This window comes from Aquarana catesbeiana, linkage group LG10, assembly GCF_042186555.1.
Source record: "Aquarana catesbeiana isolate 2022-GZ linkage group LG10, ASM4218655v1, whole genome shotgun sequence".
Taxonomy (NCBI): Eukaryota; Metazoa; Chordata; class Amphibia; order Anura; family Ranidae; genus Aquarana; species Aquarana catesbeiana.
In genome coordinates, this window is record NC_133333.1 from 131,876,808 (window position 1) to 131,948,896 (window position 72,089).

Below are 72,089 nucleotides of genomic sequence, written 5' to 3' on the forward strand. Positions count from 1 at the left end.
ATGGCGGACAGATCGGACACTTTTGGCGCTATTTTGGGACCATTCACATTTATACAGCGATCAGTGCGATTAAAAATGCACTGATTACTGTGTAAATGTGACTGGCAGTGAAGGGGTTAACCAGTAGGGGGCGCTGCAGGAGTTAAGTGTGTCCTAGGGATGTGTTCTAACTGTGGGGGGGGGATGGGCTACGTGTGTCATGACATTGATCACCACTCCCGATCACAGGGAGCTGTGATCAGTGTCCTGTCACTAGGAAGTATGGGAAAATGCTTGTTTACATCAGCATTTTCCCGTTCTTCCTCTCCCTGAGACGATCGCGGGTATCCCCGCGGACATCGAGTCCGCGGGACCCGCGATCACACTCATGGAGCTCGCCGCGTCTTAAAGTGCAACGTACAGGTATGTTAATATGCTTGTACATGCCCTTCTGCCAACATATATCGGCGTGAGCCAGTCGGCAAGGGGCTAGAGATACATTTTAAGGGACAGGGAATGCATTTTCATTTAACTACAGCCTTGGAATGATCATGAGTTTATAGCAAATCAAAGCCTCTCTCTCTTTTTGAATTTTTTTTAGCAGACTTTCAGTATTAACGTTTGCAATGCACATTATTCCCTGGAGTAGGTTTTATTTTTTTTATTTTTTTTAACTTCAATAAAGTTTTATTAAAGAAAAACAAAACAAAGTACCACAGAACAGTACACGTTCCAGAGCATATAGAAAGAGTGCTAATAGTTTCAAGTACCTTAACACATACCACATCAATCACTCAAAAAAAGTCATGGTCTCCACAACATTATCTAACAACATTTTATATAGACAGAATCTGATCTGGTGCCGACACTATTTAAAAAAAATTAAACCTCAAAGAAATAGGCAGTTCAGAATCAATTCTACAGGAGAGAAATTTTTAGGCCCCTTACACAGCTTTAGCCCAGCCCCCCTCCCCCCAAGCCTGACCACCCACATTCCCCAGGGCTTGCCCACGGGCCATCCTACCAAATCGGCACACCGGCCACCTCACCTGTGCACACTCAGCCCTCCGCAATCCTGTATATATGTCAGCCCTCCTCACACCTGTATATATGCCAGCGCCCCACCACCCAACACACCTGTACATATGTCAGCCCCCACATCTGTATATATGTCAGCGCCCCCAACACCTGTATATATGTTAGTCCCCTACACACCTGTATATATGTCAGCCCCCCACACACCTGTATATATGTCAGCCCCCCACACACACCTGTATATATGTCAGCCCCCCCACACACACCTATATATATGTCAGCCCCCACACATCTGTATATATGTCCACCCCCCCTCACACCTGTATATATGTCAGCCCCCTACACACACACCTGTATATGTCAGCCCCCCACACACACACCTGTATATATGTCAGCCACCCACACACCTGTGTATATGTTAGCCCCCCCACTCCTGTATATATGCCAGCCCCCCAAACAGCTGTATATATATAATCACACGAGGGGTGCACATACACATAGAAGTCAGAGGTGGCAGTAAAGAGTAAAGAGCTCGATGTCTGAGCTCAGTGACACGAGAACTGCAGAAGCTGTGAGTTCATTTCTGTAATGCACAGCACGGCTCCCCTTCACGTGTCCTGCCTTCTTCTGGCCCAGACGGGCCCCTGGGGCCCCGGTGCCCCTTACAGTTGTGACGGCTGTACCCCCCTGATGGCGGCCCTGGGGTATCAATAGGGATGGGCCGAATGGACCCCTGTTCAGTTTGCACCAGAACTTTCAAATACTGCAAAAGTTTGGACCCGAATAATGAATCCCATTAAAGTCAATGGGACCCAGACATCAAAAATCAAAAGTGCCCATTTTGAAGGCTATTATGCAAGTAATTGGGCATGCAATGGTTATAGGGGTCCAGGTCCTCCCCTGGGGGACATGTATCAATAAAAAAAGTTTGTGAAAAACATAATTTTTAAATGAGCAGTGATTTTTTGATTTTTAAAGTGAAAGCATAAAAATGAAAAATTCCTTCCAATATAGTGCCTGGGGGGTTCCCTTAGTCTACCTGTAAAGTGGCAGATTTGTACCATGTCTAGAATCTGCTGCAGCAATAATTGCATTTGAAAAGCCAAAAAAATTTAAATTTTCCCTGCAAGCTGCCTTTATTTTGCTCAGCAACAGCTGGGGAGCCACTGTCTATAATGAGGCCACAATGTAGTGCACTGGGAACAAGATTAGAGATTTTTTGGATACATTCTGGTGTCACTTTGACTTTGGACAGAAGTAACGGGTGTGTAAAATTGGTCTTTGGGTGTTGGTAGTGCCTTCCCACAGTAACCCTATAGAGGTAATCTTGATGAAAGCAAGAATTGACCTTGCTGTAAAAAATTACAATGATATGCACCTGCCAAACAGGTGCAGAAAAATTACTCTTTGGGTGTTGGGGGTGCCTTCCCACCATAACCCTATAAAGGTACTCTTGATGAAAGCAAGATTTGGCCTTGCTGTAAAGAATTGCAATGATATGCACCTGTCAAACAGGTGCAGAAAAATTGGTCTTTGGATGTTAATTGTGCCCATGAAACCTATACCAAAAACATTCTTCCAGATGAAATGATTGAACACCCTCAAAGCTAGGCAGCCTCGGAGTCCTGCAGAGATTCGACATCCCAAAAAGACTTAATCAGTGACATCAGCATCAGGGGCTTCATAGATGGTAATCCAGGACATATTAATTTTTATAAATGGCAAACGGTCCATGGAGTCTGTGGACAGACGTGTTCTATGATCAGTAATGAAACCTCCTGCAGCACTGAATGCCCGTTCTGAAAGCACGCTGAATGCAGGGCGGCCCAAAAACTCAATAGCATACTGGGCAAGTTTTGGCCAGTGGTCTATTCTCATGGCCCAGTAAGTCAGTGGATCGTTAGCTGGAAAGCTCTCCATCTCTGTTTTGGCCCCAAGGTAATCGTACACCATGTGATACAGACGCTGCTGATGGGATGTGGAAGCTGACAACCCTGGGCAGTGAGGACTTTGAAAATTCCAAAATGCCTCATTTAGGCGGACGCCTTCTCCAACGCTCCTCTCTTGACCAACGGAAGACTCAAAAAGAAGTTTTCCACCACACTGTAACCTACTGAAGTCAGGAAAAACGTTCAATAAAATTCTCTTTAACGTGTTCTCGAGAGATTTTATCTTCTGCACTCTCTGTGGGGACGGGATGAGTTCTGAGACCTTCCCCTTATAACGGTGATCAAGGAGAGTTGCCAACCAGTAATCATCCTTCTCCTTTATGCCATGTATTCTTGGGTCCTTTCGCTTTGAAGCATGAGGTTGCCCATGTGCCTCAAATTTGCCGAGGCATGAGAAGCATACTCCTCGGGGTGACTCGGGATGACAGCATCTGGAACTTCCTCCTTCCAGCCACGTACTACTCCCAAAGGTCCTGGGGTTGGAAAGCCATCGCTTACAGATTGACACATCTTCCTCTTCTTCAAAGCCTATGAAAGTGCCAGAATCCTCCTCCTCATCCCCCTCCCCTCTCTCCTCCTGTGTGTTCTATGACAGGAATGATGGTGTCTGGATAAAATAGGCCTTGAGAGATAAGAAAATTCTCCTCTTCCTCCTGCTGCTCTGCCTCCAGTGCCCTGTCCATAATGCCACGCAGTCTGCTCCAGCAGGAACACAACAGGGATTGTGTCACTAATGCATGCACTGTCACTGCTCACCATCCTTGTGGCCTCCTCAAATGGTGACAATACATTGCATGCATCCTTAATGATGCATTGGCCATTGGTGTGGGGGAAAAAAGCAAAGGCAGCCTGAGCCTGTCGTCATGCCATAATGGCACAGGTACTCGTTAATGGCCCTATGCTGCATGTGCAGCCGCTGCAGCATTGCCAAAGTCGAGTTCCACCTAGTGGGCAAGTCACAAATCAGGCAGTTTACGGGCAGGTGGAACTCCCGCTGAATTTCAGCCAACCGAGCACTGGCTGTGTATGACCACCTGAAATGGCTACAGACTCTTCTGGCCTGCTTTAGTACATCTTGCAACCCTGGGTACGTACTTAGAAAATGCTGCACCACCAAACTGGGGACATGTGCCAGGCATGGCACATGTGTCAAGTTTCCCTGTCTAAGAGCGGACAGGAAGTTTGAGCCATTATCGGACACCACCATTCCTGGCTCCAGCTGGCGTGGTGTGAACCACCTCTGGGCCTGTACCTGCAGAGCTGCAAAAATCTCTGCTTCGGTGTGGTTCCTGTCGCCTAAACACACAAGCTGAAGCACTGCATGGCACCTTTTAGCCTGACACTGGAAATAGCCCTTTGAACGCTTAGGGGGTACCTGATGTTCAGAAGAAAATTCTGCAGAGGAGGGTGTTAGAGCTGATCTTTGCAGAGGGCATGGAGGTGGCGGAGGAGGAGGAGGGGGTAGCGCTCACAGGTCTGGCATTATCACCACCAGCTGTGTGGAGACGTGGGGGCACAATAAACTGCAGCACTGAGCACTGTCCTGCATCCTTTCAAGTTGCAAGCAGCGTTACCCAGTGTGTTGTGAATGAAATATATCGTCCCGGCCCATGCTTGCCTGACCATGCGTCAGCAGTAAGGTGGATTTTACGGCTGACTGCCTTGCCCAATGATGCCAGAACATTCCTTTCCATGTGATGGTAGAGAGATGGGATGGCATTACGTGAAAAGTAGTAGCGAGTGGAAACCTGCCATTGTGGTACAGCACATTGTGCGAATTCACGGAAGGGGGCAGAATCCACCAGGCTGAAAGGCAGAAGTTGGAGAGCCAACAGCTTTGATAAGCTTGCATTCAGTCGCTGGGCATGTGGGTGGCAGGGACTGTATTGTTTTTCCCGCTGCAGCAGATGGGGAAGAGAAATTTGCTGGCTACAGTCTACAGCTGGTGGTGTGCTGCTTACAGATGTGCTGCTGGTACCTGGGACACCCTGTGCTATACTATCATCACTGTCAGTGGAGGCTGCTGAGAGGTAATGACTCAGTATCACAGGGGCAGACTGAAGTGGGTAAGGAGGAGGAGGAGGGACAGATTTGTGTCCCTTTTGTGTGGCTTGTAGGTGCTCTTGCCTATGGGCTGAGTGGTTGGAAGTTAAATGCCTTGTTAAGCATGTGGTATTCAAATGGTTGGTGTTTTTGCCACGTTTGATGTGCCTGAGACACAGTTTGCAGATAGAAAACAGTACGATCTGCTGCAGATGTGCTGAAAAAGGCCCAGACAACTGAGTTTTGGGGAGTGGGTCGGGAGATAACAGCTGCAGAATGTGATGGAATAGGGTGGCTGCTCTCTACTCTTTCTTGATGTCGGCCTCCTTGGGGTTGTGCCACCTCACCTTCAGTTTCCTCCTCTGCTCTATCTGGCACCCAAGTTGCATCAGTGACCTCATCATCATCATCATCTTCTCCATCTCCATCATTACCACGGGAGACAACTTGGCAATACGCTGCAGCTTGGGGAACATGAATGCCAATTTTTCTACCAGTGTTCCTCCCTCTCTCTAGGCTCATGTTCCTGTCATCCTCAACCTCATAACCAACATCTGATTCCAATAATGGCTGGGCATCATCTAGGTGCAAGTGGCTGACGCTGTGGTCAAATAATTCAGCTGACTCCTCAATGGCTGATGTTGGAGCTATGGCAGGAATGGATGTGGACAAGGAGGCAGGTTTATCCACTCTGGCAACTGCAGGGGACTGCACACTTGTCTCTGCTTGTGTGCACGGGCAAACTCACTAAACCAAGGAAATGATGCCCTGTCTGAGAACTGACTCCCACATCCACCATTGTCTGTGGACACATTTGTTGCTGGCCCCCTTACAGTGCTAAGGGAACATCTGCCTCTCCTTGTTGTCCCCTCAGACATTATTGGGAGGGAGCGGTGCTTATAAGCAAATGTAAAGAGGAAGTTGAAATCTGTACGTAGATGCACTTTAATCAATGTAAAGAGGTGTTTGGTGCACTTTAATTTGAGCACTCACACTACACAGACACACTCCAGGGATACACTATAATATACTGCAATATAATGCGCCAAACATACAGTGACACACAGAACTATATGGTGTTAAACTAGCAGTAACGCACACAAAACTATATGGTGTTTGTGACAGACTCACCTGGGACAGAGGCTTTTGGAGGGGACTGAATGTCAGCCTCTTGCCTACAGATCATGGGCCCTGACATTTGGGGTACCCGTGAGGTGTTGTTACTTTGGCTTCGGGTCCTTGTCCCCCAGGACACACAGACTCTGGGGACCCTGTATTTGCCATATTAGCAATAGTGACCTAGGTCATACTGTTGGGACTCATACTGTGAGGAGATGCTAATATCATCAACTCCACTCACCTGTCTGTTGTCTGCTATAATGTGTTTAATGTAAATGAGTCTAGTCTGGCTTACCACAGCTCTAAGGGTATTTCACACATTGTTGTTTGTTCTAATTAACCCTGTGTTGATGTTTATGGTAATGTGTATTGAATAGTCAATAAGCTAGGAGACGTAAAGTCTTAAACCCAAAGGTCATGTCTCTGAGTCACCTAGCCTGGGTAAATGATTTCGTAAACTAGCTCACGTTAATTAGGTTACAGTTGTATTGTTATGGGGCATACACACAGGCGGACTTTTCGACCGGACTGGTCCGACGGACTTTCCGACTGACTTTCAACTGACTTTTGACGGACTTCTGATGGACTTTTTAACGAACGGACTTGCCTACACACGGTCACACCAAAGTCAGACGGATTTGTAGGTGATGACGTACACCGGACTAAATAAGGAAGTTGATAGCCAGCAGCCAATAGTTGCCCTAGCGTCGGTTTTTGTCCATTGGACTAGCATACAGACGAGCGGATTTCTGGGTCCGGCAGAGTTACGACATAAAGATTTGAAGCATGTTCCAAATCTAAAGTCCGTCAGATTTTCGACTGGAAAAGTCCGCTGAAGGTCCGATGAAGCCCACATACGATCGGATTGTCCGCCGGACTCGGTCCGTCAGACCAGTCCGGTCGAAAAGTTCGACCGTGTGTACGCTGCTTTAGAGTAATATGAGCAGGAGGGGGGAACCTCCTTTAATGTATATAAAGACTTGTAATTTTGGTTCTAATAAAAAACAGTCCATGTTAGCAGCTAAGCAAGTCTCGCCTTGTTTTGTGCTTTGTGAGCAGTTGGAATATCTGATATGTAGAGTCAGACTGGGAGGAAGTGGTATACTGATGGAAGCACTCAAGCGGAGTGTGGGATGTTCCGTGACAGTGTTAAACTGGCAGTAATGCACAAAACGATATGGCGTTAAACTGGCAGAAACGCAAACAAAACGATATGGCGTTAAACTGGCAGTAATGCACACAGAAATAAATGGCGTTAAACTGGCAGTAATGCACAAAACTATATGGCGTTAAACTGGCAGTAACGCAAAAAACGATATGGCGTTAAACTGGCAGTAATGCATGCAAAACTATATGAAGTTTAACGGGCAGTAACGCACGAAAAACTGGCAGTAACGCACACAGAAGTAAATGTTGTTAAACTGGCAGTAACGCACAAAACTATATGGTGTTAAACTGGCAGTAACGCACACAGAATTACATGGTGTTAAAGTGGCAGCAACGTACAGGAAGCGATATGGCGTTAAACTGGCAGTAACGTACACAGAAGTAAATGGCATTAAACTGGCAGTAAGGCACACAACTATATGGCGTTAAACTGGCAGCAAAGCACACAGAAGTAAATGGCATTAAACTGGCAGTAACGCACAAAACTATATGGCGTTAAACTGGCAGTAATGCACACAGAAGTAAATGGCGTTAAACTGACAGTAATGCACGCAAAACTATATGGCATTAAACTGGCAGCAACGCATACAAACTATATGGTGTTAAACTGGCAGTAAAACACAAAGAACTATATGGCATTAAACTGGCATTAACACATGTAAAACTATATGGCATTAAACTGGCAGTAACGCACACAGAAGTAAATGGCATTAAACCGGCAGTAACGCACAAAACTATATGGCATTAAACTGGCAGTAACGCACACAGAACTATATGGCGTTAAAATGGAAGTAAAGTACACAAAACGATTTGGCATTAAACTGGCAGTAACGCACACAAAATGATAGGGCGTTAAACTGGCAGTAGTGCACGCAAAACTATCTGACATTAAATTGGCAGTAATGCACACAGAAGTAAATGGCATTAAACTGGCAGTAACACACAAAATTATATGGCTTAATATGGCGCAATGCACAAAGAACTATATGGCATTAAACTGGCATTAACGCATGTAAAACTATATGGCGTTAAACTGGCAGCAATGCACACAGAAGTAAATGGCATTAAACTGGCAGTAAGACACAAAACTACATGGCGTTAAACTGTCAGTAACGCACACAGAACTTTATGGCATTAAACTGGCAGTAACGCACGCAAAACGATTTGGCGTTAAACTGGCAGTAATGCACACAAAATGATATGGCGTTAAACTGGTAGTAGCGCACGCAAAACTATATGGCATTAAATTGGCAGTAATGCACACAGAAGTAAATGGTGTTAAACTGGCAGTAACACACAAAGAATGATATGGCGTTAAACTGGCAGTAATGCATGCAAAACAATATGGTGTTAAACTGGCAGTAATGCACACAAAACAATATGGTGTTAAACTGGCAGTAATGCATGCAAAACGATATGGCGTTAAACTGGCAGTAATGCACACAGAAGTAAATGGCATTAAACTGGTAGTAATGCACAAAACTAGATGACGTTAAACTGGCAGTAATACACACAAAATGATATGGCATTAAACTGACAGTAATGCAAGCAAAACTATATGGCTTTAAACTGGCAGTAACGCACACAAAACTATATAGTGTTAAACTGGCAGTAACGTGCACAGAAGTAAATGGTGTTAAATTGGCAGTAACGCACGCAAAACGATATGGCACTAAACTGGTAGTAACGCACACAAAACAATATGGCGTTAAACTGGCAGTAACACACGCAAAACTGTATGGCGTTAAACTGCTAGTAACGCACACAGAAGTAAATGGTGTTAAACTGGCAGTAACGCACAAAACTATATGGCATTAAACTGGCAGTAATGCACATAAAACGATATAGCGTTAAACTGGCAGTAACGCACACAAACCGATGTGACGTTAAACTGGCAGTAACGCATGCAAAACTATATGGCGTTAAACTGGCAGTAACGCACACAGAAGTAAATGGTGTTAAACTGGCAGTAATGCACAAAACTATATGGCATTAAACTGGCAGTAACGCACACATAAGTAAACGGCGTTAAACTGGCAGTAACGCACACAGAAGTAAACGGCATTAAACTGGCAGTAACACGTACAAAACTATATGGCGTTAAACTGGCAGTAACGTGTGCAAAACTATATGGCGTTAAACTGGCAGTAATGCATAAAGAACTATATGGCGTTAAACTGGCAGTGATGCACGCAAAACTATGTGGCATTAAACTGCCAGTAACGCACACAGAAGTAAATGGCGTTAAACTGGCAGTAACGCACACAAAACGATATGGCATTAAACTGGCAGTATTGCATGCAAAACTATATGACTTTAAACTGGCAGTAATGCGCACAAAACAATATGGTGTTTGTAACGAGCCCCTTGCTCGCTCGGTTCCACTCTCCCGACACTCCTCTGCAGCTATAGCATCAGATTGCAGATCGCAACATCTGATTCTTAGGTCATCCAAGGTTCTGGGATTAGAACTACAGCTCTGTGCCGTTCTAACCCAGTTGTGATAGCTCAGAACAAACACCAGGCAGGCTGTATGTAAGTTCAACCAGGAATCTCTTTATTTGCCAAAATACAGGCTTTTATACACTCAAAGTGGAAGTGCAGACCTCCTGCTCATATTACTCTAACAATACAGCTGTAACCTAATTAACCTAATTAACATGAGCTAATTAACTAATCCCTTTAGACAGCCTAGATGACTCAGACATGACCGTTAGGCCAGACTGGCCGTCTTGTAGTTCAGAAAATCCAATCAACATTATCACAATCAACATAAACTCTTCTTCACACATTAGCAGAGTTAATTAACACAAATAACAATGGGGATCTAATGACTCTTAGATCCCATAGTAAACTTATTTACAATCCACATTTTAGCAGACAATAGACAGACAGGTGTTGGAATTTACATCAGCATCTCCTAACAGTATCTGTCCCAGCATTATGAATCAGCCACTATTCCAATATGGCAAATCCAGGGTCCCCAGACATACAGCTCACAAAGAGCACCGTTCCCCCAAATGCAAGGGCTCCCGATCGATCGGCAAGAGGCTAGCATACAGTCCCCTCCAAAAGTCTCTTTCCTGGCTAGTTCTGTCACAGTGTTAAACTGGCAGTAACGTGCACAAAGTAAATGGCGTTAAATTGGCAGTAACGCACACAAAATGATATGGCGCTAAACTGGCAGTAAAGCACACAAAACAATATGGCGTTAAACTGCAGTAACTCATGCAAAACTATATGGCGTTAAACTGGCAGTAATGCACACAGAAGTAAATGGTATTAAACTGGCAGTAACGCACAAAACTATATGACGTTAAACTGGCATTAAAGCACATAAAATGATATAGCGTTAAACTGGCAGTAACGCACACAAAATGATATGGTGCTAAGCTGGCAGTAGCGCACACAAAACTATATGGTATTAAACTGGCAGTAATGCACACAGAAGTAAATGGCATTAAACTGGCAGTAACAAACAAAACTATATGGCGTTAAACTGGCAGTAATGCACACAGAAGTAAATGGCGTTAAACTGCCAGTAATGCACGCAAAATGATATGGTGTTAAACTGGCAGTAACGCACACAAAATGATATGGTGCTAAACTGGCAGTAATGCGGCAAAACAATATGGCGTTAAACTGCAGTAACTCATGCAAAACTATATGGCGTTAAACTGGCAGTAATGCACACAGAAGTAAATGGCGTTAAACTGGCAGTAACAAACAAAACTATATGGCATTAAACTGGCAGTAACGCACACAAAATGATATGGTGTTAAACTGGCAGTAACGCATACAAAACTATATGGCATTAAACTTGCAGTAACACGCACAGAAGTAAATGGCGTTAAACTGGCAGTAACGCACAAAACTATGTGGCGTTATACTGACAGTAACATGCACAGAAGTAAATGGCGTTAAACTGGCAGTAACACACGCAAAATGATATGGCGTTATAATGGCAGTAACGCACATAAGAATTATATGGCGTTAAACTGGCATTAACGCACACAGAACTATATGGCGTTAAACTGGCAATAACACACAAAAGTATATGGCGTTAAACTGGCAGTAATGCACGCAAAACAATATAGTGTTAAACTGACAGTAATGCACAGAGAAGTAAACGTCGTTAAACTGGTAGTCACACACTCAAATAGACGGTGTTCAACCGTCACTACACTGATGCTATCTGAACAGTCCCTACTCTCACTATACTACATTGAAACTATGTGAGCTGACCCTATTATACACTAATGTATGTATGACTATCACTAGACTGACACTAAACTAATATTCTACACTGACAATTGAAGAAAAATAGCACAGTATAGCACACTAACTAACTGATAGCACTGAACAGAGCCCTGTTCAGTAACGCACATAAAACGATATAGCGTTAAACTGGTAGTAATGCACACAAAACGATAAGGCATTAAACTGGCAGTAATGCACCCAAAACGATATGGTATTAAACTGGCAAAGAAAATATTTCCACCGCTCAGGCTGACACTGACCCAGGTGTAAGTAGAAGTTTCAGAGCAGAAGAGCTCCAGGTGCTGGCTGAATGCTAGGCAAAGCAGGCTTGAATGGAGGAGAAGATTCGGATGCCGCACACCGGATGTAGTCAAAAAATTTTTCACTTTATTGAAAAAATGGGATCATCAAAATAACAAGACTGTCATGCAGAAAGTACAGATAAGCTGACGCGTTTCGCACTCAGGACTGAGTGCTTACTCATAGCTAACAAATATTAAAAAGACAAACTTTTATATAGCTCAATGGGGTATCACATGATTGCCCAATTAGATGGTCATTGAGTCTCAGCTGGAAGCCGATTTAATGAGGTCTTGGCATCTGCTGGCTATTTGGTGTGTTGACTGATTGAGAAATGTTTTCAAAACCGTGACATGTAAATAGATGACAAAGAAGGTGAAAAAAGATGTGTATATGCACATGTGTAGGCAAAAAATATATATGTGTGTATATATATATGGTGAATCCTATCAATAAACGTGTATATAATAATGAATATACTTCTATAACGTGTATATATAAAAGGTGATAAGTATCAAAAAAAGAATTACTATTAGGTGAAAGGAAAAAATTGTGTGAAAAATATTTCTCATTAAAAAAGAGAAAATATATTAATAAAAATATTCAGACAACGTGCAAAGTAAATGTGAAGAATGAATGTAATAAAACTATATGTGAACAAAATATATAAATATGATGAAGCTCTCTGTAATATGCCGGTGAAGTGGATGAAACTCTCTATAATAAGCCAGAATAATACAGGTGAAATATAGAGCAATGTGACCTGAAATAATGCGTGATATGCCCGCGGTTGATAACAAGGTACATATAGGGCCCTATAATATTAGAAATAAACTGTGGGATTCTAAGACATAAAATCACGCTGATAAGGGTTGCCCTGATCTGGTCAAATGGCAGTGATATATGCAGGGTCCCAGTAGACTGACTTGTAACGTAGTGATTCTAAATGATGAGCCTGGCCGAGAGCAGGGTGTGTGTGGAATTTCAGGAATGAAGCAGCGGTGTTCTAGGTAATAGAATGCCGCTAATCTGTATCACACTAAATGTCTAGATGGAATTATAATGATGGTAATAAAGTTGGTAGAGGTCTCGGCCAGTCACCTAAATTTAAGGGGTCACAAAAAGGGATAAATGAAAAACAAGTAAGGTACTATAGGCTGGGATACGAAGGCATAAAATCACGCTGATCAGGGTTGCCCTGATCTGGTCAAATGGCAGTGATATATGCAGGGTCCCAGTAGACTGACTTATAGCGTAGTGATTCTAAATGATGAACCTGGCTGTGAGCAGGGTGTGTGTGGAATTTCAGGAGTGAAGCAGCGGTGTTCAAAATAATAGAGCGCCGCTAATCTATGTCACACTAAGCCTGGTTTCACATATGTGCGGTGCGAATTGAAGCTCAGGTTTCACTGGGGAGATAAAAATCTCCTGTTCAAAGAATTCATTGCGTTTTTGCTCAGGATTAGAGAGCAGGGAGAGGGGGGGGGGGAGGGGGAGGTGTAGTGAGGAGAAAGAGAAAATCCTTGTTCAGAACGCAATGCATCTGCGAATCAGATGCGTTCCTATAGGAGATAATAGGCTTGTAGTTCGCACCGCAATGCCCAAAAAACGCACACGTTTTTTGTGCAATGCGCAGTGCGAATGCAACGCACATATGTGAACCAGATGCATTCATATGAATGTATTTTAAAATGTCCTGCGAATTAGATGCGGTGTAAGCCGCATCTAATTCGCATAGGTGTGAACCCGGGCTCAATGTCTAGATGGAATTCTAAATGATGGTAATAAAGTTGGGGGTGGTCTCGGCCAGTCACCTGAGTTTAAGGGGTCACAAAAAAGGACAAATAAAAAACAAGTAAGATACTCCAGGCTGGACGAAAATGTTACCAGACTGGGATTGTAAAAATTATCTGGACAGACAATTAAGTTAAAAATATGTTAGTTTGTGATCCATCTCGGGTGGCTCATATAAAAGCATGTCTCAGTATATGTGTGTCAGCAAATGTCACGACCTCCAAACAAAACATATTAGAATGATACATCTTATGAGTCCACTAATACAATGCTCATATATTGACACCGGCAAATGTAACAGATGAAAACAGGCATATAATGATCGTCGTGAATCCAATCTATAAAGACGATGAGAAGAAATGTTATAATGCTGCATTCTAAAGAGAAACAACTACATATTCATATTGCAACATTACACTCGCAAAATAAGCACTGAACACAAACGATACAATGTATGTCAGCTTGTGTACATATAAATAAGCTTAATATATCTGAATTTTGATCCCAAGATGTCCAAAAAAAATATATATATATATGGACAACAAGGTGTACAAAATGTGAATGAATGAAAATGAATAAAATGAATGAAATAAAATAAAGTGAAAAAGTGTGAAGACATATTGCGTAAAAACCTAATATATATATCAGGTGTTTCCTACACAACTAAAAAGATGTATAGGACAATGAAAATTTCCATATATATCTATGTGATGAAGAATGAGCTAGAATAAAAGTAATAATAATGAAATAAAATTGTGAAACCTCATGATACAAATCATGAGTAATTATCAAAAGAAAACGAGGAAAAGGTAGATATAATAACACAAAAATGTGTGAAAAACGAGATGGAATAAAACTATTTATCTCAATGTTGTCGCGATATGCATCCTCAGGTAAAATTAGCTTGTACTTTAGTCAGGTATATAAAACACCCGAAACATCTAGACATTTAGTGTGATACAGATTAGCGGCATTCTATTACCTTGAACACCGCTGCTTCATTCCTGAAATTCCACACACACCCTGCTCTCGGCCAGGCTCATCATTTAGAATCACTACGTTACAAGTCAGTCTACTGGGACCCTGCATTTATCACTGCCATTTGACCAGATCAGGGCAACCCTTATCAGTGTGATTTTATGTCTTAGAATCCCACAGTTTATTTCTAATATTATAGGGCCCTATATGTACCTTGTTATTAGGGATGAGCCGAACACCCCCCGGTTCGGTTCGCACCAGAACCCGCGAACGGACCGAAAGTTCGCACGAACGTTAGAACCCCATTGACGTCTATGGGACTCGAACGTTCGAAATCAAAAGTGCTCATTTTAAAGGCTAATTTGCATGGTATTGTCCTAAAAAGGGTTTGGGGACCCGGGTCCTACCCCAGGGGACATGTATCAATGCAAAAAAAACTTTTAAAAACGGACGTTTTTTCGGGAGCAGTGATTTTAATGATGCTTAAAGTAAAAAAAAAAAAGTGAAATATTCCTTTAAATATCGTACCTGGGGGGTGTCTATAGTATGCCTGTAAAGTGACGCGTGTTTCCCATGTTTAGAACAGTCCCTGCACCAAATGTCATTTTTAAAGGAAAAAATCTCATTTAAAACTGCTTGCGGGTTTAATGTCATGTCGGGTCATGGCAATATGGATGAAAATCAGTGAGACAAACGGCATGGGTACCCCCCAGTCCATTACCAGGCCCTTTGGGTCTTGTATGGATATTAAGGGGAACCCCGCACCCAAATTAAAATAAGGAAAGGAGTGGGGCCACCAGGCCCTATATACTCTGAACAGCAGTGCAAACAAGACAGGGACTGTAGGTTTGTTGTTAAGTAGAATCTGTTTGTAATTTTGAACATTTTTAACGTGTTTAGCTCCAGCCAAAATTTTTTCTAAGCTTTTTGGAAAACATAGGGAAGGGTTATCACCCCTGTGACATTTGTTTTGCTGTCTTTCCTCCTCTTCAGAAGATTTCACCTCACTTTTTTGTCCCAATGAAAAATGTTTTTTGAAAATTTGGGTTTTTTTGTGGAACAAGGATTGGAAAGCATCAGTGGAAAGGAGAAATTGTTTTCCCATATTAACTCTTACAGGAGAGAATTTCCCTTCCTAGGGGTAGATTTCATCTCACTTCCTGTTGTCTCCTTCCGTTTGCAAGTAGGAGTCATTTGTAAGTTAGATGTTTGAAAGTAGGGTCCTGCCCTATATACTCAGCAGAAATTTGGGCCTTAGGTATTGCTGTGGCCACAACACTGTAAGCCCTCACAGGGCCCTGCTGTGAAATATTAGATCAAGAATTGTAATTACATGCCCCTGTTGAACAGGAGCTGAAAAATTAGGCCTTAGGCACTGGTGCTGGTGCCACAACACTGCAACCCCTCACAGACACTCTAGTTGGAACGCAGGAACGAGCCCTGCTGCAAAGTATTGCTTCAAAAATTGTAATTACACGCCCCTGTTAGACAGGGGCAGAAAAATTGGGCCTTAGGCACTGGTGCTGGTGCCACAACACTGCAACCCCTCACAGACACTCTAGTTGGAATGCAGGAACGAGCCCTGCTGCAAAGTATTGCATCAAAAATTGTAATTACACGCCCCCGTTAGACAGGGGCAGAAAAATTGGGCCTTATGCACCTTACCGCTGACCGCCCTGTCCAGCGAGGCATGGACATTGCCTTCCACATGCCGGTAGAGAGCCGGAATCGCCTTCCGTGAGAAAAAGTGGCGTTTGGGTACCTGCCACTGAGGAACCGCACATTCCACAAACTCACGGAAGGGGGCAGAGTCTACCAACTGAAAAGGCAGCAGTTGAAGTGCTAGCAATTTTGCCAAGCTAGCATTCAACCGCTGAGCATGTGGATGGCTGGGAGCAAACTTCTTTCGGCGGTGCAGCAGCTGGGGCAGGGAAATTTGCCTGGTACAATCTGACGTCGGTGTACCAAAAGCAGATTGCCCACAAGTACTTGGCTGTGACACACCTAATTCTACACCTTCATTCCTCTCACTGCAGGTCTCAGAGAGGACTGAAGGTCTAGTGGGGTTGGAAATCTCAGCTGATGAGGAGCAAGGAGAGATCCTCTTTGTTCTTTGGTGTGGGTCTTTTAGATACGCTTGCCAACGAACTGCATGGCAGGTCAACATATGTCTGGTCAAGCATGTGGTACCCAAGCGGGAGATGTTTTGGCCACGCGAGATACGCTTGAGACATATGTTGCAAATAGCAGCGGTGCGATCTGATGCACTCGTCTCAAAAAAGGCCCACACCAAAGAACTTTTTGAATAACGCGCAGCGACTGCAGCGCCCTGCACATGTGGAGCTTTGGGGTGTGATGCAGTCAATGTGCTGCCCTTAGGCTGGCCCCTGGAGGGCATCCTGCCTCGTTGGTGATGTGCCGCCGCCTCCTCCTCCTCCTCCTCCTCCTCCTCCTCTCTCCTATCAGGCACCCACGTTGAGTCAGTGACCTCATCATCCCCTCCCTCCTCATCACTGGAGCAAACCTGGCAGTATGCTGCAGCAGGGGGAGCATGACTGCCAGATTGCTGTCCTTCTTGGGCACCTCCTCTGTCCGTGCTCATGTTACTGCCTTCATCGAGCTCAGTATCGTCATCAGAGCCTTCCAAACGCTGGGCATCCTCCTGGAGCATGTACCCAACACTGTGGTCAAACAGTTCGAGGGAATCCTCATGAGGACATGGTGGAGCTAGGAAAGGAGTCACTGATGACATTGAGCTGAGGGAAGAGGCCGCTGCTTTGCCAGACAAAGCACCCTGGGCATGGGTGAGAGAGGATGAGGAGGATGAGGACGGCTTGGTCATCCACTCGACCAAGTCTTCCGCATGTTGCGGCTCAACACGGCCAGCTGCCGAAAAAAAGGCCAAGCGTGTCCCATGGCCACGTGCTGATGAGGATGCACCGTCTCCACGACCAGCACTAGACACAGAGCCTGCTTGCCCTCTCTTATTGGCTTGTGACTGTCTGCCTCTCCTTCTTGGCCTTCCAGACATACTAATGGCCTGTAGCTGCACTAAGCTGGGATAGAACACCTGTAATTTTCTTCAAGTAGCTTTATATACTGTAACCAGACAAGCCTGCCTGTCAGTAGGAAGATAACAGGAACGGATCTAGCTGAACACTGTGAGCAGGACGCACTGTACTAAATGTAAATAGTCTAGCTGCCTGACCGTGGTACTAATAGGATCAAATAGAACACCTGTAATTTTCTTCAGGTAGCTTTATATACTGTAACCAGACAAGCCTGCCTGTCAGTAGGAAGATAACAGGAACGGATCTAGCTGAACACTGTGAGCAGGACGCACTGTACTAAATGTAAATAGTCTAGCTGCCTGACCGTGGTACTAATAAGATCAAATAGAACACCTGTAATTTTCTTCAGGTAGCTTTATATACTGTAACCAGACAAGCCTGCCTGTCAGTAGGAAGATAACAGGAACGGATCTAGCTGAACACTGTGAGCAGGACGCACTGTACTAAATGTAAATAGTCTAGCTGCCTGACCGTGGTACTAATAGGATCAAATAGAACACCTGTAATTTTCTTCAGGTAGCTTTATATACTGTAACCAGACAAGCCTGCCTGTCAGTAGGAAGATAACAGGAACAGATCTAGCTGAACACTGTGAGCAGGACGCACTGTACTAAATGTAAATAGTCTAGCTGCCTGACCGTGGTACTAATAGGATCAAATAGAACACCTGTAATTTTCTTCAGGTAGCTTTATATACTGTAACCAGACAAGCCTGCCTGTCAGTAGGAAGATAACAGGAACGGATCTAGCTGTACACTGTGAGCAGGACGCACTGTACTAAATGTAAATAGTCTAGCTGCCTGACCGTGGTACTAATAGGATCAAATAGAACACCTGTAATTTTCTTCAGGTAGCTTTATATACTGTAACCAGACAAGCCTGCCTGTCAGTAGGAAGATAACAGGAACGGATCTAGCTGAACACTGTGAGCAGGACGCACTGTACTAAATGTAAATAGTCTAGCTGCCTGACCGTGGTACTAATAGGATCAAATAGAACACCTGTAATTTTCTTCAGGTAGCTTTATATACTGTAACCAGACAAGCCTGCCTGTCAGTAGGAATTTAACAGGAACGGATCTAGCTGAACACTGTGAGCAGGACGCACTGCACTAAATGTAAATAGTCTAGAAGATAACAGGAACGGATCTAGCTGAACACTGTGAGCAGGACGCACTGCACTAAATGTAAATAGCAGGAACGGATCTAGCTGAACACTGTGAGCAGGACGCACTGCACTAAATGTAAATAGCAGGAACGGATCTAGCTGAACACTGTGAGCAGGACGCACTGCACTAAATGTAAATAGCAGGAACGGATCTAGCTGAACACTGTGAGCAGGACGCACTGCACTAAATGTAAATAACAGGAACGGATCTAGCTGAACACTGTGAGCAGGACGCACTGCACTAAATGTAAATAGCAGGAACGGATCTAGCTGAACACTGTGAGCAGGACGCACTGCACTAAATGTAAATTGCAGGAACGGATCTAGCTGAACACTGTGAGCAGGACGCACTGCATTAAATGTAAATAGTCTAGATAGAAGATAACAGGAACGGATCTAGCTAAACTGAATACAGTGTATATATATATATATGCAACACCTGGGATGCATATATATACACAATACACTGTAAGTGCAGCTAACTGACTGACTGTTCTGCCTAATCTATCTAACTCAAATCAAATGACACTGTCTCTCTCTCTCTCTCTATCTCTATCTCTCAGCACACCGGAACACACACTACACAGGGCCGCCGTGCAGGCGGCCTTATATAGTGTGGGGTGTGTACTAAATCCCCTGAGCCATAATTGGCCAAAGCCACCCTGGCTTTGGCCAATTACAGCTCTCTCTACTGACGGCGCTGTGATTGGCCAAGCATGCGGGTCATAGTGCATGCTTGGCCAATCATCAGCCAGCAATGCACTGCGATGCCGCAGTGAATTATGGGCCATGACGCGCCACACGAATTTAGCGCGAACGGCCCATAACGTTCGCAATTCGGCGAACGATCGAACAGCCGATGTTCGAGTCGAACATGGGTTCGACTCGAACACGAAGCTCATCCCTACTTGTTATCAACCGCGGGCATATCACGCATTATTTCAGGTCACATTGCTCTATATTTCACCTGTATTATTCTGGCTTATTATAGAGAGTTTCATCCACTTCACCGGCATATTACAGAGAGCTTCATCATATTTATATATTTTGTTCACATATAGTTTTATTACATTCATTCTTCACATTTACTTTGCACGTTGTCTGAATATTTTTATTAATATATTTTCTCTTTTTTAATGAGAAATATTTTTCACACAATTTTTTCCTTTCACCTAATAGTAATTCTTTTTTTGATACTTATCACCTTTTATATATACACGTTATAGAAGTATATTCATTATTATATACACGTTTATTGATAGGATTCACCATATATATATACACACATATATATTTTTTGCCTACACATGTGCATATACACATCTTTTTTCACCTTCTTTGTCATCTATTTACATGTCACGGTTTTGAAAACATTTCTCAATCAGTCAACACACCAAATAGCCAGCAGATGCCAAGACCTCATTAAATCGGCTTCCAGCTGAGACTCAATGACCATCTAATTGGGCAATCATGTGATACCCCATTGAGCTATATAAAAGTTTGTCTTTTTAATATTTGTTAGCTATGAGTAAGCACTCAGTCCTGAGTGCGAAACGCGTCAGCTTATCTGTACTTTCTGCATGACAGTCTTGTTATTTTGATGATCCCATTTTTTCAATAAAGTGAAAAAATTTTTTTGACTACATCCGGTGTGCGGCATCCGAATCTTCTCCTCCATTCAAGCATGGTATTAAACTGGCAGTAATGCACGCAAAACTATATGGAGTTAAACTGGCAGAAACGCACACAGAATTAAATGGCATTCAACTGGCAATAACGCACAAAACTTTATGCCGTTAAACTGGCAGTAACGCACACAGAAGTAAATGGTGTTAAACTGGCAGTAACGCACACAAAAATATATGGCGTTAAACTGGCAGTAACGCACACAAAACTATATGGCGTTAAACTGGCAGTAACGCACAAAGAACTATATGGCATTAAACTGGCATTAACGCATGTAAAACTATATGGCATTAAACTGGCAGTAATGCACACAGAAGTAAATGGCATTAAACTGGCAGTAACGCACAAAACTATATGGCATTAAACTGGCAGTAATGCACAGAGAACTATATGGCGTTAAACTAGCAGTAACGCACGGAAAACGATTTGGCGTTAAACTGGCAGTAATGCACAGAAAACGATATGGTGTTAAACTGGCAGTAATGCATGCAAAACGATATGGCGTTAAACTGGCAGTAATGCACACAGAAGTAAATGGTGTTAAACTGGCAGTAACACATGCAAAACAATATGGTGTTAAACTGTCAGTAATGCACACAAAACGATATGGTGTTAAACTGGCAGTAACGCATGCAAAACGATATGGCGTTAAACTGCCAGTAACACACACAGAAGTAAATGGTGTTAAACTGGCAGTAACGCACAAAACTATATGGCATTAAAATGGCAGTAACACACACAAAACAATATGGCGTTAAACTGGCAGTAACGCACGCAAAACGATATGGCTTTAAACTGGCAGTAACACACACAAAACAATATAGCGTTAAACTGGCAGTAACGTGCACAGAAGTTAATCGCGTTAAATTGGTAGTAACGCACGCAAAACGATATGGTGCTAAACTGGCAGTAATGCACACAAAACAATATGGCGTTAAATATGGCATTAACGCATGCAAAACTATATGGCGTTAAACTGGCAGTAATGCACAAAACTATATGGCGTTATACTGGCAGTAACATGCACAGAAGTAAATAGCGTTAAACAGGCAGTAACACACGCAAAATGATATGGCGTTATAATGTCAGTAACGCACATAAGAATTATATGGCGTTAAACTGGCAATAACACACAAAAGTATATGGCGTTAAACTGGCAGTAATGCACGCAAAACAATATAGCGTTAAACTGAAAGTAATGCACAGAGAAGTAAATGTCGTTAAACTGGCAGTCACACACTCAAATTCAACCGTCACTACACTGATGCTATCTGAACTGTCCCTACTCTCACCATACTACATTGAAACTATGTGAGCTGACCCTATTCTACACTAATGTATGTATGACTATCACTAGACTGACACTAAACTAATATTCTACACTGACAATTGAAGAAAAATAGCACAGTATAGCACACTAACTAACTGATAGTAAATGTTATTAAACTGGCAGTAACGCACAAAACTATATGGCATTTAACTGGCAGTAACGCACAGAGAACTATATGGTGTTAAACTAGCAGTAACGCACGGAGAACGATTTGGCGTTAAACTGGCAGTAATGCACACAAAACGATATGGTGTTAAACTGGCAGTAATGCACACAGAAGTAAATGGTGTTAAACTGGCAGTAACACACAAAACTATATGGCATTAAACTGGCAGTAACGCACAGAGAACTATATGGCGTTAAACTAGCAAAACAATATGGTGTTAAACTGGCAGTAAGGCACACAAAATGATATGGTGTTAAACTGGCAGTAACGTGCACAGAAGTTAATGGCGTTAAATTGGCAGTAACACACGCAAAACGATATGGTGCTAAACTTGCAGTAATACACACAAAACAATATGGCATTAAACTGGCATTAACGCATGCAAAACTATATGGCGTTAAACTGGCAGTAACGCACACAGAAGTAAACGGTGTTAAACTGGCAATAACGCACAAAACTATATGGCATTAAACTGGCATTAATGCACATAAAACCATATAGCATTAAACTGTCAGTAACGCACACAAAATGATATGGTGTTAAACTAGAAGTAACGCATGCAAAACGATATGGCGTTAAACTGGCAGTAACGCACACAGAAGTAAATGGCGTTAAACTGGCAGTAATGCACAAAACTATATGGCGTTAAACTGGCAGTAATGCACAAAGAACTATATGATATTAAACTGGCAATAACACATGCAAAACTATGTGGCATTAAACTGGCAGTAACACACACAGAAGTAAATAGCCTTAAACTGGCAGTATCGCTCAAAACTATATGGCATTAAACTGGCAGTAACGCACACAGAACTATATGGCGTTAAACTGGCAGTAACGCACGCAAAACTATTTGGTGTTAAACTTGCAGTAATGCACACAAAACGATATGGCGTTAAACTGGCAATAAAACTGGCAGTTGGCGGAAATGGCGTAAATGGCGTTAAACTGGCAGTAGCTCACACAAAACTATATGGCATTAAACTGACAGTAATGCACACAGAAGTAAATGGCATTAAACGGGCAGTAATGCACGCAAAATGATATGGCAGTAAACTGGCAGTAACGCACACAAAACAATATGGTGTTAAACTGGCAGTAATGCACACAGAAGTAAATGGTGTTAAACTGGCAGTAACACACACAGAAGTAAATGGCATTAAACTGGCAGTAACGCACAAAACTATATGGTTTTAAACTGACAGTAACGCACACAAAACTATATGACGTTAAACTGGCAGTAACGCACGGAAAACGATTTGGCGTTAAACTGGCAGTAATGCACACAAAACGATATGGTGTTAAACTGGCAGTAATGCACACAGAAGTAAATGGTGTTAAACTGGCAGTAACGCACAAAACTATATGGCATTAAACTGGCAGTAATGCACAAAGAACTATATGGCGTTAAACTAGCAAAACAATATGGTGTTAAACTGGCAGTAAGGCACACAAAATGATATGGTGTTAAACTGGCAATAACGCATGCAAAACGATATGGCGTTAAACTGGCAGTAACACACACAAAACAATATAGCGTTAAACTGGCAGTAACGTGCACAGAAGTTAATGGCGTTAAATTGGCAGTAACGCACGCAAAACGATATGGTGCTAAATTTGCAGTAATGCACACAAAACAATATGGCATTAAACTGGCATTAACGCATGCAAAACTATATGGCGTTAAACTGGCAGTAACGCACACAGAAGTAAACGGTGTTAAACTGGCAATAACGCACAAAACTATATGGCATTAAACTGGCATTAATGCACATAAAACCATATAGCATTAAACTGTCAGTAACGCACACAAAATGATATGGTGTTAAACTAGCAGTAACGCATGCAAAACTATATGGCGTTAAACTGGCAGTAACGCACACAGAAGTAAATGGCGTTAAACTGGCAGTAATGCACAAAACTATATGGCATTAAACCGTCAGTAATGCACACAGAAGTAAACGGCGTTAAATTGGCAATAACGCATGCAAAACTATATGGTGTTAAATTGGCAGTAACGCACACAAAACTATATGGCGTTAAACTGGCAGTAATGCACAAAGAACTATATGATGTTAAACTGGCAGTAACACATGCAAAACTATGTGGCATTAAACTGGCAGTAACACACACAGAAGTAAATAGCCTTAAACTGGCAGTATCGCACAAAACTATATGGCATTAAACTGGCAGTAACGCACACAGAACTATATGGCGTTAAACTGGCAGTAACGCACGCAAAACTATTTGGTGCTAAACTGGCAGTAATGCACACAAAACGATATGGCGTTAAACTGGCAATAAAACTGGCAGTTGGCGTAAATGGCGTTAAACTGGCAGTAGCGCACACAAAACTATATGGCATTAAACTGACAGTAATGCACACAGAAGTAAATGGCATTAAACTGGCAGTAACATACAAAACTATATGGCGTTAAACTGGCAGTAACGCACACAGAAATAAATGGCATTAAACTGGCAGTAACGCATGCAAAACGATATGGCGTTAAACTGACAGTAACACACACAGAAGTAAATGGCATTAAACTGGCAGTAACGCACAAAATTATATGGTGTTAAACTGGCAGTAACGCACACAAAACGATATGACGTTAAACTGGCAGTAACGCACACAAAATGATATGGCTTTAAACTGGCAGTAATGCACACAAAACAATATGGTGTTAAACTGGCAGTAACATGCACAGAAGTAAATGGTGTTAAACTGGCAGTAACGCACACAAAACAATATGGCATTAAACTGGCAGTAACGCATGCAAAACAAGGGGCTCGTTACAGAAGTATATGGCATTAAACTGGCAGTAACATACAAAACTATATGGCGTTAAACTGGCAGTAACGCACACAGAAGTAAATGGTGTTAAACTGCAATTAACCCACAAAACTAAATGGCATTAAACTGGAAGTAACTTAGATGAAATGATATAGCGTTAAACTGGCAGTAATGCACACAAAACGATATGGCATTAAACTGGCAGTAACGCACACAAAACTATCTGGCATTAAACTGGCAGTAATGCACACAGAAGTATATGGCATTAAACTGGCAGTAACATACAAAACTATATGGCATTATACTGGCAGTAACGCACACAGAAGTAAATGGAGTTAAACTGGCAGTAATGCACGCAATACTATATGGCGTTAAACTGCCAGTAATGCACGCAATACCATATGGCGTTAAACTGGCAGTAATGCACACAGAAGTCAATGGCGTTAAACTGGCAGTAACGCACAATACTATATGGCGTTAAACTGGCAGTAACGCACACAAAATGATATGGTGTTAAACTGGCAGTAATGCACACAAAACAATATGGCATTAAACTGGCAGTAACGCATGCAAAACTATATGGCGTTAAACTAGCAGTAAGGCACACAGAAGTAAATGGCATTAAACTGGCAGTAATGCACAAAACTATATGGTGTTATACTGGCAGTAACACGCATAGAAGTAAATGGTGTTAAACTGGCAGTAACACACTGTGACAGACCTAGCCGGAAAAGAGGCTTTTGGAGGGGACTGAATGCCAGCCTCCTGCAAACTGATTATGGGCCCTGGCATTTGGGGGGATGGTGCTCTTTGTGAGCTGTATGCCTGGGGACCCTGGAGGTGGCATTACTTTAGATTCAGGTCCATGTCCCCCAAGACACACAGACTCTGGGGACCCTGGATATGCCATTGTGATGGGAGTCACTAATAGGGGCACAGGGTGAATGAGAACCCCACTATGATCTGTGCTAGTCAGAAACTCAATGCTGTATATGTGTGTATATATAATGGGTGCTCTCTCATTGTGTTGTGTACTGTTTGCTGTGCTAGTTTTGGGTGGGGCTGTATTCCAATGTTCTATTATGTTTGTCTGCCTTGGATCACAGGATGTGTCTTGCATTGGAGGGAGGGGGGATTCTTCCAACAGCTCTCCCTGCTAACACTGTGTGTACTGATGAGACGTTAAACACACCTGACCTGTGTGTCCATTGTCATTGGACAGTTTAACCCTCCCTCTTTTCCAAGGGTGGGGGGAAGGTGTCTCTAAGTTATTTTATCTATTGTGTCCATGTGTTATAATAAATGAGTTGATTCCTGCTTGAAACCTGAAGACAGAGCATCTTGTCTCGTTTTTGGGGTGGATTATTTGTATGGGTTCCTTGTTCGGCTGATTGGAGTGTTCGGTAGCTGCCTTTGTGTTTGGGTATGGAATGTCCTAAACAACTTTAACCCCTTTCATACTCGGGGTGTCATTACACACACGCAAAATGATATGGCGTTATAATGGCAGTAATGCACAAATAATTATATGGTGTTAAACTGGCATTAACGCACACAGAACTATATGGCGTTAAACTGGCAGTAATGCACGCAAAATGATATGGCGTTAAACTGGCAGTAACGCACACAGAAGTAAATGGCGTTAAACTGGCAGTAACGCACAAAACGATATGGTGTTAAACTGGCAGTAACGCACACAAAACGATATGGCGTTAAACTGGCAGTAACATGCACAGAAGTAAATGGTGTTAAATTGGCAGTAATGCATGCAAAACGATATGGTGCTAAACTGGCCGTAACGCACACAAAACAATATGGCGTTAAACTGGCATTAACGCATGCAAAACTATATGGCGTTAAACTGGCAGTAACGCACACAGAAGTAAATGGTGTTAAACTGGCAGTAACTCACAAAACTATATGGCGTTAAACTGGCAGTAACTTAGATAAAATGATATAGCGTTAAACTGGCAGTAACCCCCACAAAACGATATGGCGTTAAACTGGCAGTATCACACACAAAACTATATGGCATTAAACTGGCAGTAATGCACACAGAAGTAAATGACGTTAAACTGGCAGTAACATACAAAACTGTATGCGTTAAATTGGCAGTAACGCACACAGAAGTAAACGGCGTTAAACTGGCAGTAACGCACGCAAAACTAAATGGCGTTAAACTAGCAGTAACGCACACAAAACTATATGGCGTTAAACTGGCAGTAATGCACAAAGAACTATATGGTGTTAAACTGGCAGTAACACACACAAAACTATGTGGCATTAAACTGGCAGTAACACACACAGAAGTAAATAGCCTTAAACTGGCAGTATCGCACAAAACTATATGGTGTTAAACTGGCAGTAACTTAGATAAAATGATATAGCGTTAAACTGGCAGTAACGCACACAAACCGATATGGCATTAAACTGGCAGTAGCGCACACAAAACTATATGGCATTAAACTGGCAGTAATGCACACAGAAGTTGTGACAGACCTAGCCGGGAAAGAGACTTTTGGAGGGGACTGTATGCTAGCCTCTTGCCGATCGATCGGGGGCCCTTGCATTTGGGGGAACGGTGCTCTTTGTGAGCTGTATGTCTGGGGACCCTGAATTTGCCATATTGGAATAGTGGCTGATTCATAATGCTGGGACAGATACTGTTAGGAGATGCTGATGTAAATTCCAACACCTGTCTGTCTATTGTCTGCTAAAATGTGTATTGTAAATAAGTCTAGTATGGGATCTAAGAGTCATTAGATCCCCATTGTTATTTGTGTGAATAAACTCTGCTATTGTGTGAAGAAGAGTCTATGTTGATTGTGATAACGTTGATTGGATTTCCTGAACTACAAGACGGCCAGTCTGGCCTAACGGTCATGTCTGAGTCATCTAGTCTGTCTAAAGGGATTAGTTAATTAGCTCATGTTAATTAGGTTAATTAGGTTATAGCTGTATTGTTAGAGTAATATGAGCAGGAGGTCTGCACCTACACTTTGAGTGTATAAAAGCCTGTATTTTGTCAATAAAGAGAGATTCCTGTTTGAACGTACATACAGCCTGCCTGGTGTTTGTTTTGAGCTATCACAACTGGGTTAGAACGGCACATAGCTGAAGTTCTAATCCTGGAGTATTGGGTGACCGAACCATCAGACGTTGCAATCTGATTCTATAGCTGCAGAGGAGTGTCGGGAGAGTGGAACCGAGCGAGCAAGGGGCTCGTTACATTGGTTGGCAGCCGTGGGATTTGCTCTCCAGTTACTGGGACACTCCAAACCAGCCTGCAGGAGAGCCACACTGAAAGACTTACTTGAGGGCCGTGGAGGGAATGGTGGGATCGTGCTTCCTTGCCGTGAACACATCCAAACCATCACCTGGATCCAAGGTAGCAGGATAGCAGGAGAGGAGAGATAACAGCCACCATGGATGAGGAATTCAGAAGGAGGTTGCGGGAGGAGATACAGCACAGAGGACCAGTATCAGAGCAGGTCCTGCTAGGATGGTTTGATTCTGTCCGCTGTGAGCTCTGGAAGGAAGCGCTAGCCCGTGAGCAGCGACACCAGGGAAAAGTTCTCCCCTCCGTCCATGTGAGGTACTGGTCGCAGTATGAAGTGCGACTGCTGTTTTTGGGGGAACAGCCGAACCAGGAGTGGACAGCTGAGTTAAGCAGGCTGATCCGGGCAGAAATGCGGTTGGACAAGAGCTACAGAGCCCTCCAGTGGTATGTAGCCCAAGTGTGCCCATGGACAGCGGATGACAGCCCCACGGAAGGCTTTGACTACGATGGCCTGGGATTGTTATACTGGAGGCTGTCCAGGGACCCTGACTTTGGAAGTGATCGGGAGTGGCGTTTGGAGGAAATAATGAAGCACAGAGAGCGGAGACTGAATGTCTCAGAAGTGCACTGGGCACTGGAAGATTTGGAGTTTCTGGCCGTTCAGGAATGGGAGTTGGAGATCGCCTACAAACAGCTGTTAGACTCTGCTCAGCAGCAGGGTGGTGCTCCCTTTGCCTGGGACTATCAGGAAATACCAGTTGACAACTCTGAAATCCTGGCTGAAGAGTTGACAATGTGGCAGAGTAACGGTGTGCTTTGCCAACCTGCACCCGCAGCTATGAAGGCGGAGGTCTTATGGCAGATGCAGCAAGTGCTGACTGACTTTGATGAACCTGTTTCTGCATTGGATGATCTTGGATGGAGGAATGTGCCTGTCCAGCAGAATGCCAGAGAATCGGCAGTGGAAAATCTGAAGATTGCCGTCCCCAAACCTGAAGTGCTGACAACAGGGCAGAGCTCTGCTAACCTCTGCCCAGCACTGATAGCATCTTCTGGGTTCCACGGAGAGGAGATGGTGACCCTTTATCCCCAGACACCAGTTGCAGAGACAGGGGATTTGATAGACTTTTCTGCTGAGGAAGAACAACCTGGTGAGCCTCCAGCAGAAGAGGAGCTGTTATTAGGGCCAAACTTCACTATGCTCTGCCCAACACCAACAGAAGTATCTGTGAAGTCACAAGGAACTTCCCCAGCTGAAGCGCTGGCAACCGGACAGAGGGTCCAAGATCTCTGCCCTACACCTGCGGCGGTTCCGGAGGCTCAGGGTGAGAAGGAGGTGGTCACGTCCCAGCAGCAGATCAGGATACAGGGGGAGAAGGGAGAGGAGGTGTTCGTCATCTCTCCCCAACAATTAGCCAGAGCAGATGGTGTGGGGTTTCCAGCAGAAGGGCTGGCAACAGGGCCGAGTACTGCTGGACTCTGCCCTCAACTAACAGAGGATGGATGTCCTGTGAAGGTGGATGGGACTTCTGTCTCCACCTGTATACCCCAGGGATGCTGGGCAGTCGGACCAGATCCACAACAGCATGACGGAGTGAGCCCAGACACCCTGTCTTCTCTCCAGCGGCAGAAAGGACTCCAGGGAGAAGGGCCAGTCCAGGCCTCTCCCCAGCGACAGATATGTTCTCTGAGAGAGGCAGAGGTTGGCTGGGTGAGTAATACTTTGTTTGGAACAATTTGTTTGGGGTACTGTGTGGGTACAGGCATTAGAGGACTGGAACTACTGACTAACTTCGGAGTCAACCCGTCTGGGGTCTCCTCCTGTGTTAGTCTCCTGCCGAAAGGGGAGAAATGTGACAGACCTAGCCGGGAAAGAGACTTTTGGAGGGGACTGTATGCTAGCCTTTTGCCGATCGATCGGGGGCCCTTGCATTTGGGGGAACAGTGCTCTTTGTGAGCTGTATGTCTGGGGACCCTGGATTTGCCATATTGGAATAGTGGCTGATTCATAATGCTGGGACAGATACTGTTAGGAGATGCTGATGTAAATTCCAACACCTGTCTGTCTATTTTCTGCTAAAATGTGTATTGTAAATAAGTCTACTATGGGATCTAAGAGTCATTAGATCCCCATTGTTATTTGTGTTAATTAACTCTGCTATTGTGTGAAGAAGAGTCTATGTTGATTGTGATAATGTTGATTGGATTTCCTGAACTACAAGATGGCCAGTCTGGCCTAACGGTCATGTCTGAGTCATCTTGTCTGTCTAAAGGGATTAGTTAATTAACTCATGTTATTTAGGTTAATTAGGTTACAGCTGTATTGTTAGAGTAATATGAGCAGGAGGTCTGCACCTACACTTTGAGTGTATAAAAGCCTGTATTTTGTCAATAAAGAGAGATTTCTGTTTGAACTTACATACAGCCTGCCTGGTGTTTGTTCTGAGCTATCACAACTGGGTAAGAATGGCACATAGCTGAAGTTCTAATCCTGGAGCATTGGATGACCGAACCATCAGACGTTGCAATCTGATGCTATAGCTGCAGAGGAGTGTCGGGGGAGTGGAACCGAGCGAGCAAGGGGCTCGTTACAGAAGTATATGGCATTAAACTGGCAGTAACCTACAAAACTATATGGCGTTATACTGGCAGTAACGCACACAGAAGTAAATGGCGTTAAACTGCCAGTAATGCACGCAAAATGATATGGCGTTAAACTGGCATTAACGCACACAAAATGATATGGTGTTAAACTGGCAGTAACGCATGCAAAACTATATGGCGTTAAACTGGCAGTAACGCACACAGAAGTAAATAGCGTTAAACTGGCAGTAATGCACGCAATACTATATGGCGTTAAACTGGCAGTAATGCATGCAATACTATATGGCGTTAAACTAGCAGTAACGCACACAGAATTTAATGGCGTTAAACTGGCAGTGACCCACAATACTATATGGTGTTAAACTGGCAGTAACGCACACAAAATGATATGGTGTTAAACTGTCAGTAATGCACAAAGAACTATATGGCGTTAAACTGGCAGTAACGCACGCAAAACGATATGGCGTTAAACTGGCAGTAATGCACACAAAACAATATGGCATTAAACTGGCAGTAACGCATGCAAAACTATATGACGTTAAACTGGCAGTAAGGCACACAGAAGTAAATGGCATTAAACTGGCAGTAATGCGCGAAACTATATGGCGTTATACTGGCAGTAACACGCATAAAAGTAAATGGTGTTAAACTGGCAGTAACACATGCAAAATGATATGAAGTTATAATGACAGTAACGCACAAATAGTTATATGGCATTAAACTGGCATTAACGCACACAGAACTATATTAGCGTTAAACTAGCAGTAATGCACGCAAAATAATATTAAACTGGCAGTAACACACAAAACGATATGGTGTTAAACTGGCAGTAACGCATGCAAAACGATATGATGTTAAAGTGGCAGTAACGCACACAGAAGTAAATAGTGTTAAACTGGCAGTAACGCATGCAAAACTATATGGCGTTAAACTGGCAGTAACACACACAATACTAAATGGCGTTATAATGACAGTAACGCACAAATAATTATATGGCATTAAACTGGCATTAACTCACACAGAACTATATTAGTGTTAAACTGGCAGTAATGCACGGAAAATGATATGGCGTTAAACTGGCAGTAACACACACAAAACGATATGGTGTTAAACTGGCAGTAACGCATGCAAAACAATATGGTGTTAAACTGGCAGTAACGCACACAGAAGTAAATAGTGTTAAACTGGCAGTAACGCATGCAAAACTATATGGCGTTAAACTGGCAGTAACACACACAATACTATATGTCGTTAAACTGGTAGTAATGCACGCAATACTATATGGCGTTAAACTGGCAGTAATGCACACAGAAGTAAATGGCGTTAAACTGGCAGTAACGCATAATACTATATGGCGTTAAACTGGCAGTAACACACACAAAATGATATGGTGTTAAACTGTCAGTAAGGCACAAAGAACTATATGGCGTTAAACCGGCAGTAACACATGCAAAACGATATGACGTTAAACTGGCAGTAATGCACACAAACAATATGGCATTAAACTGGCAGTAACGCATGCAAAACTATATGGCGTTAAACTGGCAGTAACGCACACAGAAGTAAATAGTGTTAAACTGGCAGTAACGTACAAAACTATATGGCATTAAAGTGGCAGTAACTTAGATAAAATGATATAGTGTTAAACTGGCAGTAACCCCCACAAAACGATATGGTGTTAAACTGGCAGTAACGAACGCAAAACTATATGGCGTTAAACTGGCAGTAACGCACACAGAAGTAAATGGCATTAAACTTGCAGTAATGCACGCAATACTATATGGCGTTAAACTGGCAGTAACATGCACAGAAGTAAATGGTGTTAAATTGGCAGTAACGCACACAAAATGATATGGCGCTAAACTGGCCGTAACACACGCAAAACAATATGGTGTTAAACTGGCAGTAACGCATGCAAAACTATATGGCGTTAAACTGGCAGTAACACACACAATACTATATGGCGTTAAACTGGCAGTCAGCACGCAATGCTATATGGCGTTAAACTGACAGTAACGCACACAGAAGTAAATGGTGTTAAACTGGCAGTAACGCACACAAAATGATATGGTGTTAAACTGTCAGTAACGCACAAAGAACTATATGGTGTTAAACCGGCAATAACACACGCAAAATGATATGGTGTTGAACTGGCAGTAATGCACACAAACAATATGGCATTAAACTGGCAGTAATGCATGCAAAACTATATGGCGTTAAACTGGCAGTAACGCACACAGAAGTAAATAGTGTTAAACTGGCAGTAACGCACAAAACTATATGGCGTTAAACTGGCAGTAACTTAGATAAAATGATATAGTGTTAAACTGGCAGTAACCCCCACAAAACGATATGGCGTTAAACTGGCAGTAGCGCACACAAAACTATATGGCATTAAACTGGCAGTAATGCACACAGAAGTAAATGGCATTAAACTGGCAGTAACATACAAAACTATGTGGCATTAAACTGGCAGTAACGCACACAGAAGTAAATGGCGTTAAACTGCCAGTAATGCATGCAAAATGATATGGCGTTAAACTGGCATTAACGCACACAAAACGATATGGTGTTAAACTGGCAGTAACGCACGCAAAACTATATGATGTTAAACTGGCAGTAACGCACATAGAAGTAAATGGCGTGAAACTGGCAGTAATGCACGCAATACTATATGGCGTTAAACTGGCAGTAATGCACGCAATACTATATGGCGTTAAACTGGCAGTAACGCACCCAGAAGTCAATGGCGTTAAACTGGCAGTAACGCACAATACCATATGGTGTTAAACTGGCAGTAATGCACACAAAATGATATGGTGTTAAACTGTCAGTAACGCACAAAGAACTATATGGCGTTAAACTGGCAGTAACGCATGCAAAACTATATGGCGTTAAACTGGCAGTAATGCACAAAACTATATGGCGTTAAACTGGTAGTAACGCACGCAAAGCTATTTGGTGTTAAACTGGCAGTAACGCACACAAAACGATATGGCGTTAAACTGGCAGTAGCGCACACAAAACTATATGGCATTAAACTGGCAGTAATGCACACAGAAGTAAATGGCATTAAACTGCCAGTAATGCATGCAAAATGATATGGCATTAAACTGGCAGTAACGCACACAAAAAATTATATGGTGTTAAACTAGCTGTAAAGCACGCAAAACTATATGGCATTAAACTGGCAGTAACGCACATAGAAGTAAATGGCGTGAAACTGGCAGTAATGCACGCAATACTATATGGCGTTAAACTGGCAGTAATGCACGCAATACTATATGGTGTTAAACTGGCAGTAACGCACACAAAATGATATGGTTTTAAACTGTCAGTAAAGCACAAAGAACAATATGGCATTACACTGGCAGTAACGCATGCAAAACTATATGGCGTGAAACTGGCAGTAATGCACGCAATACTATATGGCGTTAAACTGGCAGTAATGCACGCAATACTATATGGCGTTAAACTGGCAGTAATGCACCCAGAAGTCAATGGTGTTAAACTGGCAGTAACGCACAATACCATATGGTGTTAAACTGGCAGTAATGCACACAAAATGATATGGTGTTAAACTGTCAGTAACGCACAAAGAACTATATGGTGTTAAACCGGCAATAACACACGCAAAATGATATGGTGTTGAACTGGCAGTAATGCACACAAACAATATGGCATTAAACTGGCAGTAATGCATGCAAAACTATATGGCGTTAAACTGGCAGTAACGCACACAGAAGTAAATAGTGTTAAACTGGCAGTAACGCACAAAACTATATGGCGTTAAACTGGCAGTAACTTAGATAAAATGATATAGTGTTAAACTGGCAGTAACCCCCACAAAACGATATGGCGTTAAACTGGCAGTAGCGCACACAAAACTATATGGCATTAAACTGGCAGTAATGCACACAGAAGTAAATGGCATTAAACTGGCAGTAACATACAAAACTATATGGCATTAAACTGGCAGTAACGCACACAGAAGTAAATGGCGTTAAACTGCCAGTAATGCATGCAAAATGATATGGCGTTAAACTGGTATTAACGCACACAAAACGATATGGTGTTAAACTGGCAGTAACGCACGCAAAACTATATGATGTTAAACTGGCAGTAACGCACCCAGAAGTCAATGGCGTTAAACTGGCAGTAATGCACACAAAATGATATGGTGTTAAACTGTCAGTAACGCACAAAGAACTATATGGCGTTAAACTGGCAGTAACGCACGCAAAACTATATGGCGTTAAACTGGCAGTAATGCACAAAACTATATGGCGTTAAACTGGTAGTAACGCACGCAAAGCTATTTGGTGTTAAACTGGCAGTAACGCACACAAAACGATATGGCGTTAAACTGGCAGTAACGCACACAGAAGTAAATGGCGTTAAACTGCCAGTAATGCATGCAAAATGATATGGCGTTAAACTGGCATTAACGCACACAAAACGATATGGTGTTAAACTGGCAGTAACGCACGCAAAACTATATGGTGTTAAACTGGCAGTAACGCACATAGAAGTAAATGGCGTTAAACTGGCAGTAATGCACACAATACTATATGGCGTTAAACTGGCAGTAATGCACGCAATACTATATGGCGTTAAACTGGCAGTAATGCACCCAGAAGTCAATGGCGTTAAACTGTCCGTAACGCACAATACCATATGGTGTTAAACTGGCAGTAATGCACACAAAATGATATGGTGTTAAACTGTCAGTAACGCACAAAGAACTATATGGCGTTAAACTGGCAGTAACGCACGCAAAACTATATGGCGTTAAACTGGCAGTAATGCACAAAACTATATGGCGTTAAACTGGTAGTAACGCACGCAAAGCTATTTGGTGTTAAACTGGCAGTAACGCACACAAAACGATATGGCGTTAAACTGGCAGTAGCGCACACAAAACTATATGGCATTAAACTGGCAGTAATGCACACAGAAGTAAATGGCATTAAACTGCCAGTAATGCATGCAAAATGATATGGCATTAAACTGGCAGTAACGCACACAAAAAATTATATGGTGTTAAACTAGCAGTAACGCACGCAAAACTATATGGCGTTAAACTGGCAGTAACGCACATAGAAGTAAATGGCGTGAAACTGGCAGTAATGCACGCAATACTATATGGCGTTAAACTGGCAGTAATGCACGCAATACTATATGGCGTTAAACTGGCAGTAATGCACACAGAAGTCAATGTCGTTAAACTGGCAGTAACGCACAATACTATATGGTGTTAAACTGGCAGTAACGCACACAAAATGATATGGTTTTAAACTGTCAGTAAAGCACAAAGAACAATATGGCATTACACTGGCAGTAACGCATGCAAAACTATATGGCGTGAAACTGGCAGTAATGCACGCAATACTATATGGCGTTAAACTGGCAGTAATGCACGCAATACTATATGGCGTTAAACTGGCAGTAACGCACCCAGAAGTCAATGGCGTTAAACTGGCAGTAATGCACAATACCATATGGTGTTAAACTGGCAGTAATGCACACAAAATGATATGGTGTTAAACTGTCAGTAACGCACAAAGAACTATATGGCGTTAAACTGGCAGTAACGCACGCAAAACTATATGGCGTTAAACTGGCAGTAATGCACAAAACTATATGGCGTTAAACTGGTAGTAACGCACGCAAAGCTATTTGGTGTTAAACTGGCAGTAACGCACACAAAATGATATGGCGTTAAACTGGCAGTAGCGCACACAAAACTATATGGCATTAAACTGGCAGTAATGCACACAGAAGTAAATGGCATTAAACTGCCAGTAATGCATGCAAAATGATATGGCATTAAACTGGCAGTAACGCACACAAAAAATTATATGGTGTTAAACTAGCAGTAACGCACGCAAAACTATATGGCGTTAAACTGGCAGTAACGCACATAGAAGTAAATGGCGTGAAACTGGCCGTAATGCACGCAATACTATATGGCGTTAAACTGGCAGTAATGCACGTAATACTATATGGCGTTAAACTGGCAGTAATGCACACAGAAGTCAATGTCGTTAAACTGGCAGTAACGCACAATACTATATGGTGTTAAACTGGCAGTAACGCACACAAAATGATATGGTGTTAAACTGTCAGTAAAGCACAAAGAACAATATGGCATTACACTGGCAGTAACGCATGCAAAACTATATGGCGTTAAACTGGCAGTAATGCACAAAACTATATGCCGTTAAAATGGCAGTAACGCACGCAAAACTATTTGGTGTTAAACTGGCAGTAACGCACACAAAACGATATGGCATTAAACTGGCAGTAGCGCACACAAAACTATATGGCATTAAACTGGCAGTAATGCACACAGAAGTAAATGGCATTAAACTGCCAGTAATGCATGCAAAATGATATGACATTAAACTGGCAGTAACGCACACAAAAAATTATATGGTGTTAAACTAGCAGTAACGCACGCAAAACTATATGGCGTTAAACTGGCAGTAACGCACACAGAAGTAAATGGTGTGCGTTACTGCACAAAGAACTATATGGCGTTAAACTGGCAGTAACGCACGCAAAACTATGTGGCATTAAACTGGCAGTAACGCACACAGAAGTAAATGGCCTTAAACTGTCAGTTATGCACACAACAAAATGGCGTTAAACTGGCAGTAACGCAAACAGAATTATATGGCATTAAACTGGTAGTAACGCATGCAAAACTATTTGGTGTTAAACTGGCAGTAACGCACACAAAACGATATGTTGTTAAAGTGGCAGTAGCGCACACAAAACTATATGGCATTAAACTGGCAGTAATGCACACAGAAGTAAATGGCGTTAAACTGGCAGTAACATACAAAACTTTATGGTGTTAAACTGGCAGTAACGCACACAGAAGTAAATGGCGTTAAACTGCCAGTAATGCATGCAAAATGATATGGCATTAAACTGGCAGTAACGCACACAAAAAATTATATGGTGTTAGACTCGCAGTAACACACGTAAAACTATATGGCGTTAAACTGGCAGTAACGCACACAGAAGTAAATGGTGTTAAACTGGCAGTAACGCACACAATACTATATGGCGTTAAACTGGCAGTAACGCACACAAAATGATATGGTATTAAACTGTCATTAACGCACAAAAAACTATATGACGTTAAACTGGCAGTAACGCACGCAAAATAATGTGGCGTTAAACTGGCAGTAAGGCACACAAAACAATATGGCATTAAACTGGCAGTAACGCATGCAAAACTATATGGCATTAAACTGGCAGTAATGCACACAGAAGTAAATGGCGTTAAACTGGCAGTAACTCACAAAACTATATGGCGTTATACTGGCAGTAACGCGCACAGAAGTAAATGGCGTTAAACTGGCAGTAACGCACACAAAATGATATGGCGTTAAAATATCAGTAACGCACACAGAACTATATGGCGTTAAACTGGCAATAACGCACAAAACTATATGGCGTTAGACAAACGCAAAAGACAAACCCTAATGTCATGTGAAAATAAATTACTAAATATAAACTCGGGCTGATGGCAACAACTAAGTGAAAATGAAATGCAGCTGCTGTAGACAAGGTGCTAATCACTTGGATAAATGTGGATAAAAAAAATGCAGCGCTCGCAATACACAATATAAGTGAAATCATCAAAAAAGTTCAAATAAAAATCCAAATAAATGGATTTTTGTAAGTACCGATCCCTATGTGCATTAAATCAACTTTCATAACAGTACTTCACTATTAGTCCATGCTGTTTTCATTTCTGGGTGCCTGTATATTCTGTTGAGAGCCTCCTATTGGAATCTATCATCTGATGTTTTTGACACCAATCCACGTGTGTTGGATACCATTTGCAAGCCTGAAGTGACCCCTGGACTGCAAAGCTGGGGGTTGTCCTGTTCTGGTGAGTGGGGATGCAAAAGGGGGTGTCACTGTACTCCTGCAAGTTTGTAAAGTATTTTTTGCACCTACTTCATTGTGGACTAACACTTCAGTTGCATTCATTTGGATTTTTATTTGGATTTTTTGTTGATTTCACATATATTGCGTCCCAATATAGGCCTCAATCTATAAGCAGTATAGGCCACTGATGCACCAAGTTAAAACTGTACATTCGTTCAAACGATCGGCACTTCCGATACACCTTCCTCCTCTCACAGATCGTACGTACGATGCACGCGTGTTATGCTTTATTTACACTGCACATGCATGAAACTCCGCCTGCCCCTGACGTTTTTTCTAGTCTATTCCCCACCCCTTCTCTTTAGGCACTGGGGAGATCACATGGCACAGAAAGAGCAAGTGCATGCAGAGGAGAGCAGCAACAACAAAAGCCCGGAGCCACGAACATCCCAATCCCAGAGGAGATTTAAGGCCTTAAATATGCCCTTTATAGAGCTGGTGGAGATGGTGGACATCTTGAAGAGCGCCGACTATGATGGGAAACATGTACCTTACCCAAACTCAAATATCAGAAAGGCCAATATCATGGCTAAAGTTATGAAAAGTCTGCACAGGAATTTTGGGGTATGACAATCCAAGGATCAATTGAGGAAAGACCTGAAATTGAGGGAGCACGATCAGTACAGAAAGATCAAGAGAGTTCTTCAAAAAAGTAAGTAGTTGTCATGTGTTCCTATTATTATTATTACTTGCATGCTGCTCCATGTGCCTTTCTTTACTGTTGTACAGTTTAAAATGGCAACTTTCAGGTTCGTGGGCACAGTAATCTTTCGTAGTAAATATTGTTCATTCGCCCACTAATACAATTTTTTTGACAGATACAGGTTAACTACATTTGCTCAGGCCTATTTGTATTAAAAGAAGTTTAGTACATTGTTGTCTTGATGGGTTTGTACTAGAATGAAATGCAAAATTGATTCAGTGTAAGGAGAGCACACTCAGCAGCTGTTTACATATCTGGATGCAGGAGCACTATTGTGGGACACCAGAACAAACTTTTTAAGGTGTCCCACACAGGTGCTCCAGTGAATACTAAGGGTGTCTACATGTGTGAAAATTGTACAAATTGTACAAAAAAGGTTACTATTTCTGGCCTCAAATATCTGTGTGCTAAGTATACTTTTTTTTTATTCACATATGGGAGAAAAGACTCGGCACATCTGAGGACACCAGGGACCCCCCACCTCCAAAAGAAAAGTAAATCCCCACACCACAACCAGAAGATGTGGAGGAAGGAGAGGTTTATGAAGTGGGCGAAATAGTGACCACAACAGGTGAGTGTCTGAGACCACAGCTTTAGGTAATAGATGTATGCCTGCATATTTATAATACATGGTGTGTTTTTTAATTGTAGGTGATGTGGATGTTGTGGAAGAAGATTTGCATAGCATAAGTGCAAGTGCACAAGTCCTCATCAGGGAGATCATGGTGTGCAATCGTGATTTAAAAAAGATCAAGGAAGACATCAATGATATTGAAAAAAGACTCAAAAACATGATTGATATTTTAGGCCGAATCTAAAAAACACCTAAAGTCTTAATTTTTTTGCTATTTTTCACCATTTTTTAAGTAACTTGAAAGCCAAATTTTGAAGATGCACACAGTGTGTCAACATGTGCTATCTGCCATCACAGGATATCAATGTACGCGTTTGGTGGGTGCAACCCCTTCCTCGCAACTAAAGTAGCTGAGAGAAAGGGGTTGCACCACCGAAACATGTCCATTGATCCCTCATGATGTGAGCTAGCACATGTTGACATTAGGCATGGGATCAGGAAGGAAATCCCCATTTTGACTCTCAATTTGTGTGTATCTTCAAAATTTAGCTTTCACAGGGGTGACATCACCCCATCTGATGAAGGCAAGATCAACACAGTTTGGACATACTAATGTCTGATCTTGCTTTCATTTTTTCAAAGTTAAACTTTGTAAGTTCCTGAGTTGGGTTTTGTTTTATGGTTTTAAACAAGCGTATTTAACAACAAAAAAGGCTATTTGTACTGTCTATAACAAAAATGTTATTCCTAAAATGTGTTCAAAAACCCTTTTCTAACGCACATGTGAATGTGCACAGAGTAAAAATTTTAAGACTCAACAATGTGTGGCTCGACTTTGGAGTAAGTTGTTGTTTACAGTGACAATAGGGGTTATTTTCTAAAGGCAAATTCACTTTGCACTACAAGTGCACTTTCAAGTGCACTTTTGCAGTGCACTTGTAGTGCAAAGTGGATTTTCCTTTATTAAATAACTCTCACAGTGCTTTATAGTTTGCCACAATCATGCCATTTTCGTGACTTTGCAAAATTCATTAATAGTGCTGAAAATGATGTATATTTTTAACTGTAATGCATTACATACATTAACAACAAAAACAAGGTGTGTGTGTAGCAGACCCACAACATAATAATAGTTCACTGAAGAAGAGATTGTCACCTCATGTATCAAATAAATTACATTTGCACTATTGAAGAAAATGTCAAAAAATAAAAGCACATTGGAAAACCTAGGAGACAGCTAAAAGAAACACAAGCAGTAAATCAAAGGAAATATTATTTCAGTTTAAATAAAAAATATATTTTTAAAAATGCTTGTGACAGACCTAGCCGGGAGAGAGACTTCTGGAGGGGACTGTATGCTAGCCTCTTGCCGATCGATCATGGGCCCTGGCATTTGGGGGAACGGTGTTCTTTGTTAGCTGCATGCCTGGGGACCCTTGAGGTGGTATTACTGTGGATTCGGGTCCTGGTCCCCCAGGACACACAGATTTTGGGGACCCTGGACTTGCCATATTGGAATAGTGACTGATTCATACCATTGGGACTCCTACTGTTAAATGCTAATGTCATCAATTCCAGCTACCTGTCTGTTGTCTGCTAAAATGTGTATTGTAAATAAGTCTCTAGTATGGGATCTAAGAGTCATTAGATCCCCATTGTTGTTTGTGTTTAATTAACTCTGCTATTGTGATAATGTTGATTGGATTTTCTGAACTACAAAATGGCCAGTCTGACCTAAAGGTCATGTCTGAGTCATCTAGGCTGTCTAAAGGGATTGGTTAATTAGCTCATGTTAATTAGGTTAATTAGGTTACAGCTATATTGTTAGAGTAATATGAGCAGGAGGTATGCACCTCCACTTTTAGTGTATAAAAGAGCCTGTATTTTGCAATAAAGGAGATTCCTGGTTGAACTTACATACAGCCTGTCTGGTGTTTGTTCTGAGCTATCACAACTGGGTTAGAACGGCACATAGCTGTAGTTCTAATCCCGGAGCATGGGATGACCGAGCAATCAGATGTTGCGATCTGCAATCTGATTCTATAGCAGCAGAGGAGTGTCGGGAGAGTGGAACCAAGCGAGCAAGGGGCTCGTTACATTGGTTGGCAGCCGTGGGATTTGCTCTCCAGTTACTGGGACACTCCAAACCAGTCTGCAGGAGAGCCACGCTGAAAGACTTACTTGAGAGCCATGAAGGGAATGGTGGGATCGTGCTTCCTTGCCGTGAACACATCCAAACCATCACCTGGATCCAAGGTCCAGATAGCAGGAGAGGAGAGATACCAGCCACCATGGATGAGGAATTCAGAAGGAGGTTGCGAGAGAAGCAGATACAGCACAGAGGACCAGTATCAGAGCAGGTCCTGCTAGGATGGTTTGATTCTATCCGCTGTGAACTCTGGAAGGAAGCGCTAGCCCGGGAGCAGCGAAACCAGGGAAAAGTTCTCCCCTCCATCCATGTAAGGTACTGGTCGCAGTATGAAGTGCGAATGCTGTTATTGGGGGAACAGCCGAACCAGGAGTGGACAGCCGAGTTAAGCAGGCTGATCCGGGCAGAAATGCGGTTGGACGAGAGCTACAGAGCCCTCCGGTGGTATGTAGCCCAAGTGTGCCCGTGGACAGCGGATGACAGCCCCACGGAAGGCTTTGACTACGATGGCCTAGGATTGTTATACTGGAGGCTGTCCAGGGACCCTGACTTTGGGAATGATCGGGAGTGGCGTTTGGAGGAAATAATGGAGCACGGAGAGTGAAGACTGAATGTCTCGGAAGTGCACTGGGCACAGGAAGATTTGGAGTTTCTGGCCATTCAGGAATGGGAGCTGGAGATCGCCTACAGACAGCTGTTAGACTCTGCTCAGCAGCAGGGTGTTGCTCCCTTTGCCTGGGACTATCAGGAAATACCAGTTGACAACTCTGAAATCCTGGCTGAAGAGTTGACAATGTGGCAGAGTAACAGTGTGCTTTGCCAACCTGCCCCCGCAGCTATGGAGGCGGAGGTCTTATGGCGGATGCAGCAAGTGCTGACTGACCTTGATGAACCTGTTTCTGCATTGGATGATCTTGGATGGAGGAATGTGCCTGTCCAGCAGAATACCAGAGAATCGGCAGTGGAAAATCTAAAGATTGCCGTCCCCTAACCTGAAGTGCTGACAACAGGGCAGAGCTCTGCTAACCTCTTCCCAGCACTGATAGCATCTTATGGGTTCCACGGAGAGAAGATGGTGAACCTTTATCCCCAGACGCCAGTTGCAGAGACAGGGGATTTGATAGACTTTTCTGTTGAGGAAGAACAACCTGGTGAGCCTCCAGCAGAAGAAGAGCTTTTATTAGGGCCAAACTTCACTGTACCCTGCCCAGCACTGATAGCATCGTCTGGGTTCCACGGAGAGGAGATGGTGAACCTTTATCCCCAGACGCCAGTTGCAGAGACAGGGGATTTGATAGACTTTTCTGCTGAGGAAGAACAACCTGGTGAGCCTCCAGCAGAAGAGGAGCTGTTATTAGGGCAAAACTTCACTGTGCTCTGCCCAGCACCAACAGAAGTATCTGTGAAGTTACAAGGAACTTCCCCAGCTGAAGCGCTGGCAACCGGACAGAGGGTCCAAGACCTCTGCCCCACACCTGTGGCAGTTTCAGAGGCTCAGGGTGAGAAGGTGGCAATCACTTCCCAGCAGCAGATACAGGGGGAGAAGGGAGAGGAGGTGTGTGTTGTCCCTCCCCAACAGTTAGCCGGAGCAGATGGTGTGGAGTTTCCAGCAGAAAGGCTGGCAACAGGGCCAAGTACTGCTGGCCTCTGCCCTCAACTAACAGAGGATGGATTTCCTGTGAAGGTGGATGGGACTTCAGTCTCCACCCGTATACCCCAGGGATGCTGGGCAGTCGGCCCAGATCCCCAACAGCATGACGGAGTGAGCCCAAACACCCTGTCTTCTCTCCAGCGGCAGAAAGGACTCCAGGGAGAAGGGCCAGTCCAGGCCTTTCCCCAGTGACAGATATGTTCTCTGAGAGAGGCAGAGGTTGGCTGGGTGAGTAATGCTTTGTTTGGAACAATTTGTTTGGGGTACTGTGTGGGTACAGGCATTAGAGGACTGGAACTACTGACTAACTTCGGAGTCAACCCGTCTGGGGTCTCCTCCTGTGTTAGTCTCCTGCCGAAAGGGGAGAAAAGTGACAGACCTAGCCATGAGAGAGACTTTTGGAGGGGACTGTATGCTAGCCTCTTGCCGATCGATCGTGGGCCCTGGCATTTGGGGGAACGGTGTTCTTTGTGAGCTGTATGCCTGGGGACCCTTGAGGTGGTATTACTGTGGATTCGGGTCCTGGTCCCCCAGGACACACAGACTCTGGGGACCCTGGATTTGCCATATTGGAATAGTGACTGATTCATACCGTTGGGACTCCTACGGTAAATGCTAATGTCATCAATTCCAGCTACCTGTCTGTTGTCTGCTAAAATGTGTATTGTAAATAAGTCTCTAGTATGGGATCTAAGAGTCATTAGATCACCATTGTTGTTTGTGTTTAATTAACTCTGCTATTGTGATAATGTTGATTGGATTTTCTGAACTACAAGATGGCCAGTCTGGCCTAAAGGCCATGTCTGAGTCATCTAGGCTGTCTAAAGGGATTAGTTCATTAGCTCATGTTAATTAGGTTAATTAGGTTACAGCTGTATTGTTAGAGTAATATGAGCAGGAGGTATGCACCTCCACTTTTAGTGTATAAAAGAGCCTGTATTTTGCAATAAAGGAGATTCCTGGTTGAACTTACATACAGCCTGCCTGGTGTTTGTTCTGAGCTATCACAACTGGCACATAGCTGTAGTTCTAATCCCGGAGCATGGGATGACCGAGCAATCAGATGTTGCGATCTGCAATCTGATTCTATAGCAGCAGAGGAGTGTTGGGAGAGTGGAACCGAGTGAGCAAGGGGCTCGTTACAATGCTTATTAAACATTTTCTGGCATATCAATGGCCCCCTTACCCGTAAAGTACTCCATATGTTTTATGCAGACCTTGCGTGCACTTTGGGGGGCAAGCACTGAAAACTAGATACGAACCCACAAGCACAACCTGAAGAGCAGTAACGATCGGAAAAGCACAAGGCTGAAAAGCGCGAATCGTCTCTCACCAAACTTCTACTAACATGAGATTAGCAGAAGGAGCCCAAAGGGTGGCGCACTTGGTATTGAACTTCCCTTTTCTAGTGCCGTCATATGTGTTGTACATCAGCGCGTTCTTGACGTTCGAAATTTCCGACAAGATTTGTGTGACAGTGTGTATGCAAGACAAGTTTGAGCCAATATCCATCAGAAAAAAACATGGATTTTGTTGTCGGAATGTCCGATCGTGTGAACGGGGCATAAGTGTGAGTCAAGCGTTTAGAGACACTGAAAGAGCATGTTGGTACCGCCTGTAAGGCCCCCTCCCACTGCTGCTCAGCAAACCAACCAAAATCCTTTCCCAATTATCGGCGGCCCTGGACGGATAGCCTTTCATAAAAATGGTCAGCAACATATAATAGCACCTGGAGATGAACCCTTCAAAATAGGACACTTCTGCCATGTAGTTGAAGATTGGAGAAGGAGATAGCTCCCATATGTCTCCACCTGATTGTGCCCTGACAGCATGTTGCAATTGCAGATAATACAAGCACATAGCTTGTGGAAGTTGAAATTTAGCCTGCAGTTCTGAAAATGAGCATAACATATCATTTGCAAAAATATGGGACAGGAGAGTAACTCCATATAACTTCCATCTGGGCCCGCTTTGCACTGATTGCATTCTGTATAGTATCCACTCCCCCCATATTGGACTATATCTAGTAAAAACATGTCTATCTTGTAACTGTTGTGTCTTATTCCAGACTTCTGCATAAGAACAAATGTAAGGAACAATTTATCCTATTTGGCAAATGCCAGTCGTTCTAGGCCTTCAGCCACATTATTCACCCCTGTTATGTAATGCAAAAGGGCTGTCGTGGAATCTACCTGGTCCTCCCTCTTCACGGGTTTCATTCTTAAAGATTTTTTATTCTTTTGTTTCCTCTACATCTCTTTACCTTTCTTGTTTTAAAATCTTATCAAGAATAACCCTTTCATGACTAAGCCTATTTTTGAAATTTGGTGTTTACAAGTTAAAATCCGTATTTTTTGCTAGAAAATTACTTAGAACCCCCAAACATTATATGTATTTTTTTACAAGAGAATCTAGAGAATAAAATGGCAAATGTTGCAATATTTTATGTCACACGGTATTTGTGCAGCGGTGTTTTAAGCGCAAATTTTTGGGAAAAGGGAAACTTTCATGAATTTAAAAAAAAAAAAAACAGTAAAGTTACCCCAATTTTTTTGTATAATGTGAAAGATGATGTTACGCCGAGTAAATAGATACCAAACATGTCATGCTTTATAATTGCACGCACTCGTGGAATGGCGAAAAACTACGGTACCTAAGAATTTCCATAGGCGACGCTTTAAATTTTTTTTATGGTTACCAGGTTAGAGTTACAGAGGAGGTCTAGTGCTAGAATTTTGCTCTCACTCTGACGATCGCGGCGATACCTCACATGTGTGATTTGAACACCGTTTACATATGCGGGCGCGACTTCCGTATGCGTTTTCTTTGCTGCGCGAGCTCGCGGGGACGGGGGCGCTTTAAAAAAAAAACATTTTTCTTATTTATTTTATTTATTTTTATATTTATAAATTGTGTTTAAAAAAAAAAAATTGATGACTTTTATTGCTGTCACAAGGAATGTAAATATCCCGTGTGACAGTAATAAGTGGTGACAGGTACTCTTTATGGAGGGATCTAAAAGACCCCCGATCCCTCCTTTGCACATCAAAGTATTCAGATCACTGAAAATGGCGATTCTGAATACTGTGTATTTTTTTAAAACCGGCGCCATTGGCAGCCGAGTAAACGGGAAGTGACGTCATGATGTCGCTTCCGTGTTTACGATTAGGAGGCTGGAATGAAGCTGCCCATGGCTTTGGTTCCAGCCCGCCCCCAGCTGCCGGAGGCAGCTGTTTGGTCACCGGGCCTCCCGAGGGAATGGGAGGCCCTGTAAGAGCGGCGGGAGGCAGTGGGGGGGGGCGTCCCCTCCCGCTCCTCCGGTATAACAGCCGAGCAGCTTTTAGCCGCATCGGTTATTATACCAGTAAAGCCGATTTCCCGTTCTAAAAAACAGTTCCGGGATGATGCCTGCAGCTGCGGGCATCATCTCAGTATAACCCCGGAAAGCCGAGTACGCACATCTGCGTACGCTCGGCGGGAAGGGGATAAAGAAGGATTGTCTTTCATTATGCAAGTGACCCAGCCTGGCAAAAGTGTTTCTAAGAGGTAGACAGAATGGGTAGCTCTTTAAGAAGCAAGATGGGTAGAATATTATAATACAAGAAAAAGAATTCAGTGTAAAACTAAATTCATTTTAAGAATTACTTTTATCAGAACACCAAAAAGCAGTATGGCAAAACATTGTAAAGTTTGGCTAAAAGGTAGTATGACCAGAAATGCTGTGCAGGAGGGCTTTTTTCTTCTTCTGTCTCCAGGTTATACAGATAATCTATTTACACCCCTGCTGTGACTAAATGTATGGCTGGCTGCTACTGTAGGATTTCTGTGTACAATTCCTAATCTTACACTGAATAGGCATTGCTTGAGTCTCTTTGATCTCCAAATTTTTTCTGATGGGAATCCACTAAGCGTTTTGATTTTACATCCAGTGGCTATTTTTGCTTTATCAAAATTGCTGTAGCAGTCACATTTTTGTTATATAATTTAATGTTATGTCATAGCTTAGTATCTGGCACCATCTAGCGACCAAAGTTGTGTATGGATTTGATTTTATTTTTTCTTTCTGGATAATATGTGGAGATGATAGGAAGTGACTATCTTGTTTACATTTCCACATTAACTTGACCTACCCATAATGCTTATGACCTCCCATGAGCACCAAGAGAACAGAACTGCATTGTGGGAAGGCTATAAAAGAACTTGGCGTGGCCATCTTAGGTCTCTTGGAAATGCATGGCCAGCCTAGGAGGATCTGTGTGAGGTCTCCAGCAAAGCGCAGCCTACCTCCACGGAAGAGCTATCCAAGCAGCAATTCTGTGAAACATCAGCAAGCTGGACTGAAGGCGAGGCAAGACTGGGAAGGAGCCATCTAGCCTGTCGGAGCCATCTGAGGGTCCCGGAGCATCTTGTTGTGCGGAGCAGATTAGTGTAGCAGTGTGGGCCAGCCGGACCAAGACCCTGTATACTGAAGCAGAACTTTCCTACATTGTAGACCTGGTTGGGTGAGAGGGCTGCTGCCCAAAAGTTTCCTTGATGCACTTTTACACACCCGCCTGTACAATACAGAGTTGCTGGGACCCATAGTCCCACAGAGCAAAGTCAAAGGATTAGACTGAGCCAAAAATAGGCCTTGGGCCTGTATTTCATTGAGGATCTGTTACTGTGTTTTTGGCATCAGAGTTAGTTGCAGTACTGCTGTACCATAACATTTATTCAATATTCAGCTTGTTTTGACCGGGAGCTGTTAACCATTGGATTACAAATTAACGCTATTCACAGCTAGCAGAAGAAAGAAGAAAAGAAGGACTGTTTAATAAAACACAAGGCTTTGTGTTTCATTGCCATATTAAAGTTACTGTAATATAAAGTAATGTGAGCTCCCTAGGGATTGTACTATACTTTATTAAATTAGCATTTGATTTCTTTACACTTACAAGCGTGCAAAGGGTGGGACAGTGCTCATAGTGAAATCAGTTCACTCTGCCATCTATCCCATTTTCTTTGACATATTGCTAATAGATGATTTCAAACACTTTACATCTGTGTAATATCTTGTAAATTGAAATCTGTTGACTGTCACACTACGTTGGTCTGACAGTACAACTGTTGTAGTCTTTACCTTGAAGCAATACAGTAAAACATAATTCTTGTTAAAGTATCCCTGTGTGGAGTGTTGTTTTCCTTTGTATCTACACCAGGCGGAGGCTGGAGTTTAAAGTTAAAGACAACAAAGGTATGTTATATCGTATATTGTAAAATTGTCTTTGGGTTTTTACCGCACACTACATTATACCACAGCTGTGTCAAGGGGACTGAGAGAAATCAAGGGGGTATAAAAGCAGAGTACAGGCCCAACTAAAATAACAGCAGCTCCTTCGGGGGTCAGTGCTACATTGCTGTTTGACTTTGTAGCTCATCTGCCACTAAAATATTATTCGTGATTTTGTGAGAGTGCTAATTAAAGCAGGAGTTCTGTGTTTGCATCAGTAAAATGGTAATGTGACTTAAAAGTATTTATTTGCAGGTATCTTCATTAGCACTCAGTCATCTTTCTCTGAAGTTCACAAGTGTTGCAGAGTTTTCCATCCCACATGAAAACTTACATTGGTCACATCCTAAAGTGAACAGGCTTGCATGTATTTCACATTCATAAAGCATTAATATATAAAGATATACTAATGTCTTATCTCCTAAATTGGCATGCCAAGTCTGTAACTTCAAACACTCCAGTGACGCTGGATAAGGGGGGTCTATGGCTTGTTTAGTACAATGATGTTCTGACAAACACACTTCTTGTGCACGCAGTAATAGGTGAGGAAGAGAGGTCTTGCTATCCTTTGTTAAGTCAAAAAAAATTCTCTTGTGGTTTTGAGGTAAGGTGGAAGTTCGAAGCTACATACCTTTGTGGTAGGACATGTTTTAACCGGCGCCCAGTAGTCTCACTATACAGGATATGACCTTGGTCTCTTTTTTTATTATTCATGCTTTATGCTTTCTTTGCTTTTCTTTAAGTTTATTTATATCATAGGTCTGTTATAAAGTACTTTTTCTAGTATAGACAAAATAATTAGGATAATCAATCTATGAGAGTGCTGTGTTTACCAAACAGATGGTACCACAATATCACAGAAAGGTTGCAGGCATATAATTGCAATACTTCAGGAAGCAAAATACAAATACACATAACAGTATATTATTATTTTTATACAGGATTTATATAGCGCCAACAATTCGCGCAGCGCTTCACAACATAAAGGGAGACAATACACTAACAGTACAATTCAATACAAGAGGGTTAGAAGGGCCCTGCTCCTGCATATACAGTATATGAATAAAAATATCTATGAAGATGCTCTTTAAAATAAACCCATGTGATATAAAAACAAAGACGAAAATTAACTTAGCTACTGCCTAAGTAGGCACTATAAGGACTTCAATGAAGCCCCAAGAAAAACCTGGTACTTAAGGTATTGGGCATACATTAACAACCTCCCCACATGTCTCCCACAATTAAGTACTTGGTGTTTGTGTGGCCAATAGCCAATTCTGAGCACTGTCACCTTTAAGTAGGGGGAGAGTACCTTGCCTTATGTAAATACTGACTTTCAGAAAGTTGTAATTTACATTTTATTTTCAAAAGGCGTTTGCAGTAAATGTGAAGTTATGAAGGTAAAGGCAGGCACTATATGCACCCACTATTTTAATTTGCATTCTTTATGCCTATTACAGGTTCCCTTTATGGTGTCCATTAAGTATGGCTGCATTCATCATGGTCCTAATGCATGGGGGTACCAACAGAACTGCAACAAAACTTGCATTCATTCAGAAAGATTTGCAACTCCTAATTGCTTATTAATCCTCTTTATGGATAAAGGGCTGAAAATGTGCATTGCACACCATCATTGCTCTGTGCATTGCTTTGTTTTTCTTTTCTTTTTAAATTTTTAAACTCCGAAATACTTCAGAGAATGGTACTGCAAATGGAAATCAAAAGATTCTCTACAGTGTGTGAAACACAGAGCCTTCCATAAGTTTGTCCATAATAAATAAACATAAACCTTACATTAACCACTTGCCGCACCGCAAAGTCCCGGACTATAAGTGGTTATACTATGATGATGCCTGCAGCTGCAAGCATCATCCTGGGTTATGGTTTTTTTTAGAGCTGGCAGAGCACTTTCATGTAAAAAGCAATCATAGCGGCTAAATAGCCACTGGATTGCTTTTACAAGTGGCGGAAAGGATCTCCCCTTCCCGCTGCTTCCCAGGCTCTCCCGTCCCACGAGGAAACCGGGGACTGTAGCCATTTCTTTCGCCGGCTAACCATAGAACTGATTGCAGATTGGAACATCCCGATCATCTCTATGGTCTAAGAAACTAGAAGCAATGAGCATTTCTTCACTTTCAGTTTCGCCAGCTGTAAACAAATCATTAATGGTTTGAAAAAAGCATTGGATCATACCGATCTTGGTATAATCCAAAGCTTTTAAGGGCAGAAAAGAGATCTGGAGTCTGATAGACCCCAGAGGTTGAGACGTGGGAGTGCACACCCACCAGAAAGTGAACCGCTATTTATCAGCATGAATCCCAGATAAAACATTTTATTCATAGGCACAGTAGTTATTTCTAGATGTTCCCTATAACAAATCTTCACTTGCTAAGTTCAGTTCCACTTTAACCTTTCATTTTCCAAATCTCATTTCCAGTGCCAGTAATTCTAATTTTGTTTAGCTGCTTAGAGCTGTCTAAGAAAGCTTTTCTAATGCACTGCCATGTTTGGCCTGCTGAACCTTTTGGTTGCTTTGTCTATGATCACAGTTGTAACAGGTGTTTCTACCTCACTGTTGCCTATCTCTTTATGATCTCCCTCACAATCCACTGTCAGACAGCCTGAGATTCTGTGCATTCTCACTAAGCTTATTGTTTACTTTGATAATAAATGTTGCATTGTGGGAGGCAGAGGGAGAATCACATGTTCTCTTATACCCAGAAGTACTGGGTATTACCTGGGCAGTCTGGTAGCAGATGTGGTTGTCAGGAGGGGACAGAGAAAGTGACTGCCTAACGAATCTGTTAATTTGCTTAATGTGCCTTAGCCTTTCACAATTGTGAACCAGTTTATTTATTACATATGACTGTACTTTTAGGATGTTTTTGTATGCAATGTATTTACTTTACAGCATTCACTTGCCAATGATTTAAATAATAGCTTGAGTAAGTGACCTTCCTCAAGTATTGCTGAAGTACAAACAGGTCATTAGGAAAAGATCACTCTTAAATAAACACATTGTGGACTTGAAACAGAATGGAAGACACATGACAGTAAAAGCTGGGCAGGACACGCACGCAGTCTAAAGGATACTGAGCTTTCATCATAGCTTTGCAAACCACAAAGAAATACCTCATGGTTATGTTTCTTTCTCTCACTGTCATCTGTCTATTAACAAAGCACGTAAACTAAATTCTTTTAAATGTGCTTGTGGTTTCTTCTTTGTGTCAGGATGGCTGCAACTACAAATGACCAACAAAAACATCCATGTTCTTTAACAGAGGTCCTACTTTCACCAACTGCACCATCTAAATGGTAATCTTTGATCTCCAGCATTATGCATATTATGAGTGTGGACTGAAGCTCCACTTTCCATCATCAGGCATACCCAAGTCTAATGCCCTGTACAGACGGTCGTATTTTCTGACGGAAAATGTGTGATAGGACCTTGTTGTCAGAAATTCTGACCGTGTGTGGGCTCCATCACACATTTTCCATCTGAATTTCCGACACACAAAGTTTGAGAGCTTGCTATAAAATTTTCTGACAACAAAATCTGTTGTCGGAAATTCCGATCGTGTGTACACAAATCTGATGCACAAAGTGCCATGCATGCTCAGAATAAATTAAGAGACGAAAGCTATTGGTTACTGCCCCGTTTATAGACCCGACGTACGTGTTTTACGTCACTGCGTTTAGAACGATCGGATTTTCCGACAACTTTGTGTGACCGTGTGTATGCAAGACAAGTTTGAGCCAACATCCATCGGAAAAAATCCATGGATTTTGTTGTCGGAATGTCCGATCAATGTCCGACCCTGTGTACGGGGCATAATACTTTAAGATCGCATTAGCAGATTCCATTTCCTTCTCTGTCTTCCCATTCTTTTTTTTTTTTAAATATGAATATAAATGTGTATAAAATGGACTACAGTGGAACATTTTGTCTTCTTAACCTGCATTGTTTTAAAACACGTTAAAGCAAAAACTAAAAGTCAAACCTAATCTTGTAAAGTGCTGCTGGCACATCAATTTAGGTTTTCCACTGTATACACTGCAATCCCTCTATTCAGGTAACCTGGTAAGAACATTTTGACAAGCTACTATGGTTAGTAGGGATGATCCGAACACCACCCGGTTCGGTTCGCACCAGAACATGCGAACAGACAAAAAATTTGTGCGAACATGCGAACACTGTTAAAGTCTATGAGACACGAACGGAAAAATCAAGTGTTCATTTTAAAGGCTTATATACAAGTTATTGCCATAAAAAGTGTATGGGGACTCAGGTACTGCCCCAGGGGATATGTATCAATGCAAAAAAAGTTTTTAAAACGGCTGTTTTTTTCAAGAGCAATGATTTTAATAATGCTTAAAGTGAAACAATAAAAATTAAATATTCCTTTAAATATTGTGCTGGGGGGGGGGGTCCCCTTAGTCTGCCTGTAAAGTAGTGCATCTTTCCCATGTTTATAACAGTACTGCAGCAAAATGACATTTCTAAAGGAAAAATGTAATCTAAAATTGCTTGCGGCTTTAATGTATTGCCGAATCCCGGAAATATACATAAAAAAACATTTAAAAAATGGCGTGGCTTCCCCCCAGTCCATACCAGGCCCTTTGGGTCTGGTATGGATATTAAGGGAAACTCCACGCCAACATTTAAAAAAAAATTGGCATGGGGTCCCCTCAAAATCCATACCAGACCCTTACCTGAGCATGCAACCAACCAGGGACAAGAGAGCGCCCTTCCCCCTACTGAACCGTACCAGGCCACATGCTCTCAACATGGGAAGGGTGCTTGGGGGTCCCCCAAAGCACCTTGTCCGCATGTTAATGCGGACAAGGGCCTCATCCCCACAACCCTTGCCCAGTGGCTGTGGAGGTCTGTGGGCGGGGGGCTTATCGGAATCTGGAAGCCCCCTTTAACAAGGGGGCCCCCAGATCCTGCCCCCCTATGTGAATGGGTATCGGGTACATTGTGCCCCTACCCATTCACCAAAAAGTGTCAAAAAAGTAAAAATGACAGGAGACAGTTTTTGACAATCCCTTTATTTAAAAAAAAAGTGTCCCGCAATTTAAATCCATCATCAATCACGGTGCCGACGGTCCCGAAAAAAAACAAAAAACGGAGAAACTCTACAACCATAGGAGGCTTCCCCGCGACTGCTGTCTTTTCACTTTGACAGCTGTTATTCAAGCAAGGGCAGTGACGTAACTGAGTGACCTCTCCCCCTTATGATGTCATGTGACATCAGAGGGGGTGGGTCACCTGTTTACATCACTGGGTGGCCCGGCCCTTGCCTATATCACAGCTGTCACAGCCAAGAGACAGCAGCGTCAGGGGATGCCTCCCATCGAGGCGGAGCTTTTTTTTTCTATTTTTCGGGTCCATCAGCACCGTGATTGAAGATGGATGAACATTGCGGGACACTTTTTTTAAATAAAGGAATTGTCAAAAACTGTCTCCTGTCGTTTTTACTTTTTTGACACTTTTTTGGTGAATGGGTAGAGGTACAATGTACCCGATACCCACTCACATGGGGGGAGGGCCAGGATCTGGGGGCACCCTTGTAAATGAGGGCTTCCAGATTTCGATAAGCCCCCCGCCCGCAGACCCCCATCAGCGGGTAAGGGTTGTGGGGATGATGCCCTTGTCCCCATCAACATGGGGACAAGGTGCTTTGGGGAGACCCCAAAGCACCCTCCCCATGTTGAGGGCATGTGGCCTGGTACAGTCCAGGAGGGAGGCGCTCCCTCATCCCCCCTTTTCCTGCGGCCTGCCAGGTTGCATGCTCAGATAAGGGTCTGGTATGAATTTTATAGGGGACCTCCACGCCATTTTTTTTTTAAATTTTGGCGCAGGGTTCCCCCTAAAATCCATACCAGACCTGAAGGGCCTGGTATGGATTTTTGGGGGGACCCCACGACAGTTTTTTTATTATTTTGGCACGTAGTTTCCCATAAAATCCATACCAGACCTGAAGGGCCCCTTAACCACTTCAATGCACTGTGTTATATAAACTACACTGCCTGCATTGACTGAATATAGAGTCTACACTAAATGCAGAGTATATATATATATATATATATATATATATATATATATACTCTGCATTTAGTGTAGACTCTATATTCAGTCAATGCAGGCAGTGTAGTTTATATAACACAGTGCATTGAAGTGGTTAAGGGGCCCTTCAGGTCTGGTATGGATTTTAAGGGAAACTTCGTGCCAAAATAATAAAAAAACTGGCGTGGGGTCCCCCCAAAAATCCATACCAGGCCCTTCTGGTCTGGTATGGATTTTAGGGGGAACCCTGCGCCAAAATTTAAAAAAAAAATGGCGTGGGGGTCCCCTATAAAATTCATACCAGACCCTTATCTGAGCATGCAACCTGGCAGGCCGCAGGAAAAGGGGGGATGAGAGAGCGCCTCCCTCCTGGACTGTACCAGGCCACATGCCCTCAACATGGGGAGACTGACTGTATATATACAGTGCTTGCAAAAGTATTCACCCCCCTTGGCTTTTTACTTATTTTGTTACATTACAGCCTTTAGTTCAATGTTTTTTTTATTCTGAATTATATGTGATGGATCAGAATACAATAGTCTAAGTTGGTAAAGTAAAATTAGAAAAATATGTACATAAAACTATTTTTACAACCCCTAAGCAAGAGGCACCACTAACCAAACACTGCCATGAAGACCTCTCCAAACAAGTAAGGGACGATGTTGTTGAGAAGTAAAAGTCAGGGTTAGGTTATAAAAAAATATCCAAACCTTTGATGATCCCTAGGAGCACCATCAAATCTATCATAACCAAATGGAAAGAACAAGGCACAACAGTAGACCAGCCAAGAGACGGCCGCACACCAAAACGCACAGACCGGGCAAGGAAGGCATTAATCAGAGAGGCAGCACAGAGACCTAAGGTAACCCTGGAGGAGCTGCAGAGTTCCACAGCAGAGACTGGAGTATCTGTACATAGGATGACAATAAGCCATACGCTCCATAGATTTGGGCTTTATGGCAGAGTGGCCAGAAAAAAGCCATTACTTTCACCAAAAAACAAAATGGCATATTTTGAGTTTGAGAAAAGGGAGACTCCCAAAATGTGTGGAGGAAGCTGCTCTGGTCTGATAAGACTAAAAATGAACTTTTTGGCCATCAAAGAAAACGCTATGTCTGGCGCAAACCCAACACATCACCTCACCCAAAGCATGCTATCCCCACAGTGAAACATGGTGGTGGCAGCATCATGCTGTGGGGATGTTTTTCAGCAGTCAGGACTGGCAAACTGGTCAGAGTAGAGGGAAAGATGGATGGTGCTAAATACAGGGATATTCTTGAGCAAAACCTGTACCACTCTGTGTGTGATTTGAGGCTAAGACGGAGGTTCGCCTTCCAGCAGGACAATGACCCCAAATACACTGCTAAAGCAACACTTGAGTGGTTTAAAGGGAAACATGTAAATGTGTAAATGTGTTGGAATGGCCTAGCCAAAGCTCAGACCTCAATCCAATAGGAAATCTGTGGTCAGACTTACAGATTGCTGTTTGTAACGAGCCCCTTTGCTCGCTCGGTTCCACTCTCCCGACACTCCTCTGCAGCTATAGAATCAGATTGCAACGTCTGATAGTTCAGTCATCCAATGCTCCGGGATTAGAACTTCAGCTATGTGCCGTTCTAACCCAGTTGGGATAGCTCAGAACAAACACCAGGCAGGCTGTATGTAAGTTCAAACAGGAATCTATCTTTATTGACAAAATACAGGCTTTTATACACTCAACGTGGAGGTGCAGACCTCCTGCTCATATTACTCTAACAATACAGCTGTAACCTAATTAACCTAATTAACATGAGCTAATTAACTAATCCCTTTAGACAGCCTAGATGACTCAGACATGACCATTAGGCCAGACTGGCCGTAGTTCAGAAAATCCAATCAACATTATCACAATCAACATAGACTCTTCTTCACACAATAGCAGAGTTAATTAACACAAATAACAATGGGGATCTAATGACTCTTAGATCCCATAGTAGACTTATTTACAATACACATTTTAGCAGACAATAGACAGACAGGTGTTGGAATTTACATCAGCATCTCCTAACAATATCTGTCCCAGCATTATGAATCAGCCACTATTCCAATATGGCAAATCCAGGGTCCCCAGACATACAGCTCACAAAGAGCACCGTTCTCCCAAATGCAAGGGCCCCTGATCGATCGGCAAGAGGCTAGCATACAGTCCCCTCCAAAAGTCTCTTTCCCGGCTAGGTCTGTCACATTTCTCCCCTTTCGGCAGGAGACTAACTCAGGAGGAGACCCCAGACGGGTTGACTCCGAAGTTAGTCAGTAGTTCCAGTCCTCTAATGCCTGTACCCACACAGTACCCCAAACAAATTATTTCAAACAAAGTATTACTCACCCAGCCAACCTCTGCCTCTCTCAGAGAACATATCTGCCGCTGGGGAGAGGCCTGGACTGGCCCTTCTCCCTGGAGTCCCTTCTGCCGCTGGAGAGAAGACAGGGTGTCTGGGCTCACTCCGCCATGCTGTTGTGGATCTGGGCCGACTGCCCAGCATCCCTGGGGTATACAGGTGGAGACTGAAGTCCCATCCACCTTCACAGGACATCCATCCTCTGTTAGTTGAGGGCAGAGTCCAGCAGTACTCGGCCCTGTTGCCAGCCCTTCTGCTGGAAACCCCACACCATCTGCTCCGGCTAACTGTTGGGGAGGGATGACGAACACCTCCTCTCCCTTCTCCCCCTGTATTCTGATCTGCTGCAGGGACGTGACCACCTCCTTCTCACTCTGAGCCTCCGGAACTGCCGCAGGTGTAGGGCAGAGATCTTGGACCCTCTGTCCGGTTGCCAGCGCTTCAGCTGGGGAAGTTCCTTGTGACTTCACAGATACTTCTGTTGGTGCTGGGCAGAGCATAGTGAAGTTTGGCCCTAATAACAGCTCTTCTTCTGCTGGAGGCTCACCAGGTTGTTCTTCCTCAGCAGAAAAGTCTATCAAATCCTCTGTCTCTGCAACTGGTGTCTGGGGATAAAGGTTCACCATCTCCTCTGCGTGGAACCCAGAAGATGCTATCAGTGCTGGGCAGAGGTTAGCAGAGCTCTGCCCTGTTGTCAGCACTTCAGGTTTGGGAACGGCAATCTTCAGATTTTCCACTACCGATTCTCTGGCATTCTGCTGGACAGGCACATTCCTCCATCCAAGATCATCCAATGCAGAAACAGGTTCATCAAGGTCAGTCAGCACTTGCTGCATCCGCCATAAGACCTCCGCCTCCATAGCTGCGGGTGCAGGTTGGCAAAGCACACCGTTACTGTGCCACATTGTCAACTCTTCAGCCAGGATTTCAGAGTTGTCAACTGGTATTTCATGATAGTCCCAGGCAAAGGGAGCACCACCCTGCTTCTGAGCAGAGTCTAACAGCTGTTTGTAGGCGATCTCCAACTCCCATTCCTGAACAGCCAGAAACGCCAAATCTTCCAGTGCACAGTGCACTTCTGAGACATTCAGTCTCCGCTCTCTGTGCTCCATTATTTCCTTCAAACGTCACTCCCGATCACTTCCAAAGTCAGGGTCCCTGGACAGCCTCCAGTATAACAATCCCAGGCCATCGTAGTCAAAGCCTTCCGTGGGGCTGTCATCCGCTGTCCATGGGCACACTTGGGCTACATACCACTGGAGGGCTCTGTAGCTCTCGTCCAACCGCATTTCTGCCCGGATCAGCCTGCTTAACTCAGCTGTCCACTCCTGGTTCGGCTGTTCCCCCAAAAACAGCATTCGCACTTCAAACTGTGACCAGTACCTCACATGGATGGAGAGGAGAACTTTTCCCTAGTGTCGCTGCTCGTGGGCTAGCGCTTCCTTCCAGAGCTCACAGCGGACAGAATCAAACCATCCTAGCAGGACCTGCTCTGATACTGGTCCTTTGTGCTGTATATCCTCTCGCAACCTCCTTCTGAATTCCTCATCCATGGTGGCTGGTATTTCTCCTCTCCTGCTATCCTGCTACCTTGGATCCAGGTGATGATTTGGATGTGTTCACGGCAAGGAAGCACAATCCCACCATTCCCTCCACGGCTCTCAAGTAAGTCTTTCAGCGTGGCTCTCCTGCAGGCTGGTTTGGAGTGTCCCAGTAACTGGAGAGCAAATCCCACGGCTGCCAACCAATGTAACGAGCCCCTTTGCTCGCTCGGTTCCACTCTCCCAACACTCCTCTGCAGCTATAGAATCAGATTGCAACGTCTGACAGTTCGGTCATCCAATGCTCTGGGATTAGAACTTTAGCTATGTGCCGTTCTAACCCAGTTGTGATAGCTCAGAACAAACACCAGGCAGGCTGTATGTAAGTTCAAAGAGGAATCTATCTTTATTGACAAAATACAGGCTTTTATACACTCAACGTGGAGGTGCAGACCTCCTGCTCATATTACTCTAACAATACAGCTGTAACCTAATTAACCTAATTAACATGAGCTAATTAACTAATCCCTTTAGACAGCCTAGATGACTCAGACATGACCATTGGGCCAGACTGGCCGTCTTGTAGTTCAGAAAATCCAATCAACATTATCACAATCAACATAGACTCTTCTTCACACAATAGCAGAGTTAATTAACACAAATAACAATGGGGATCTAATGACTCTTAGATCCCATAGTAGACTTATTTACAATACACATTTTAGCAGACAATAGACCGACAGGTGTTGGAATTTTCATCAGCATCTCCTAACAGTATCTGTCCCAGCATTATGAATCAGCCACTATTCCAATATGGCAAATCCAGGGTCCCCAGACATACAACTGTATAATGTTTTCTTCTATAACGTGTCAACCAGTGTTAAACCACACGCTGAATGAAACCGTGGCGCTCAATTCACACAATGTGCTATATTTTTACCGTGTCTAATTAAGTACCAAATAAAGTATATACAATATACCTATTTATAAATACACAGGGAACTGTATATATACACATATATCTTCATATATGTATAAAGTGAACACCAAGTGAAAATCATGTGACAAGTTGTAAAGTGCAAATTCTCATTCAGAAATTAATAAAAATAAAATAAAAATAAAAATAACAGTACATCAAATTATATTGGTGATAAAGTCCATCAAAAACAGTGATATGTCTTCCCTCCAACTTCCACCACACCCAGGTGTTTAAGTGGACCCACTCCCGATGAAAAACTCACTCACCGACTCCAATTGCCCACACTTGCGTGTAAGGCTTTAGTGCTTAATAATCTCCAACAGAAAGGATTAAGGTGATGAACCAGCCTTCCAAATGTATATATACACACAATCCGTTCCACATGTGAAATAAAAGAAAAGCTCCAATAGTGTAATTCGTACAACCAGTTTATTGAATAGCACACAAGCCAAATCTTCAAAAGTTAAACTCACACTTTTTAAATCAAAAAACGCAATGTGAAATTCCACAGCAACCTGTGTTCAACTGCACAGCACAGCACAGCACTACAACTTGTAAACACTCTCTAGGGGTTGCGGTCACGGCGGACCCGAGGTATGCAGGCGTCTGCTCGCCTATCTCACCCACTCCTGGACCGCGACATTCGTATCACTCCACGTCACTCGTTCCTGGTGTTCACCGTCACTCGGCCACGCCCCGACATGTTTCGTCACACCTGTGACTTACTCAAGGGATAGCTATTCCGCGGTTTGAGCCTATCAGGAGAGGGGACCAGATCGAGCGGGGGGGGGATCTAGGAGTGGGTGAGATAGGCGAGCAGATGCCTGCATACCTCGGGTCCGCCGTGACCGCAACCCCTAGAGAGTGTTTACAAGTTGTAGTGCTGTGCTGTGCAGTTGAATACAGGTTGCTGTGGAATTTCACATTGCGTTTTTTGATTTAAAAAGTGTGAGTTTAACTTTTGAAGATTTGGCTTGTGTGCTATTCAATAAACTGGTTGTACGAATTACACTATTGGAGCTTTTCTTTTATTTCACATGTGGAACGGATTGTGTGTATATATACATTTGGAAGGCTGGTTCATCACCTTAATCCTTTCTGTTGGAGATTATTAAGCACTAAAGCCTTACACGCAAGTGTGGGCAATTGGAGTCGGTGAGTGAGTTTTTCATCGGGAGTGGGTCCACTTAAACACCTGGGTGTGGTGGAAGTTGGAAGGAAGACATATCACTGTTTTTGATGGACTTTATCACCAATATAATTTGATGTACTGTTATTTTTATTTTTATTTTTATTTTATTTTTATTTTTATTAATTTCTGAATGAGAATTTGCACTTTACAACTTGTCACATGATTTTCACTTGGTGTTCACTTTATACATATATGAAGATATATGTGTATATATACATTTCACTGTGTATTTATAAATAGGTATATTGTATATACTTTATTTGGTACTTAATTAGACACGGTAAAAATATAGCACATTGTGTGAATTGAGCTCCACAGTTTCATTCAGCGTGTGGTTTAACACTGGTTGACACGTTATAGAAGAAAACATTATACAGTTGTATTTTATTTAAAGTGGCAGCTATAGCTTAGTTACTTGTACTAACACATATTACACAATATTAATATTATTTATTATTTATTGTGCGTAGACTCCGAGGCGCAGTGGTGGTAAACAAGGTATAGGTGGGCATTAATACTTTGGGAACCATTTTGACGGTCCCCAGACATACAGCTCACAAAGAGCACCGTTCCCTCAAATGCAAGGGCCCCCGATCAATCGGCAAGAGGCTAGCATACAGTCCCCTCCAAAAGTCTCTTTCCCGGCTAGGTCTGTCATACTATTCACAAGCACAAACCATCCAACTTGAAGGAGCTGGAGCAGTTTTGCAAGGAAGAATGGGCAAAAATCCCAGTGGTAAGATATGGCAAGCTCATAGAGATTTATCCAAAGCGACTTGGAGCTGTGACAGCAGCAAAAGGTGGCTCTACAAAGTATTGACTTTAGGGGGGTGAATAGTTATGCACATTGACTTTTTCTGTTATTTTGTCCTATTTGTTGTTTGCTTCACAATAAAAAAAAAAATCTTCAAAGTTGTGGGCATGTTCTCTAAATTAAATGATGCAAATCCTCAAACAATCCATGTTAATTCCAGGTTGTGAGGCAACCTAATCTAGCTCAATCTATCTTCGTCCACACACTATACATGACCGCTATGTAAGCAGCCTTATATAGTGTGGGGCATGGACTTAGTCCCCCAGAGCCATGATTGTCCAAAGGCACCCTGCCTTTGGCCAATTATGGCTCTCTCGGCAGAGTGCGCTGTGATTGGCCAAAGCATGCAGGTCAGGTGCAGCTTTGGCCAATCATCATACAGCAATGCACTGCGACCTCGCAGTGCATTATGGGGCGTTTCCGCGGCGCTCGAATTTCCCACTAATCCCTCAAGTTGAAGTTACTTTTGACTCGAACATTGAGCTCATCCCTTATGGTGAAGACCCAACTTTCTTCCTCCCTCTGTACCTCACTATTAATCAGTATAGCTGTCTATCAAAGGTATGCTGGTTAAAATCTTTTTATTAGAGTTCCTTGAGCATGCAGTGGAATAACTAAAGGGCCATGCGGGCATTTAGAGGAACCTGATGTTGCATACCAACTATACATTGCCAGTTTTGATATGGGTGCAGGTTCCATGAACAATTTCAGTTTATACTGTTGCATAATACAGTCAGAGAAGGTCACTGTTCATACCTATGATAGTCTTTTGACTTATCTATCCAGCACTGGGTTGGATGGACTATAGGCCATTTGCAGTGAACAGTAAGATTATTTTTTATAAAACAATGCACAAATCTAATTTAAAATAGTATGGGTGTATGGCATAGCAAGGTAACCAAGCTTTAGTTTTAAAGTTTTTTTGTATAGTTCAAAATGGTGCAGCAACTACACAGCTTCAGAGAATATGCTATACTGAATCTGGTGGAATATATCAGTATCAGTAAATATAGTTCCATGCTTGGAAGGAAAAGGTTTTAAAATAAGCTGTTTAATTACACTATATAGCCAAAGGTTTGTGGACATCTGAATATCACATCTAGTATATGGCCAACAGTCTATGGACACCCCTCCAAAATTATTGAGGTCAGGTCTTTTAAGTGAAGAACACTGTTAATGTAAAAGCAGTCAAAGACATTTTAAACTGTGCACTTCCTACCTTGAAGCTACAGTGTGAGTAAGGCCCCTGTGCACAAACCCATAAAGACATGGTTTGGTGTGGAGTAACTTGAGTTGGCCTGCACAGAGCCCTGACCATAACCCTGTTGAACACTTTTGGGATGAATTGGAACACCAACTGCCAGATAGGACTTCTCATCCAACATGTGTAACTGACTATACGAAAAAATGCTCTTACGGCCTATTAGACACAAATTCCCACATACACACTAGAAAATCTAGTAAAAACCAATGTCATGGCTACTAAACAGAGGAATGCTTTTCATAGAATATCAAATATACAGTCTTGCAACTTGAGTAATATACAAATACATATACTGTATGCAGGTTGGTTAGTTCTAATGTGTAAGTGGCTGCAAGTCTGTTGTAGGGACATTGGATTGTAGGCTTCTTTAGTCTTATAAGCAAACGTGAACTTTGGGACTTAGGTGCACATTAAAATAGAACAGAGAAATAAAGTTACTGAAACATTACTAAAGGATAAAAGCCCATTAAAATTATGTAAAATTGCTATGTAATTATGTAAAATATTGCCGATATTTAACATGGGTGAAATATGTAAGCTTCAGGAACAATGCAATGCTGTGCTTCGCTATAATGTAGGTCAAGGTTCGCCGATAGTTGGTGATTGACAATGGAGGATTTAAGACTATCACATGGGGGCAGAGAAAGTATTTAGTCCTCTGTAAGCTCCAGGTTTCAACTTAAAAAAAGAGCTAACTATGCTCACTCTTATCCTCTGTACAAAGTGGTTGGAAAAGAAGGGAAGGTAAGTATGTGCAAATGCTGGAGCTGGCATTAAAGTGAACCTATGGCCTGCAAAGCTTAGGTTAACTTTAAGGATTTCTTTTACATCCTGGTACGCTTTAATACATCAGTCGACCTCACCATGTAGCTGTCATACTGGTGTTTTAGGAACACTTAAACCACACTTGTAGTTACTGAATAGTATCTAGGTTGGCACTTACATTACATAGCAGACACTTCTTGTAGGCCATTTCTAGAGTGGTAGATAGTGAGGACCAACTAAGGATTTATTGCACAGATAGACGTTTCAATTTCTCTAGAAGAAAACAGAAGTATTGCCTGCTCAATGCTATCAGCATTGAAAAGATTGCAGTGGTTCCAGGTGCTCAAACAAATATGAAAGCAAGGGCAAATAATTTTTCCATCCATCATTCACTGGAAGATATCTGTCTATGGCATTTTTAATAAATAAGAAGTTATTGCTGTGACAGACTCACATGGGGCAGAGGCTTTTGGAGGGGACTGAATGCTAGCCTCTTGCCTACCAACTATGAGCCCTGGCATTTGAGGGAACTACAAGCATTTAGGATGATGTCCTGTTATGTAATGCAAAAGGACATTATTGAGGAGGCCATGGTGGCAGGGTGGCCAGCTTGGGACTCAGGGGACAGATGTATGTGAAAAGAAAGCTGATTAATGAGATCTGGGTCTCCTGTTGTCTACTAGTCTGAGGGGGGGGGATCACTGTTTGTATTGTTTATTGTGCTAATTAATTCACCTATTATCTGCTATCAAACTATTGGGGGATATGTTTACACTTGTAATAATGTGTATTGTACTTTGTGAGCTCAATGCTGGCAAGTCTGACCTTGAATGAGATCTCTGAGTGTCCAGGTTGTTAGTTTAATTAACTTAAAGTTTATAGTGTTAATTATATTTCTGTATACAGTTGCTTTTGCATATGATAATGTGATCAGCCACACCTGAGTGTGTAGTGTATAAAAAGTCGGTATTTTTGTTCACTAAAGAGTTCCAGTTTTGCAGCTGAGCTAGTCTCGCCTAGTTCTTGGTTGCAATATGCCGCTATACTATCTGATATCTATGTTCAGACTGGAGGAAGCAATATACTGACGGAAGCACTCAAGCGGAGTGTGGGACGGTTCTGTCACAATTGCATCCCCTTAACAATGCAAGCAGGAATAAACAGAATGGAGAATTTTCCCGATGAACACTTAACACACAAAAATACGATAAACAATTATATAGATACATTTATATTTTGATTTTGCTTTATTCCAGAATATTAAAAATAACCACAGACATTACATTTTTGACATGCAGTCTCTGCAGTTTTTTTGAAGAGTTATAGTTGATGCAGTGAAGTCCCGGTGGAATCCTTGCATAAGTTTTATAAGGAAAAAATTATGGCCCCAACTCTTAATGCTTTAGGCTTCATTTGCACATAGAATCCTTAAAAGACTGGTCTTCTTAGACTCTTCTTTAAGTCATGGAGTATATTTATACAAGGAAGAAAACAAATGTTTTTGTAGAAGTGTTAAGTTTGTCTTAGATACTTAAACCATAAGGTTAAATGAAAAAGGCTCTGAAAATAATGAAAGGTCTGTTCTGAAGACTGATGTAAAGGAAAACCTCCTACGTAGGTAGTACCACAAATGCTCCTGAGAAATTTAAAACATATTGTGCATGAGCAGTTTATGGAGATACAGAACATGTCTGTGTGTTGCTAATTATTTAGGCCTTTACATCTTGTGTGGTGATAAGCCTAACAGAACCGACTTTTATACGTATGTTATTGGCTCCAGTTAGGTTTCTCTTTACCTAAGTGTTTCCACTTGCTTGTTTTTAAGAAGGAAAACCACGTCGTTTTAAGACTCTAAAGAGACATGCAATACTACATTTACAGTCAGGCTGACATATTCTGCACAAGATCTGATAGACGCTGTCTAGAAAAAGTGTTTTCCCCATCACACGTTCCAGCAAAATTAGACGGCAAAATGCTGTGTTTGGTGAAACTTCTTCAAAAATATTTATATACAAAACACTAAAGAATTTAATTTGAAATAAACCACTCCTTTTTGCCTAAACTCAACATTAGGTGAACTACAAAAAATCATATAAAAAATATATATATTGTTACAGTTCAGTAACACTTTTGCCTTTATATCTGGCATTGCTTCTTTGCTTGCTTCTGTCAGCACACTTTGTTTGCTGTCAGTTTCAATCCTGTGTGTAAATTTTGAATTAACTGTAAACCCTTCTGGCAGTGGTGGTAAGGGTTATGACCACACACTTTTTTTTACTGACAGCTCTTGAAATATAATGCACCTAGAAAGAGATCTGGAACAGATGTAAAGGGGCAAGGTTCTGCAGTAAAATATGTACATGTTTTTTTAGCAAATGATTTGGAAGAGAATTAGTGTTAAAGATGTACTATTTCTTTTAAGACACATTCTACTTGAAGCTAATAAAGAACCCTAGTTTCTGGAGAATGCTAAAAATGTACATATGCTTTAGATGATGATTGGAATTAATTATACTCTATGAATTTTCACATTTAGTGTACCTGACCCCAGCCAAACTTGCTTAAATATTGAGGATCAGTCCTCTCTTTGCTAGCGCCGCTCTCAAATGCAAGCTTATTTTATACATATCTTCTGGGACTACCCAGCAAATATAACAGTACTGGAGAACTACAGTATATTCAGGCTCTCACTGGTCTACCCGTCAAACTCCTCTATAGATCTTTGCCTCCTAAGTTTGGTGTATACTCTACAGCCCACAATAGCTACTCCATAGCAATAACAATCTAAACATGCTTCAGCCATACTTCTCCTTTGAATACACTGTAATCCTTGTACACATTTAAAATTATCACCCTGTGCATCATTTTGTATTAGCTGGATCCTGACCTCTGTTTGCTTCTTTCTGCTTTGAACACTCACACCTCCTGGATTTCTTCAGATGCAAGGAAGAGCATCAGATTTATACTGAACTCTTTTGATTGATCGATGCCCTGACTCTCCAGGGACAAACCCTTTTGCTACTGGTCATTGTTTTTCTTTTTTTTTGACTGGATGAGGAGAGTATTGTACTAGTTATAGGTCTGCATCAATAGCAGGAGTGAAGTGTATTTCCCTGCTGGTGCTCAGAAGTGGAGGTGCCAGGGTCAAGTGTCACTTATCCATAATCAATAGAAGATGTTTGAAACGCCGCTCACCCAACCATTGGTGTGAATGTATGTGAAAGCCTCAGCCAGCACTGCTCCATGCCCTCAGACACGTTTCACCCCGCCCTCTGGGGCTTAGTCATAGAGGATGGCTCGGGTTGGGCGTGCAGCGTTTCAAACCTCTTCTATCAACAGTACTTATCACAGGTGGTCAACTTGTTTGACCTGTTTAATGCTGTTCATACTTTGTGAATCTAAATTCTTAATAAAAAGAGAAGTGCAACAAAAAAAATTGACATATGCAAATGTAAATTTATAACTGTAACTCATGTCAAAAGGAAATATTTTGTGTTTACTTTGAAAAAAAGAAACTTAAACCCTTGCTTCACCCCAGATCACCCACCTTGTGTTCCATGTTCCAGTTGATGTAGATAAAGAATGGATCTCTTATGAGTTAGAAAGAAGCATCTAACATGTGCAGTGTGCCCAGATCAACTTAACAGATGATAAACAGGGGGTGGAACTGGATGTGGCTAAAATATTTTTTTGGGGGGTTGTGTGCTTTTATGCAGTAAATAAAACATTTTTCTATTATATAGTATGGTTTAAAATTAGCTACAATTTTATAATGTCAGGGCTCCTAGGTGAAAGGAACCTTCAGAAAATACTAGGGGGTCTAATTATCATGGGTTTTACTAAAGATTCATACAACTTTCACCCAAAACTCACCCACTTTTTCTAAGTTTTATGTGAAAATGGGTGAATCCTGTGTAAATTTGTGGTGAAAACATTGAAAATAGTTTCCTATGTCTGTTTAAAGGGTTTGTAAAGCTTCGTGTTTTTTCACCTCAATGCATTCTATGCATTAAGGTGAAAAAACACCTTACACTCTTCGGCCCCCCCGAGCCCGCGTTTTACTTACCTGAGCCCCGAATCTCCATGAGTGTGATCCCGCGTTGCTTTCCCCCAGCTCCTGTGGGCTCTTCATTGGATGATTGATAGCAGCGCAGCCATTGGCTCCTACTGCTGTCAATCAATGACGCGGCACACCAGGGGGCGGGGCCGAACCTATACAACTCCTTTAAGGTGTTGGGTGGAAGCTAGTAGGTTCAATACCCATTGGTTTGTGTATGCTTTCTGGTACTTGGACTTATGTAATATTCAGAATATTTAGTCTTCATTTATTATAATTCTGTAGTTTTACTAAATATATATTTCGCCTTCCTCATTTAGATTTACTTATTCTGTCTGATATTTCAGGTTGTGTCAAGGGGTCAGACTTCACCTATAACCCAACAGATGGCATGTTCCCTGCTTCCTACAACTTTCTATTGAGCTGTAATATCTAGTGTCTAATATACACTGCTCAAAAAAATTAAAGGAACACTTTGAAAACACATCATATCTCAATGGGGGGAAATATCACGCTGGATATCTATACTGATATGGACTGGGTAATGTGTTGGGAATGAAAGGATGCCACATCATTTGATGAAAATTAAAATTATCAACCTACAGAGGGCTGAAATTTAAAGACACCCCAAAAATCAAAGTGCAAAAATGATGCAGCAGGCTAGTCCATTTTCCTGAAATTTCACTGCAGCAATTCAAAACGGTACTCAGTAGTTCGTATGGCCCCCACGTGCTTGTATGCATGCCTGACAAGGTCAGGGCATGCTCCTAATGAGACGACGGATGGTGTCCTGGGGTATTTCTTCCCGGATCTGGACCAGGGCATCACTGAGCTCTTGAACAGACTGAGGTGCAACCTGACGGCGTTGGATGGACTAAGACATAATGTCCCAGAGGTGTTCTATTGGATTCCATAACAATATAGATATCAGCATGATATTTTTCCCCATTGAGATCTGATGTGTTTTTAAAGTGTTCCTTTAATTTTTGTTGAGCTGTGTATTTACCCAGAGTTCAGCTTTAATGATGTAAAATACCCCCTGCACTCCTGGTAGCTGGGTCACCTGACAGAGTTAGGGAGTAGCAGATTTAATTGCTTGCAAGATGCATTTTTAAGGATTTGGTAATTCTGATATACGCCTTTTTGGTTCACATAAAGAATGATTTTAATAACAGGCCCTCAAAAGGTTTATAAAACAATGATCCATGTCATCCCTCATTTCTCGCACCAATGAATTTGCACAGAAAAATAGAAAAAGTTGTAAAATAACTGTATGCACAGACAGATGCTATTTACTCAAAACTAGTTGCCCGACCATTTTGTTTATCAGAGAGGGAAAGGAATTGCAACTCATATAAACTGCATACTTTTATTATTAGAAAACAACCTCAAAAATCCCTAATTTGCCAGATAATTAGCTCAATTGGACACACTCTTATCTAGGCATAGATAGATTCATATGTAGCACACCATTTAAAAAAAAAAAGAAATCTGTAATATAATTTACTTATTCCTTTGTACCACTGAATAGATATTTCTTTAATCTATGTCATTACTTTTACAGATGGTCTCTTCTTCAGTTCACAGTAAATAAAAGACAAACTTGCAATAAGACAACCACTAAATCCTCTTTGATAATTCAACATGAGATTCGTGATAACAATGTCTGATGACGCTAAGGGAAGTCTGTAATGACTAAAAAAAAATCAAAGGCATTTTTTGACAGCTAGTTACCAAATATTTGGACATCCTGTCTTATAAACCGGTTTGTTTTCTTACTTTTTAGGAAACCAGCCAATCAGTTTAGATCATTTACTGCTCTGTTTCTTTTCAAATGTGTTCTAACTAGCAATTTTAATCTTATTATCAAATAAACCTACATGATCAGAAGGTCCTGATTGAGGAACATGCTTGATTTCCAGAGATCATAGAATACTGTACAATATTATAAAATATAATGGATCTGTTACGTAGAACCGTGTCTGCCAAATAGATAAGTGGCTGTAATTGATTTGAAAGTCTCACTGTCATCCAAAATGTTCACTTTGTAGAGTGCAGGTTGGGAAATTAATGATAACATTTGATCTGTTATAAAATAAAAAACACAATGTGACAATGTAAAGCTGAAAACAATGAACATGCCTTACAACTGCTAAAGCCAAAAATGGCTTCCAGGGTGTTGCAGAAAGTTTTCCCACTCTTCTTTGGCAAATGCATCTAGTTCAGAAGTATTCTAAGGTTCCCTTGCATGCATGGTAAGGTTGAAACTTTCTCACATATTTTCAATAATATGCAAGTCTAAAGACTACAACTCCATTCTAAAACGTAAAGTGTATGTCAGGACAAAATGAAAAAAATCACTTTACATTATATTTTTGCATTACATGCGCTTATCCCTGTAAAGACCCTACACGTAAAAAATACATTCAGTTCCTACATATTGTTGTGGACTGACAACACACAGCATTTTTTTGGACTTAGTGGTGTCTGCCTCAGCCCTGCTCATTTGTCCTCAGTTTAGCCAAACCATTGTCTCATTTACACAACATAGACAAAATTGCTCTGTAGTCCCAAAATAAGAATAAGGAAGGCTAATTAGACTCCTTTGGATAACACAGGAAATTAGTACAATACAGCTTCAAGTTTTGGACATTTTTTTGCACTTTTCGAACAGATATAATAAAACACTTTTAATGATATATTTGAAAGGCCAAAAGTTCATTATTGGGGTTAACATGCACTTTAAAGCTGAGAACATTCCACAAAGAACTGGCACTAGGAACTTTCCTTATAAAATTGCAAATTCTTTTATTTCTTCTTCCATGCTTTAATTGGTTGCCGCCCGTCCACTGTCAAGTGATGGCGGTGCCGCTCTCGTTCTGGGACGACATCATATGACGGTGTCCCAGAACGGCCGCTCTCATGCGCCCACGGGGGCGCGCAGAGCGGCATTCGCGGCCGCGCCGTGTTGCTAGGACCTGGCGCGACCCCGATCTCTGTAAAGAGCCACGCCCACGGCTCTTTAGCCACTTGCCGACTGCCGCACGCTGATGTACGTCCCTTTTTTGAGAACGGATATCATTGTTATGGCAACATCTAGCTGCCATAACCGCGGTATCCCCGTTTTCGGCTGACAGTCGGCTACAAGATAAAAGTGGTCTCTGCGGCGGATTCGCAGCGAGATCACATTTATCGGTGGCGGGAGAGGGCCCCTCCCGCCGCGATCCGGTGCCCTCCACCGCTTACAGGAGCCGTCGGTAGTGGCGGAGGCAATCGCGTCCTCTCACTTGCTGTGCATGGAGACAAGTGAGGGGAAGATGGCCCCCACCCGTCTCCATGACACTGCAGGGCGGAAGCGACATCATAAACATCTTAAAGACACATTTTTTTCAATGTCATTTTTTCAAATGACATTTTTTTTTTTATTATTGCATTTAAGTCCAAATATGAGATCTGAGGACTTTTTGACCCCTGATCTCATATTTAAGAGGACCTGTCATGCTTTTTTCTATTACAAGGAATGTTTACATTCCTTGTGATAGGAATAAAAGTGACCCAAATATTTAAAAAAAAAAAAACAGTGTAAAAATAAATAAAATCAAATAAAATAAATAAGAAACGCCCCGTCCTGACTAGCTCACACGCAGAAGCGAACGCATACGTGAGTAGCGCCCGCATATGAAAATGGTGGTCAAACCACACATGTGAGGTTGCCGCGATTGTTAGAGTGAGAGCAATAATTCTAGCCCTAGACCTCCTCTGTAACGCAAAACATGCAACCTGTAGAATTTTTTAAACGTCGCCTATGGAGATTTTTGAGGGTAAAAGTTTGACGCCATTCCACGAGTGGGCACAATTTTGAAGCGTAACATGTTGGGTATCAATTTACTCAGCATAACATTATCTTTCACAATATAGAAAAAATGGGCTAACTTTACTGTTGTCTTATTTTTTTATTCAAAAAAGTGATTTTTTTCCAAAAAAAGTGCT